At 28.4% G+C, this 72,089-nt stretch overlaps 2 protein-coding genes and 1 long non-coding RNA gene across 7 annotated transcripts in view; all 3 read left to right on the top strand.

Moving 5' to 3' along the window:
• Positions 1-26,686: 26,686 nt before the first annotated feature.
• Positions 26,687-58,756, top strand: LOC100211398 (T-complex protein 1 subunit zeta). 2 transcript variants are annotated; one of them, XM_065808250.1, is made up of 13 exons: positions 26,687-27,046; positions 30,399-30,462; positions 38,662-38,712; positions 38,857-39,000; positions 40,941-41,054; positions 46,954-47,057; positions 47,204-47,314; positions 47,392-47,551; positions 50,391-50,473; positions 57,279-57,523; positions 57,609-57,709; positions 57,879-58,168; positions 58,620-58,756. In XM_065808250.1, the coding sequence occupies exons 1-12, from the start codon at positions 26,910-26,912 to the stop codon at positions 58,158-58,160; spliced, it is 1,596 nt and encodes a 531-aa protein (XP_065664322.1). In that variant the 5' UTR covers positions 26,687-26,909; the 3' UTR covers positions 58,161-58,168; positions 58,620-58,756. The 2 variants fall into 2 exon arrangements, with proteins under 2 accessions (XP_065664322.1, XP_065664323.1); XM_065808251.1 differs by lacking the exon at positions 58,620-58,756 and having other exon boundaries at positions 26,791-27,046; positions 57,879-58,174.
• Positions 58,757-67,935: 9,179 nt separating this feature from the next.
• Positions 67,936-70,042, top strand: LOC136086024 (uncharacterized). Its single transcript, XR_010641324.1, has 2 exons — positions 67,936-69,674; positions 69,792-70,042. It is a non-coding gene; the product is annotated as an uncharacterized LOC136086024 (long non-coding RNA).
• A 1,715-nt stretch (positions 70,043-71,757) lies between these two features.
• The window catches only part of LOC136086023 (uncharacterized), a 7,319-nt gene continuing 6,987 nt past the window's right edge, over positions 71,758-72,089 (top strand). For 2 of the 4 annotated variants that reach the window (XR_010641323.1, XR_010641322.1), the window contains exon 1: positions 71,759-72,089. This exon is cut by the window's right edge and continues 799 nt beyond it. The gene's annotated coding sequence lies outside the window, so the exon portion shown is untranslated. The other 2 variants (XM_065808249.1, XR_010641321.1) reach the window with 2 other exon arrangements.

Genomic DNA, 72,089 nt, shown 5'->3' with positions numbered 1-72,089 from the left:
TAAAAAAGATGAATAATATAGTATTAACAGAAGTGGCAATACAAGTGGAAGATATTTAAAACAATCAGAACGTTATCAAACAATGGTCATGTTTAATCGAAAAGTTTTGATCCCTTTATTATACGATTTTAAAAAGAATATAAATTTGTATAAAAAATTTTTTATGATTATAAAAAAATGGTGTTTTATTTTTTAGAACAAAAATTGACAGCGCAACAACTTGAAAACAAATTAAAAGAAATTGGTTTTAAAAATTTTTTATTTAGTAGAAAATACAGAAAACGAAATTTATTATTTAAAAAAAAACGATTCTTATACTTCGCGTTTGATTCTCATTACTCTAAACGGACGAGATTTAATTCCTGAAGAATTTTTAAGTTGTTGTCTTGATTGTTTGATTGATTATTTACGTTTTGAGTGTCACGTGGGATGTTATAAAGAAGATTGTGTTCATTGTGAAAATTATAATAGAGTTCATTATAATTGTACTTGTCTTTTAGAAAATAAAAAAGATGGATAATATAGTATTAACAGAAGTGGCAAAACGATTAAATCAAGATTGGAAAACGTGTGGAAGATATTTGAAAGTGTGTGAACAAGAACTGGATCTTATCGATGTAGATTACAGATATATTGAAGAAAAAGCTTTTGAAATGTTAAAAATATGGAATCGTAATGGTACTAAAGAACAATTACTTTATGCAATGAACAACATACCAAGAATGGACATTAAAAAAATTATTTTGAACCGTATTTTGTAAAAAATTTTTTGATAAAAAAAGGATATAAATTAAAAAAATGTTTTTTTTTATTCGTAGTTAAAAAAAATGGAAGAAAAAGAAGAAAAACCTCTTGAACAAAAAATAGAGACTGTAGAACAACCTATAGAAAAACCTTTAGAAAAAAAAGATGGTAGATCTATTACCGAAATATTAAACGAAAAAGGTTTTCATGATTTCTATTTGAAAGGAACATCAAAAGAAACTGAACTCAAAGACGATGAAACCCATTCGCAAGTAAAATTTAATATTTTTAAACCTACTCAAGATGTCTATCCAGAAAATACAATTATTACAGGTCCTACAAACAGCGGAAAATCAACTATGGCTAGAGATTTATTACATTGTGGAAAATTTCCTAATGCCGAAATGTTATTTGTGATACAAATGAGAGAACCTAGCGAATATCAACACAAAACATGGAAAAATATTATCGACTCTTCAAAAAATAATTTAGAAGCGTATCAGATTATAACAGTGAACAGTCCAGAAAATTTAGATTCTGTAATACAGAGAGCTATTGGTTTTTCCAAAGATAAATACGGTATTCAAAATAGTGATCACCGTTTATTAAAAACAATACTTTTATTTGATGACATTAGCGCTTTTTGTTTAAAAAGTCAACAATACACGAGCGCGTGTTCTAGCGGTTCTCATCACGGAGTAGGTACCATTACCGTTTTTCATTCCGTACCTTCTAAAGCCAGTCAATGTTGGAACAATTTAGTGTCTCATTACAAATGTATCATTTCTTTTGATAACAACAGCGAAATTGAAAAAATATTTAAAAACGATTTTCCTTCGACCGGCAAAATGCATCATCACGTTATCAGCGATTTGTTAAATAAAGAAACTTCTAATCAACACGGACATTTGGCTTTGTTTAAAAGAAACTCTTCCGTTGCACGCTTAAGAACTCAAATTACGAGTAAAGAACAAAAAGTATTTATTCCAGTAGATGCTCAAGGTAAATTGGACTTTGATTATAAAGACATGAGCGTGAACAAAAAAATTGTTAGTTTTCAATCTTTTCCCTACGTAAAAGCTCCTAATCTAAAAAATCATTATTATCTCAAATCGCATCACAACAACTATAATCAAGAGAAGGAGAATAAACCCGGCGAAGAAGATAAAATGGATATAAATAAGGAAAAAGAAAATACGATAAAAAAAAGAAAATGGAGTGAAAGCGAGAGAGCAACACAGCTACTCGAAGAAATTAAAAGACAAAAACGATATGGATTGTGCGAATCTTCAGACGAATCTACAGACGAATCTTCAGACAGTGGACACGTCTCTGATTCTACATGATTGGGAAAGCGAAGAATTTTTACGAATTTTACAAAACGATTACGATTGTTGCAATCCTTCCAACAAAGCGAGTAAACGTCAAGCCATGAGACAAAAGTTGGCTGTTCGAGGACAAATATTTATTCCCAAAATGAATAGAAGAAAAGACATTGACGAAAACGAAATTAAAATATGGATGAAAGAAATTTTGACGCGTTTTAACGCTGTAAAAATGTTAAAATGCGAACTTTTATCGGATCACGAACGACAACAAATAAAAAACGCTTTTCAAGAATACGTTTGTATAGAAATTAAACTTTTTGTCAAAGAATATTTGTATCCGTATCCAAAATTTAACGAAAACGGAAAAGTCATTATGAAAAAAGAAAAAATGAAAGATAAAAATCAAGCTATATCAGACTTTGTTTATCACAATTACGACGTTTTAAAAGAATATTTCAACTCTACTCGTTTTAAACTTTATCACGAAATTATAAATTATTACGCTAATAAATTAATCTCATTCGACACTATACAACCTACAAAAACTGTAATTGATTTATTAAGACAACAATTTGACGTTGATTATTGTCAAAAAGAACTCTATTTTCAAAATAATTTGTATTTTTATGAAACATGAATAGATATAGACCTTATCACGAGTCTCCTTTATTAACTTTACGTAAGGTATTAGCCAAAAATGCCTACAACATGGATGTTTTTAACAAAAAATTGTTACAAATTGACGAACAAGAAAACGAACAAAGTAACCTGGAATCTGGAGAAACAAACACATCCAATGTCTCTGAGCTTATCCAGAGATACGATTTGCCTTCTTCTCTCAATTATGCCGATCCCATCAATCTCGACAATCAAATTGCTGGCGAAGTGAGCTTTCAACAAAGTTTAAATGCTTTGTTACCTCTAGACACTATGCTTGATAGTGATATAGCTACAAGTTTAATCAGCGATCAAGAAAAATGGAAAACCTATCTCAACGTAGGAGGTAATGCTTACGCTTTTAAATCCATTTTAAATCTGAATAAACAAAGCGATTTTAATGATCAAATCGATCAAAGAAATATAAGCGAATCTTTGAGAAGCATGAGAAATTTAAAAAGATTTCCTATTCAAGACAACACTCTTACCGCTACACCACCCACCTCTATTCAATCTACATTAAACACTTTACCGCGTTCTACTACTTTGAACACTATTCCATCGGCTAATAAAAAAATTTACACTTTGACACCTCTTAATAAATTTTTAATTTTTCATGAAACAGCCAATGCAAGTGAAATTCTAGAACAGCTTTATCGAAGCGAATCTGTAAAAAAAATTCCCAACTTGGCTAAACAGCTGATGGACATGTGTAAAAATCAAGTCAATTATCGATTTGGCTCGCATCAAATTTCTTTACGCGTTTACAAACCGAGAAACGAAAAAGCCACTTTAAACAATTTAAAAATTTATATTTTATATCTAGCCAACGTCGTAGATGTAGAAGAATCTATAGCTAGTATTATTAACAATGTCACCAACTTTGCCTTTGAAAAAATAAACGATCCAAAACAATATTCCTATTATGCTAACGAATTTTTAACTTTACTCACTTCTTCTCATTCTGTAACAAACATGAGAATAGTAGCCGATTATTATCAAATAAGACAACTCACTTTTGCCAAATTATGGAGTTTTATTAGGAAATACAACATACCCTTCCGAAACGAAACTAAATTAACCTCCGAAGGTGTATATGCTAGTGCTCTAGCTCGAGATCCTTACACTGTTATGACTTCTAGTTTTATAGAAAGCGAATCTCTCAGCGATAAAAGTTTTGGTGGAAGTAGAGCTTTTGAAATATTAACACAAACAAAAGACATTATTCAACAAAGATGTATACACTATGGCGAAATGTTTCGAGGTGATAAATTTGAAATATTGAGAGAGTACATTCAAGCCAACAGTTATTTATTACCTAATAAAGATATATTTGTTCAAATGTTAAACAACTATAACGAAAACGCGTTAGCTAGCAGAGCCATCGGAGAAACAATGGTCTATTTGACGTTCAAAACTTTTTTCAACACTGTGCCTTCTTTACCTTTTAGAGATGTAACAGATGTTGTCCTATTAAAAGAAGAAGTAGAACAAACTTGTGCAAAAGGAGGCATGTTGGGATTATTGCAACATATTAAATCCAATTCGAATCAATTTTACAGTACAGAAAATACAATCAAAGAAAAAAGTTTGCTCGAAATGTTAATGATAATGGATGCAATGTATAATTCTCATCTTGTTCGTTTAAATTCACTTTTAATGTCTTATAAAAAATGTTTTGAAATGGATTCTAATAATATTGTAAATTTTGCCAACGCTTTAAAACATGTTACCCATTTTAAAAAAAGAAATTTATTCACTCATCCTTTAACAAAGTCTTCCTTATTAGAAATTCCTACACCCAAAATAGAACCACGAACGCGAGCATCCGATCCTTATTTAGGTCCGATAGAAACTAAAAAAGAAGAAGAACCTGTTGAAACAAGCACAACTACTGAACCTGAAACTGATCCCACATTATTAGGAGCTACTGCTTTACCTGAAACAACAGAAAGTGAACCAACAGCTGCTAGTGCTAGTACTGAAACTCCAATGTTAACTAGAAGTGGACGTTTAGGATTAAGAACAAAAAAACCACCTACTAGATCATCGTCTACAAATATAGACGAAAGAAAAAGAAAAACTCCGATATCAAAATATACCGACTTTTAAAAAAAAAAATGGACAATGTCTTGAGAGATGCTATTGATAATCTTGTAGAAGATCAACTGACCAAATTATCGAGTCGTTTGTTTGCTTTGACTGACGTGCCCAAAATTAAAAAAGTTATATTACAATTGGACACTTTAAAAAAAAATCCAACCGATTTGAAATTTTATGATCAACTCAAAGCGCTTTTAGAAAATTCCATCTATGCCAAATGGAACGGACTCATCACCGCTTGGTCACACGTTACTTTGCTTTTTAAAAAAACAACCGATGTCAACGCTAAAAAACAAGCTCCTCGCAAACCTTATGTTTACGAAACACATCAATATTCGTACGATAGACCTCGACAATATTTTCAAGCTGATTTGGCCGACATGAACAGTTTTAATTTAAATTTTGCTTCTCATCGACCCGAATTTTGTTTAGTTGTGGTAGATGGAGTATCTAAAAAAGTCTATTTGAGAGTCACTAGTAAAAAAACAGCAGACAAAGTGCTGAGCAGTTTTAAACATATTTTTGAAGACATTAAAAGAGACGATAAAACGTTTATCTAATTGCAAACGGATCAAGGTGGTGAATTTTTTAACAACAAAATGGAAGAATGGTGTTATAAACAAAACATTGTTCATTTTAGTTCTAAAAATTATGGAAAAGCTTACTTGGCCGAATCCACCATAGGACGATTAAAACAACTTTATCAAAAATTAAAAAAACAAGGTGAACTTCAAAAAAAGAATTGGAGTTTTTATATCGAGGACATGGAACAAAAACTCAACGAAAAAGAACGAGTCACGAGTGGAATTGCTCCTGACGAATTGGATGCTGACGACGCCAAAGGTAAAGCTCTTCGTTTAGTCGATCAATACCGAGACGACAAAAGACGAGGACATCATTTTTCTTCCAACATGTTACATCGAGTAGAAAAAGAATACAAAAACGAAAAATTAAAAATATACAAACCTCTCTCCGTTGGAACCGAATGTTATTTGAAAAAATATAAAATAGATCCCAAAGACACTTTTAGCAAATCGACTACTCGCGATCAACCGTATTGGGACACGACCAAAAAAGTAATTATTATCAAAGTCTCTCAGCGCACTAACCCTTCAGTCGAAGGTTATTTACCCGTTTATATTTATAAAGTGGGAATAGTAGGCAATTTAAATAAGACATTTAAAGTAAAACGAGAAGATTTGTTACCTGTTAACGAAGAAGACAAAGACATTTATTATAAAAACTTTAAAGAATATGTTAATACATTTTTAAAACCTTTGAAGAAAAAACTGCAAGAAAAAAAGAAAAATTGAACAATTTATCGTTTGATGATGTTTTAGATGTAAATAAATATGATTGTAGCACGTATTATTTTAGCGAAATTAAAAATAAAAATCAAGCGAGCTCGCATTATAATGTTTTGAACGATTTTAATTTACCCTTGACACCTAACGATATTGACAAACCCACATTTAAAAATAACACCATTTTACATTTAGCCAGTATGGACGTACCTACCAATTTAACTCGAGTAGACGAAAGCCTATCTTTTTCTGAAAACGCTTACGGTTTAAGAATGGAATCCAAACCAGCTATAAAAAAAATGTTGTCCGATATTCAAAACGACATGATTGCTATTCCTACAAGACCCATAAAATATTTTTATCTTGTTACAAAAAGTGTTGTCTTGTACGTCAATCATATCCCTTTACCAGGTGACACGTTTCCTTGCTATGACATATTAGATATGGAAAACATGAGTAGCGATCATTTGAGTTATATGTGGTCCTTTTATGCAACAAGTGGAGGTAAACTTTTTGGTGTTATGACACCCAATAGCGGACAAGATGATTTTTTTGTTAGAAACTTGGAACTTTATAATTCTAGATTAAATAGAGTGCTCTATTTTTCAGACTTTTTTTCAACTTATTATAATAAAGATGCTAAAATTTCATCAACAAAATATTTTAATCCAAAATTATTATTCGATCCTTCCACCGAACTTAGATACAAAACAGCTGTAGTCGATATGCCCATGATCAAATTTAGTTTAGATGCAAACAACAATGTACAACAAAATTTATTCAACGTCAATACCGCCCCATTTGCTAATAGAACCAACTACAACTTATTGTGGTATTATAAAAAAAGTAACGAATATGCAAGTAACCCTTCTTTCTTACAGCCTATTCGATCTAGTTCAACTTCAACCGTACAAGAAAAAGGCTTGTCTTATTTTGGTTTTTTTTCAAACAGAACATCTGCAACTGCCTACGTTGTAGAAGATTTTACCAAATTACTACAATATAATTATATTAGTACTAGATCTCTATACGACAACATATTCAATTTATCCTTAAACACTCACACTAGTAAAAATTTTGTAATATATGCAAAACATCCGCTTTTAACCGCAACAGAAATAGCAGCTATTTCACCCGAAAGACAGATTATTCTAAACGGTGTAGAAGATACTTTTGTTCGCCCGTTTATTCACATCATGCTGACACCCAATTATAAAAACCCCTCATTATCTTCGGGAAGCTTACTTTCGGATACCAGACCGTTAACTGCCGATGATAATATTCTTAGTGTTGATTTAGATATTTATATTCATAACATATTACCTATTGCAGAAAGCACAAGGTCAAAAATGAAACACTTTGTACCGTGGCAAATTGCATTTTTTTTATTAAAAATATTAACCAACACCAACACAACAGCCTATCTAGGCAACGTTTTTAATATAGAAACCGATCTTAGTGGATACACTCCACGTGTGTTCACCGACGCCGTTCGCATTCATTCTCTATGGAAAATATGGAATGAATATGTCGATACTAAAAACCCTGCTATACCCGGAGTTTATACCAGTGAAAAAATAGTACTACCACAATTTACAGATATTATTAAAGCTGCTTTTGCAAGTATTCGCGGACAAACGGTAACCAGATTACTCTATGTCACATCATCCGAGTTGGGGACAGAACCTGTAGAATTATTAACAAGTTTTTATCAAATTTTTTTTAAATATACAAACCTAAGACATTATTATCGTTATACTTTAAAAAATATACCTTTAGCTTCTTTACCTTTACCTTTTTTTAACACACATCAAGTCATATGGCCTGAAAGAGAATTAAAAATGATGGATGTTTTTACCGAAAGTTTAAACGTAACAAACAATTTACTCAATCTCAATTTAAACAACTTGACCTTTGCCGATCATACTTATGCAGGACCCGATTTTAACATGTTTAGTAAATTTCTTACCAATATACCCAAAGGTATACCTTCCTGTATTCCCAATGATGGAACTTCAAATTATTATACTTTTTTTTCTTTACCCTCCTTCCAAAGAAAATTATTGTCACCCATTAAATTGAGCACTTACCTTATGAGAGGTATGTTGAATGTTAAAATGAGTCATAACTCCTATTCAGATTATGATACAAGTTATGTTTCCTCAACCGGAATTATTGGCGAACCCGAAATAAAAGGCGCTCCCTTTCAAGTGTTACCTTCCAACTTACCTGATGACATTGTCAAAATATGGACAGGCGATAACGCTTTAATTGCTAAATATAACGCAGAAACTTTTATTGAAGTTTTAATCTATTGCGAGCAAAGCAAACCTCTATTTTCAAATAGCATCAAAGTACCTCTTGTCACTACAACTAGTTTTGAAAGAGCGACAACACCGACTCATAAAACATGGTTAAATAGTGTCAAAGCTATATTACAAGGAAATAATCTAACAGAATTGGTATTTTATTGCACTTCGCTCGACGGTCAATTTATTTATCAAAAAAAGAGCGACGGTACGATTATACAAAGTTGGACAGACAGCTTGCCTTTAAAAAATATCATTTTAAAAATGTATCAGCCAGTTGGAAACAATCCTGTACCTTATACTTTACTTTTACAAAGAGATCAATACAGTTTAACTCAACAAATCAATCCCTTTGTTATGCAAGTCGATCAAAATATGACCAACGCCATGTCGGTAGATTTTAAAATTCAAAAAAAAAGACTCGCTTTCTTAAGATGTGCTCTAGTTCAAATTAGTAATTTTAATAACACTGTTTCCAACTTTCCTTCGACTACGGACACTTATATTTTTATCAAATGCGATCAAGCTATAAATTGTGGAATGTATATGAACAAAATTTATGTTCCCGGTATTGTTGCTTTTTTCAATTTATCAGACTACACCAATTCTACTCAAGTGACCACCAATATTGATTTTACAAAAAATCGTAATCCTTCTATTCAAGGACAATTATCCACCTTTGATATCAACGATGTAGACGACTGGAAACAATCAAGATGGTCGTTTCTTAATTCAAAATCTGAACCGCTTACCTTTAATAATCTTAGTTCTACCGTTTTTTTTAATCCTACGTTAAAGATTCAAATGGTTCCGTTTTACAATTAACTAGTTTGATTAGTATAAAATAATGTCTTTTATTTTTTATTATGATTAAGAAAATATAAAAAGAAAAAAAAGTTGTTATTTATTTTTTCTCTTACCAATTTACATAAAAAATGAGTCTCTTTTGTGCCAAAGGAAGATATCATAAAAATTTAGTCAATTTAGAAGAAAAAATGATGCAAGAATCAAAGTTAATCCTAAAGAACAATTCAGTCAAATTAAAAATCACATGCAGCAATTACAAAATCAACTGACTCAATATTCTACTAAATCTGAATTGCAAAACATGAAATCTGAATTGGATGAAATTAAAAAAATCAAAAATAAAAAAGAAGAAATACCAGAAGAAAAACCTCCCAAGAATAGGAAAAAAAAGGAACAAATCAAATCCAAACCTAAAAAACGAAAATATTCAGAATCTGAAACCGAAAGTTCAGAAGAAGAAGAATTTGTTGAAAAAAAACCTAAAACCAAATCTAGTCCTTTACACATTTGTTCGCAATGTTTTCAAGAAGTCAATGCTGTCGACAAGATAAACGGTTTATGTAGAAACTGTATTATTCAACAAAGAGCCATTTTATCAAGTCCACTCATGCAGAATAACAATGACAAAAAGAAAAAAAAATTGAATAAAAAAAGTCTAATTGAACTTGGTTACACTCGTGCTTTAAAAGACGTTAAAAATAAAAAAATACCATTTAAAAAAACTACTTCAGAATCAGAAGATGAATAAATAGAAAAAAAAATGTTTTTTTCTTTTTTTTTAAAAAAAAATGGGTTCGTTAGCTAAATATATGAGAGACGGTGACGGCAATCGTTATACACCCAATACAAACGGACATATTACTATTGAAGATGTTTTGGCACAAGCAGATCACGAAAATCGTTTATTGCAAGAAGCAACAAGTGGTAATATTAGCGCAGAATATAAAGCGATATTAAATGAAAAATATCCTGGATTTCAAACAGCTCAAGCTCAAGATGAAGTCATTGCTGTTAATAATCAAAAATTTTCTTACGATCTTACTTCTGACATGGCTAATTTAATTACTTTTACCACTATACTTAACAAATGGACATATCCACCAGATTGGTATTTAGATTTTGATTTATTTATTTATAAAAATTTGAGCACACAAACAAGATTTACACCTACAACAGACGATGCTTTACTCAATAAAATTTGTCTTTGTAACAACTTTATTCATGTTTTAATTAAAACGATCAAGTTTTATCCCAATTATCAAAAAAACAACACTAATTGCGCTAACAATGCTCTCGTTAGTCGCTCTTATGATCGATTTAAAACAATGTTGATAAAAAAAAGTTATATAAAAGCTTTTAGAGATTTGATGATTAATCCTAATTTAGGTTTAGTAGAAGATGCTGATACAACTGCTAACGCCATTACTTTTGCTGAAACCAAAACGCTTGTGCAAGCAGCTGACCCTAATGGAGTTGTCAGAGCTCTCAATTCAGCACAAACTCCCTCCTATCAAGTAGCTCTAAGAGATAAATATAATGCTATGATGAATGGAGATAAAGGTTATAAATTTAGAGTACCTTTGAATTTATTGTGTGAAATTTTTCAAATGAAAGAATATTTTGGAAAAAATAAACAAATTCGATTGGAATTTTATATTGAAAATGATATGAATCAACTATTAGAATTTATAAGACCTATTACCGACGCCGAAATAACATCACTTGGTAATGTGGGAGTGGCTATTAAAAACCCAATGATTTATTGCAATACGTATAGACTCAAACCCAGTTTGCCCTTGGAAAAATCTTTATATCTCAACAGTAAAAAAGACGAAATGTATACTTTACTACGTATTGCTCACTACGAACAAGTTATCACCAACGTAGAAAATGTGTCAGAAGTCACTGTCAATTTGGGAAATATAAAAACAGCAGATCTTGTACCCCACAGCATAATATTTTGTGTCAATTCAAAAAAAGAAAATGATCATTTAAACAAAAATTGTTGTACACCCGTCGAAATGGCATGCAACATAATTAAAAAGGTCACCCTTTATAATTTTAGAAGAACATATGTTAATTCTGCAGGTGATACTACCGAATACGATTTGACAAAGCAAGACGATCAATGGTCTATTTGGAGAAGTTATGCTTCCTGGTGTAAAGGAAATACTGCCTCTACGTTTAATATTAACAATTTTGCAGATTTTTATACTGCAGACGATGACAGTTTTTTGAGACATCCTACTCGATATTTGACTTCTACTAACACTACCGAACCTTTAGTCATCGACACCACCAGTGATTATAATTTTATCAATGATAAACCTCCTGCTACCATTGCTGGAAATAATTCGTTTCAAATCAATGTTCAATTTACAGATCAATTTAGGGGAATACTTACTATGTATTTGCAATATCCAGCTCAAATTATAGAAAGCGGGGCAGGAGACGATGGCGAAATCAACTATATTCCTACCAAATTTAAATCGTCTTAATTTGTTATAAAAAACATTTCTCATTTTATTAAACAAACCCTATTTGTATTTATTATTTTATAAGTAAACGGCTATTTATTTCTAAAAAAATTTCTTAAATCTAGTTGTTTTTTTTATTTGTTGTGTTCATGGCTCGCAGGCGTACAAGAGGTCACCGTCGTCGACATCATAAAACTCGTAGAGGGAAAGGAAAATTAATTACCAAAGTGAAAAATTTTGCTAAACGCCTTTTGAAATCAAACGTAGGAGGTTACGCTTTGGATTATCTTCAAAAGCAACGCAATGCGTAAAATAGGGTGTTGCACCGCTTGTAAAATAAAAAAAAAATCAAATAAAAAAAGAGGAAGAGGGAGAGTTTATTTACCTCCTTTAAAAGGCGCAGGTAGAAAACACTCAAAAAGACATTTAAAAAGACGTATGAGAGGTAAATTTCTACCCTTGTTAGCAGCGGTTTTAGCTCCGTCTTTAATATCTGCTATTTTACCGCGTTGAAAAAATGTATAAAAATCGCAAAAGACACAACAAAAGACACTATAAGAGATTAAAACGTTTTCGTAAACATTATAAAAGAAAAAGAGGTTTTGGATTAGAAGGAGACATTGTAAAAGATTTAGCAACCTTTGCAGCTGCTAAATACATTCAAAAACAATTACCTACTTGGCAAAAATACGCTTTTGACTTTACACGTAATAAATTAACCGAATTAAACATATGATATACATAAAATGCGAAAAAAAAGAGGAAGAGGACCCTATTTACTTCCATTCAAAACAATTATGCAAGGTAAAGGTAAAAAAAGAGGACGCGGAAGAGCCTATTTACCTCCATTACAAGGAGCTGGAAAAAGAGTTTAATTACCACCTCTAAAAGGTGCAGGACGAAGAAGAAGAAAAAGACGCATGCGAGGAAAATTTATAGGACCCTTATTGGCTACAGTAGGAACTCGTCTTATACCTCTTTTACCTACAATTGGAAAAGCTGTTCTGGGTGGCGCTATTTCTGGAGGAATTTCTTACGGAATTAGAAATATTAAACCTTAATTTTATTATAATATATATCATTAAAAAAAATTTTTACACTTTGTTTTTTATTATTTTAGTACAAATATAAAATCCCAACAATGTTCCAAGTAATATAAAAACTCCTAGTAACGCACCAAATAAATATCCTCCTGCTACAATAACAATAAATAAGCTCGAAAGTGTTATTATCGACGCTACTTTCCATCCATTAATACACTTCAAAATTTCGAATATGATTCCCATGCGAGTCGTGTGTACCACCATTATCTATCGGAGGATCTTGTTTATAAGGTCGAACTACTGCTACGGTCGTTGGAGTTTGAAATTGTTGTAACGGTTTGTTTTTTGATTCCATTCGTTATGAACCCGTTTTATTTTTTTTTCACTCTTTATATGCATTTGGTCACGCTTCATTAAAATTTTTCTGTCACCTGATCTTTTTTTTGCGCGCATGCGTCACCTTTTTTTGAGACCGGGAAATTTTCATCACTTTCATTTCTTTTACCTCGGTTTTAACCTTTTATTTCAACTTTTTTTACACGGACGTCGGTTTTCACGTTTTTTTTACACGGACCGCGGTTTTCACGTTTTTTTTACACGGTCGGTGACACTGAAAACTGACTCTTACAAGAATTGTAACTTACGTTATCATCAAATATCACAGTCATCTAAACTTACTTCGTTTTCAGCTAAAAAAAACATTTTTCCTTCTTCCTGTACACAAAAAGTTTTCTGACTTTTCCTTGATTTGGCTCTCTCACTGATCCCTATCACCATTTTCCGGCTTGTCTGAAAGCAGCATACGTTTATTATTTTCCAAACTTCTGGAATGAATGACATCACCAGCCCAAAACAAGCCTATAAAATTATTTTTTATATCAAATATTTGTGATAATTTGAGGTGGGTTGGGGTGAGGTTCAATTTGAGGTGGGTTAAGGTGAGGTGGGTTATTTTAAAATATAATAAGGATTTTGCTAAATACTGCTAAGTTTTTTTTTATTACAATTTATATAAACAAATTTAAAAGTGCTCAATTTGGACAAACTCAAAAAAAAGTTTTTGATTTAAAACAATTTGTATTAATGCTCATATTTTTAAAATAGAAACAGATATACGACGTTTTGATAAAAGGATATCATGGCTAATATGTTAGAATTTTTTCTTTTTAGCCACTTCTTTTTAGCTTGTTACTTTTTAAAGAATTTTTTAGACTTATTCCGAGTATGATTATAACCAGTTCACATCTTGTATTGCGACTTTTTTAATTTCATGTACTTTTGTTTATACTTTTCAGCTTGAACTTTCAGATGATCTTTTCAATGATCCTGAAACTAGTTCTTCTCCATGGAAGTTTCAGAGAAAATACAAAATCACTCAAAACATTATCTTCAATGAGCGATATTTTTTTTTTTTAATTTTAACAGCTTCGCTTCGAACAAAACTGCGAGCAGCCACTATTAGAGTAGGAAGTTACTGGAAAAGAAAAGATGAAGTTTATAGAGCAAGATAAAGATTGACAGATAATAAGATGAGAGCAAGATATTGATTGACAGATGATAAGATGACAGCAAGATAAAGATAGACTTAAAAGATTGCAAATTAAATGAATCAGGAAAGCAAGATGAAGGAAGAGAATTCCAAAGAACTGATGTTTGAGGGAAAAAACCAGATAAATAAGAGTTTTTGGAGCACTTAGGAAGTCACAGTAAAAGCATGAGACTTAATTGAATGGCGAGTCACACGAGAATGAATTTTAGAAGATGGCACAAGAGGCGCTAGCTCTTTAGAGTAGTACCCATTATTAAATGTGTAGAAAAGAGAAAGAGAAGCAACTTTACGACTATGTGATAATGGTTGGAGGTTGGCTGCAAGAGCAGGTCCAACTATGTTTACAATCCGTTTTTGCACCTTGTCTAAAAGAGAAATAGCATCAATGGAAGATATGCCCCAGGTATGGCAACAGTATTCCACACAATGATGGATTTGAGGTTTATAGTGATAAAGGGAAGTATCCGTAAGTAAGAAAATGCCGAGCTTTAAAAAAAAAAGGAGATACAACCTTAGCAGATGCTTATTTTGCAATGAATTTGATATATGGTTTTCAAGAAAGATTGGAAGTAAGAGTTAATCCTAGAAGATAAAGAGTAGATGACTCATCGAGTACATCACTGTTCATAAATATAGGAAGATCTAAATTATTGCGATAACGATTGGCTAAAAAAAATTAAAATTAAAAAAAATTTTCCTAGAAGATGAAGGGTAGATAACTCATCGAGTACATTACCGTTCATAAATAAATGAATGATATAAATAATTGCGATAAAAATCGGCTGAAAAAATTGGGTTTTATCTGAATTAAAGTTCACCAGTCATTGTGAGCCCCATGCTGGAGCAGATGTGAGATCCTTTTCAAGCACAAATGCCCCCTCTAGGCAAATAGAGAGTGTTAACTACTTATCAAGACAAGAATAAATGATAGTATCATCAGCAAACAACGCCACCTTTGATTTGAGAATATCCGGAATATCGTTAATGTAAATTAAAAAGAGTATAAGGCCAAAGGTAGAACCTTGAGGAACCCCTGAAGTTACGCGATATAAAGAAGAGTGCTGCGCGTTGAGGACAACTTTTATACTACGATTGGAAAGGAAGGATTCATTAATCTTAAATATGTTATCTGGTACACCGTATGAAGAAAGCTTATGGAGAAGACCGGCATGCCAAACTTTATTAAAAGCTTTAGAAATGTCAGGGGCAATAGTCTTAACCTCTATCTAAAGGGTTTATAAGGAGTATAAACACATGATAATCAAAAGGGTTTATAAGGGGTATAAACATGAATTTTATTCTCACTGATTTTGATGTAAACAAAAAATCAACCTGAATATTCGGTCTAAAAAAAAAAGCAATTAAATGTTTCATAGCCATTTTAGGATATCTGTTTTTCAAAAACATGTAATGCTATTTAGTCTATTGACAAATTCCAATCGTAGTATAAAAGTTGTCCTTGATGGACAGCACTCTTCTTCTTATTCTGTAACTTCAGGGGTCCTCAAGGTTCTATCCTTGGCCCTATACTCTTCTTAATTTACATTAACGCTCTTCCAGATATTCTCACAATTAAGGTGGCATTTTTTGCTGATGATACTACCATTTATTCTTGTTGTGATAAGAAACCAACATCGATTGCTTGGAGGGGGCATTAGCTTGAAAAGGATCTCACTTCTGTTACAGCATGGGGCTCACAGTGGCTGGTAAACTTCAATACAAATAAAACTCAATTTTTTTCAGCCAATTGTTATCGCAATTAGTTAGATCTTCCTATATTTATGAACAGTGATGTGCTCGATGAGTCATCTACTTTTCATCTTCTAGGATTAACTCTAACTTCCGATCTTTCTTGGAAACCATATATCAAATCAGTTGAAAAATGAGCATCTACTATGGTTGCATCTCTTAATCGAGCTCAACACTTTCTTACTTCGGATTCTATTCTCTATCTCTATGAATCTCAAATCCGGTCTTGTATGGAATACTGTTGTCATATCTGGGGCGGATCTTATAATGATGCCCTTTCTCTTTAAAATGAGGTGCAAAAACGCATTGTAAACATAGTTGGACCTGCTCTTGCAGCCAACCTCCTACCGTTATTACATCGTCGTAATGTTGCTTCTCTTTATCCTTTCTACAAATACTATAATAGGCACTGCTCTTAAGAGCTACCATCTCTTGTGCTATCTAATAAAATTCATTCTCGTGTTACTCGTCATTCAATTAAGTCTCATCATTTTTCTGTGACTGTTCCTAAGTGCTCCAAAAACGCTTATTCGTCTAGATTTTTTTCCTCGGAAATCAGTTCTTGGAATTCGCATCCTTCGTCTTGCTTTCCTGATTCATATAATTTGCAATCCTTTAAGTCATCCGTCAATCGTTATCTTGTTCTACAATCTTCATCTTTTCTCTTCCAGTAACTTCCAACTTTAATTAGTGGTTGGAATCGAAGATGTTTAAAAAACTGGCACCACATCATGTCTGGAAACAGCCAACAACACAACATTTGTTAACCATTCCTTATTTTCAATATTTCATTTTTAAATTTATGCAGATTCGTTTACACTTTTATTCAGAACCGCATACTAAACTAGCCTTCTATTTTTTCGGCAAATATGCGGAATATTAGACCGTATGCTTTAATTAGACCATGTATAGAGAATAGACGAAAATAGAGGAATCAAATCAATTGTATCGTATTCACATTCATGGGTTCATGTTTCCTTATTGCATTAGTAAATTAACTTATGAAAGGAAAAAATCCAAATAACGAAAAATTGTCTGATACATTTTATTTTTGGCATTATTTTAGTGTTTCGGTGTTAATTATCCTCTTGAACAATTAACCATGGGACATAAATGCGGTTACAAAAGAAATTGATTTAAAAAGTATGTAATAACGCGATTGACATTGCTAATATGAAAGGAAACATTTTTCCTTCTACAAAAGAGATTTTGAGGTTTATAACATTTTTAATGGCGGATACCATTGATAAAAAACATGATTTACCGCGAACAGGAACGCATTATAAATTTTATTATCCAATATCAAAATGTATATATTTTTTATTGATTATTGATATAAATATGGTGTTATAAGTAAACAAAGTTATGTAACTATTTGTATAAATTAAGTATTCGTTGTATGTATCACTTTAAATAAACAATTGTTTAATAAAAATAAGTTTATTAGCTACGTCTTATGTAAAATTAAATGCTATTTTAAGAAAAAGAGAGTATAAACGAAAAATAAAAAAAGTTATCTTTTATTTTTCGTTTCGTAAGGTACCTCAACTCACTTAAACGGGTGCTCTTTATCAACATAAAAAGTTTAAGCTAAAAAAAATTTAAGCTAAAAACAAAAAATAGTGTTGTCGGAGAAGGTGGTATTCTCAGGGCCTACGACACGGGTTTCGATGTGGGGGAGCACAATCGTCAATTTTCAAAAAAGTCTTCTAGATCTAGAATTTTCTTTAAGAAAAAAAAAAAGGTCCTTGAGAAAAAAGTGGGAAGTACGTGCCCGCGGCCCCTCCCGGTATCGTCGGCTCTAATTCTACCAAATTGCTTTTTTTATGCTGTGGGATACGATTTGTGTTTGTCTGATAAAAGATGTTGTTGCCAGGACAAACAGTGTTTCTCAACATGAAGATTCGAGTGTAGCCTCCTCCAACTAATTAAAAAAAAATCGATCAAATTTATGGAGACTAAGGGATTGAGGTTTTACCAGGTGTTATTGATCCTGATTATAGCGATAATATCATTGCGGTTTTAAGAAACACTACCATAAAATAGTTTACTTTTTCACGCAAAAAACGCATATATTATATTTCTACCTTATCTCGTACCGACGATTAACCTGTTTGAAACAGTTGGCGAGACATGTAGAAGAGATGGAGCAATAAAAAACACGGATCAACTGCATGTTGACAAGGACCAAAGATGTAAATAATGTTTTAAAAAGCATCACTTATGACAACAAAAAAGTGTATTATTTTAAATTAATAGATATTTCAGACAATTCTGGAGAAAGTTTTTCTCCATAATTGTCTGAAACATCTATCAATTATCTGAAGAAAATAAAAGAGAGCTTGAAGCGGTTGAAGATGGAGTATCAGTTTAGAACGAGTTTTGTCAACGAATTGAAAAAACTTAAATTGTCATGTAAATATGTGGATGTCACTTTCCATATTTGCGAGAAAACTAGCAACGTTAACGTACTTTGTGATATTTGCAAAAATTGTAGAATGTAAATTTTTTTTTTATTATTATTTTTTTATTTAATAACAAAAGCCTTTTTTTTTGGAAAAATAAAAAGAAATAAAATTTTTACAAACAAAAAATAAAAAAGAAAGTTGCCTATAACAATAAAGTTGCTAATGTCAAGCATTTATGGACAAGTAATGTATTTCCTGTTGAAAATATGGGTAAAAAAGCTTACGTGTTGAACAAATGGAGTCTGATGTGGAATCGATCGTTTTTTTAATTAAAGCCAAAATTGCTGACTGATCAAGAACTTCAACAAACCAAACAGTTCAAAGTTCAGTATCATTGGCAATTATCTCAGAAGTTTCAATAAGATTTGCGAGATCATTTGTGTTGAGAATGAAGAGGAGCGGGCCGAGAACAGAACATTGAGGAACAACACTGAGAACATCAACCTAAACAGAGCTGGTATTGTTAGTTGTAATGTCTTGCTTTATGCCCATATGAAAGGATTTAATTCATTGTAGGAATATGCCACTTATTCTAAAAAATCTTATTTTTAATATAAGTCTGTTGTGAGGTACAGAATCAAGAGCTTTGGCGAAATCAAGATTTTGATTACATCAAAAAACTGGAGAGATGCTATGAAAGACGAAATAATATCAAAAGTCTCTATTAGATTAGTTGAAATATAATATGATGAAAGAAACCATGTTAATTTGCAGACATCATAATATTAATGTACTTTAGAATTTTGTCCTTTACAAGATTTTTTGAAAATTTTCAGGCAACAGAAGTTAGTGAAATAGGTCGATAGTTTCCTGCAAGTAATTTATAGCATTTTTTTATAGACCGAACTAATGTTCGCTAATTTCCATAGAATGGGTACTATTTCAAAATTAAAGAGTTCATGAAAAAAATTTTTTAGTGGAATTACAAAGCTTTTATCGCATATCCTAAATATTAAGAGATCCAAGCCGTCAGATCCAAAAGATTTATAAGGGTTTAGATCGGTAAGTTCCTTAATTATGTCTGAGATAAAGAAATCCAAGTTTTCATTATAAATGCATTCAGATTTAGCATCGCCTTTATTTAACGATGGAAAATATTCAGAGCTTTCAAGTTTAAGCATAGACTTAAATTGAGAATTATATGAGTTGTAAAGTTTAAATTGAGAAGATCAACTATATTAGAAAAAGCTTCAATAGTTCTGCTTGAAGTATTTTTGAGAGAACGAAGTCTTTACTTTTTAGTTGTTTGTTAATATGCTTGTAAACATGTTTTGAGTTGTTGTTGGATTTTGGTATTATTTCTTTTTTATGTGCTCTTTTTGCCTTAACTAATTCAGCTTTTATTGAACAATTAAGACGATCGTAGTTTATTTTAAGCTCGTTATTCTTACATTTAGTAGAGCACTTGATATGCCAGATACCCAAACTTGTTTAGGAAGATTATTGATTTTTTTTTCAAAAGTGTTAAAATGTTCGAATTTGTTAAAAAATTTATGATTGAATTATGTATGAATGACTTCTCTTCTATTTGTTAAGAAATCGTTTCTTGGGTTGCATTTTGTTATTTTTCTTAAATATCTTCATTTTCTTGTGTACTTCTGCAGCATTTTACTTGAATATCTTATTTCATTTTCTTGTTTCTTCTGCATCATTTTTCTTGAACATCTTATTTCATTTTCTTGTGTTCAAGAAAAATGATGCAGAAGACTGCATCATTTTTCTTGAACATCTTATTTCATTTTCTTGTGTTCTTTTGCAGCACTTTTCTTGAATATCCTATTTCATTTTCTTGTGTTCTTTTGCAGTATTTTTTAATGTTTGTGATATCTAACTTTCAAACATAACTAAATAAAAACTTGAAACATTTTAACTAAATTTATATTCAACGATAAACTTTAAATTTCATACAACAATTTCTTAGTGTTCAAAAATTATAAACTATATATACCATATAATTATATACCATATAAAGTTAAAACCCTCCGATTTAAGGGATGTGCAAAAAATGTAAAATTTATTGATGATATAAATCAAGTTGAGGATCGTAAAAAAAATATTTTATCAAATTGTTGCTAAAACATTTTTCTCACGATTTCGGGCACATGTAGTTAAAATTTTAGGGCCTTTTTTTTTCACGTCTCCAATACTTTTAACCCAACGTCTTAACATTTTTTTTTTTTAATATTATCAAAGCAAACAAATACTCAAAGTCTAGATATTTTAATTAAGCTGTTTTGTTATTTAGAACTGTTTAGCAAATAAATAAGGTGTTTGTAAATAACTTACACACCTCATAACTAATGTCTCGAATAAAGAAGGTTCTTTATATAACTTTTTAAGGTCTGCATTACAAAACATGGCCAGGAATGGCATTTACATATTTCTTTTTCTCTTTAGTAAATATTTTATAGAATGTATTGAAAAGCATTGGAGCTTATATAACTAAATAATACATTACGTAATAAATATTCCATACCCTAAGTATTTACCTTAACACTGATCATTTAATATATGGTATGATATATATTAAGTGATTTATCATGATAATTTTTTTTTTAAGTTATTAAGGCGCTCCATGAAATCCTAACGGTTTTATCACCGCGGAATAGCATTTAACCAGGAGTTTCACGCCTCCTTCCTTTACCAATTATGGATTTATAGCTAGAGTCGGCTTCGAGCTATGGGCCTCAAGTTCTGAAGCCAGAACTCAAACCACGGCACAATGGGACATAGGGTAGCTAAAATTGAAATTTTTTTTTTGTTGCTTTTTTATAAAATGGATTTAAAAAGCTAACAGATTTAATATTTATATGTTACAATATCAAACATTTGAAAATTTTAATAATGAGATATTTAGGTTTTTGTTCAAAAGTGTAATTCAAAAGAAATTTAATGGGTGATGTTTTGACTAATTTATATAAATTACTTTTAATATTTTCTCAGAAATATATACTTTTATGGAAAGATCTAAAGGACTAGTTTAGGTTTTTTTTAAAAAAACGTTTAAGTATAGTTGTGAAAGTTGGGCCAAAATATTAAAAAATATGGAAAAATAGTATAGTATTTTAACTTTAGTGGAGCTAAAAAGCTAATATATAACTGTTTAAAGTGTGGTCTCAGCATTTGTTGATGCTAAATATGCTAAATGTAAAAATTTAGTGAAAGATGAAGCCGCACCTTTTTAAAATAATTGTGTAGTGACGCAAGGTTTTGTAAATCGTTTAGTGACGCATGATTTTGTAAATTGTTCATCTGTAATCAGTGGCGGATCCCGGATTATTGAATTTATCTGCCAAAGATATGGCAGTTTTAGAATTGTCAAAACTCCAATTTTATGCATGTTTATTGGATATGTTCATGTCAAATGTGAATATTTTGCAATCAAGATGATTAGAGCTTGGGAACAAAAATACTCGAACAGATTTACTAGCCCATGATATTGCTAGCTTAAATGTAAGCACAATGAGTTAACAAAAAAAAATTTTTGTAATTTTTTATTTTGCTGTTTATATATAAACTACAATACTCTTTCACAAAAAATAAAATTTAATTACAAGTATATGAATAATAAACAGACAGGGGCTTATAGAAGATATGGTCGGCAAAATACCAATCTAATCTTCTCATTGAGCCTACAGATCATAACAATAATAGTAAAATACCCTACACTGTTGTAAAAAAATGAAATATTGCTTAATGTCATGACCCAGAAAAATCCTTTGGGGGTATGATTGTACTATCATTGGTGGTTACTAGGTTATAAGTCCCAAAATCTGATTACACCGTCCGTGGAAGAAAATCCGTTCTCAAATTTGCATAAAATCGCATTAAAAATACTACAAAATATTTAACTCTAAAGCAATAAAACTTAATTTTTTATAACTTTTACTTTCATCCACTTTATAAATTCTGACAGATTGTGTTAACTAAGTTGTTTTGGGAAGGAAAAAAAATTTGAGCTTTTTTTAATTTAAAAAAGAATATACAAGTTAATTGTACCAAAAAAATTTAAGAAAAAAATCGAACTTGCTTTTTTATAAATTATTATGATAAAATTCTAAGAAAAAGGTTGAGCATTAGTTATTCAATCCATTTTTTTCATAGATTTATTATCTTAATTAACAAAAAATGCCAAATCGAGCAAAAACCCACGAAGAGAACAAAAAGACTGTTTGCTTCTTGTGTCTTGGCAAGGCTAGTCGCTTTTTAACCAGCTTCATGACAGAAAAAAATGCAACAAATTCTGAAGCAGCCAATTGACTTTAATGATCCAAAAGTCCCAACTGGCATTTGTGAGCGTTGCCGTTCCAACCTTAGGAGATTTGAGGAAGGGAAGCTTCAAACCCAACTACAGCTGTTCGATTTCTCCAATATCAAAGTCCGTCGAGTTACAAGAGATTCAGTTTGTGATTGTTTGATTTTCTCAGTTGGCAAAGCAAAGCACAATTCCCCACATCCATTCAGTGCAACCCAAAAACCTAAAGCAAACCAGAACTCAGTTGAAAGAAGATGTTTTCAATGCTTTTTAATAGTTGGCAAGGGTCTTCCACACAGTTGCTCAAAGTCCACTTTGCGAAAGAATTTACCAGAAGTTGTGTCAAAGGACTCTGTTGCAGCTGAAAGAGTTGCAGCATCATTCATTGCCAACAAGGAAGATTCACCCCATGGAACAGTTCTTCTTAGCAGACCAGAGGGAATAGGAGGCCACTCTATTCCAGTTCTTCCAGGTAACATTGTATTAGATATTTAAAGTTTTAGCTTCATATTTTAAGTCTATGTAATGCATAATAATGTAAAATCTTTCTTAACTATTTCAAAGGTTCATCTTTAAGAGCAAGAAGACTTTTCAATAACGAATCAAAACTGACAGCAAAAGATCTTGTTTATATGCAACACAACACAGGGCTGTCCAATTCTGGTGTGAAAAAGCTGGTGTCAACACTAAATCAAGTTGTTTCAAGTCGGGTTGTAGAAGTAAAACTTCCTCTCTGAGTTTGACCACTTGAGCAAAAAACTTGAAAGCCATTTTACCAAAACTTGGATCAAAGTTGCAACTGACAAGGGCACAAATCAGGTGGATAAACCTGTCATTCACTGCAAAGACTTAAAAGCTCTTTGTCAGCAAGTTCTTGAAACTAGAAACCTCTCTGATGACTACATTATGAAGCTGGGAGTGGATGGTGGTGATGGTTTTCTAAAAGTAAGCTTTGGAATCATGGAAAAAGTTTCAGTTTTAAAATCTCCGCTACCAAAACGACTTCTCACCAATTCTCTGGCCAAAGATTCTGGTGTTAAGCGTCCGTTACTGATTGCCATTTCTGAAGATCTCCAAGAAAACTATAGCAATGTCAAGCAAGTTTTTGATCTGCTGAACAATGAAAAACTTCCCTTTATTTTGTCCTATGATATGAAGCTGGCAAACATCATTTGTGGTCTACAAGCACATTCCAGTGTACACTCATGTTCTTGGTGTGACATTTCATCAAAAGATCTTGCTAAGTGTGGATCTCTGAGAACTTTTGGATCAATCTGAAGAGATTATCAGGCATTCATTGCGACTCATGCTAACATCAAGAAAGCAAGTTTATTCAGAAACTCCGTTCATGAACCCATCATCAATGCCTCAGATGCATCTTTTGTTCTTGATGTTCTTCCACCAAGCGAGCTTCATCTGTTGCTTGGTGTCGTAAATCATCTTCTACAGTCTCTCTCAAAAATTTGGACACATGCTTCTGAATGGCTGGCGTTACTTCATATTCAACAGCAGCCATTTCATGGTGGACAACTGGCTGGAAATGAGTGCAGGAAGCTTTTGAAGAATGTGGATGTTTTGGAGAGATTAGCAAAAAAATGGATTAGGAATATTACAAGTTTTGACGTTTTTCTCAGGAAAAAATAACTAGAATTGAAACTTTGCTTTGTAAGAATTGAAGAATTGTTATTTACCAGTGAATTTACTGCATAAATATTTTTGTTATGTTTTTGGGATAAATAAAAATTCTTAAAACCAACTTTGTTAGTTACTTACAAGCTATGTAGTTAATGGGATTTTATGCAAAATTTGAAAATGGATTTTCTTCCACGGACGGTGTAACCAGATTTAGGGACTTATAACCTAGTAACCACCAATGATAGTACAATCATACCCCCAAAGGCTTTTTCTGGGTCATGACATCAAGCAATACTTTATTTTTTACAACAGTGCCTACATATCATACAGATCATAACAGGAATAGTAAAATCCAGCTCATAGATCGACCATCGATCAACCCTACAGATCATAACAATAATAATAATAAAATATGGAAAATAAATCAAGAAGAAAAAATAGTAAACAAAAAGATATAATATTTTAAAAAACAAAGAGAGAAAAACAAAGATATATTATTTAGAGCACAAACATTCACAATTAGTCAAAAAATAACTGCTCAAAGTTAACTTTTTTTATACTACGATTGGAAAGGAAGGATTCATTAATCTTAAAGATGTTGCCAGATACACCATAAGAAGAAAGCTTATGGAGAAGACCAGCATGTCAAACTTTATCAAAAGCTTTTGAAATGTCAAGAGCGATGGCCTCAACCTCTCCACCTTTATCTAATGCACGATAAAACCTATCGGTTATTGCTGTTAGCAAATGAGCTGTAGAACGAGAAGATCGAAATCCATATTGATGGTCAGAAAGTAAGTTATTAAATTCAAGATGAGAAATTAAGTGTTTGTTAATTAAAGATTCAAAAACCTTGCTTATGATAGGAAGAAGACTAATGGGACTGTAGTTAGACGAATCAAAGTCTGAACCATACAAGAGAGGTGGAATTAAAGATTTGCCTTTATTGCTGATACCATTAAAGATTCTCCAGAAGTCACGAGAGCCTAATTTTTGAGATGAGATACGAGATTTCATGACCTGAGAATAGCGGGTTTTGGCGTTAGACAAAACCTTTTTACAATGGTTTCTAGCAGTAATAAACAGACGCCTGTTTTCTGGAGAATTGTTTTGCTGATAAATATGGAAGTAACAATTTCAATTGGCAATCGCAGCAATACAGTGTAAGGAAAACCATTGAGGAGAGTGAGGCTTGACCAGGAATTGTCGAGAGAAAACAAAAGATACCATGCCAGCTTGAATCCACGAAGTTATGTAAGAAGCACATTTGTCGACAACAAGACAAAAGATTTCTACCCAAGGGCCATCACAAAGAAAATTACGGAAAGAATCCCAGTCAGCTTTACTGTAGTTGTAAGTGGTACAATAATAGGGGGATTCGGGTGATGAAGAAGAATGAGATATCAGTTTTAGAGAGATCAAACTGTGATTAGAAGCACCTAAGGGTGAACGTGGAGAAACTGAGCACTGACTAGGATCAGAAACAAGACATAAGTCGAGTAGAGAAGGTAAATGATTCGGGTTGTCTGGAAAGCGAGTTGGAAAGTTGACTATCTGAGTTAAGGATCAGAAATAACATCAAAAAAAGTGCAGTCTTAAATTGAAGGAGAGCAATATAGAACAGAGAAAAAGGCGATATAGTGAAGTGGTGCTAAGCAAGAGCACATAAAAGAATAGTCTGTGGTTTCAAACATAGTTTCACGACAAATGGGTAAATTCTTACAAATGTAAATGCCCAGGCCAATCATGTGACTATTGGAGTCTTTACGGATTCAAGGAAGATAACCATCAACACTAAGATTGCAAGATGAGACAGCTGAACTCAAATTAGTCTCACAAAGAGCAAGTAGGTCTGGTGAACTTTGCAAGAGATAAGACTCAACAGAAGAAAATTTACTTCGAAGACCACGAATATTGACGAAGGTATTGACGTTGAAGCCCCGTCGCACCCATCTGTTGTACAATTAGAAAATGTTTTTGAAGCGCTTCAAAATGCTTCGCTTTACTTTACTTAAAATATGGAAATGAAATGTAATCTTTAACAGTAAAATTTGAGGATTTGATGAAGATTAAAAAGATGGATAATTTGAAGCAATATCAGATAAAATATTTTTTCCAAAAACTGTGGTTTTTGTTATTAATTAATATTGTCAAAAAATAGTTTGTTTTTTAATGAAAGCCGGAGATTTTTTTTATTTTCAACCCCTCTCTTGATATCTCTAACTCTCGTTATCTCAAATTTTTTTCCCGGTCCCCATAGTGTTCGAGAAATCGAGAACTGACTGTATTTTTATTTACTTTCCGGTCTATCTTTTTTTATTTAATTTAAAAGATACTATTCAAAACAGCAAACTTTAAGGACTTGCCTAATCAGCAAATTTTCTCGTGGACGTTTCCAGAATTTTGGCACGATTGAAGAATACTCCGTCCAGCACCTGCTATAAATTATAAACCTGATACAAAGTAGAAAAGAATAAAAAGATGTCTGCTGTAAAGTTAATTAATCCAAAAGCAGAAGTTGCAAGAGCTTCTGCAGCTCTGCAATTAAATATAAGTGCTGCTAAAGGTCTGCAAGAAGTCTTGAAAACAAATCTTGGACCTAAAGGCACAATGAAAATGTTAGGTTTTACTTTATGATTATTGATTTAAATGAGTGCAGTTTGTATGTATAGTAATAATTTAAATACACATTGTATATATGTATATATATATATATATATATATATATATATATATATATATATATATATATATATATATATATATATATATATATATATATATGTATATATATATAATATAATATAATTTATAATATATAGTATAATATATATAAGCAATACTGGATAGATAATATAAATTACTTGACCAACAATTAAAAACGCCAAATAGAAGTCTTTTTTTTTTGTCACCTTTTTGTTGAAATTTCTAAATCAAAAAAGTTGACAGCAAATTACAGTCTTACATATTATATGTTTTATATCATATATTTACATATTATATATTACTTATTACATATTACGGTCTCATAATTTTTTGTACAATCAAAACTGCAAAAGGTATTAGTGTTTGAATCTATAAAGTTTCCTAAAATTTTTAAAACAAAAAGAAAAACATTTTAGTTAAAGTTGCAAGTATTGTAAAGAATGAACTCCTAGTTCTACAATAATTTTGTTTGTCTTTTTGATTAACTTTTTCGGCTTGAATTTTATGTTTTATAAGTGTGAATACTTTACTATAGGGATGTAAGAATATTTTACTTTAAAAGCGTTCTAAGAGTTGGTTCTTTTTTATTTATTTTTTTATTTTGATTTGGCTAAAAGTAGCTGCTCTGCTATTTGTGAGCCAAATGAAATGGAATTTTTCATATTTATAGCAAAATGGTCAACCTGTATTTTAATATATTTCAGTGTTATTTTAAGAATAAAAAAATAGTGCAATTTTACCTGATGCTTTTTTATTACTCATTAAAGTAACCAAACATCCTAAAGTAATCAAGGAATTTTATTGGAAATTTTAGGGTTTTTTAATCAATTATTAAAGTACCCATATCCAAAATTTAAAGTTAATCTAATGTGCTTATATTGAATTTAAGTTTCCCCAAGCACACAAGGTGTTGTCATGATTTGAAAGCTTTCTAACCCTTATGAAAAATTTTGCGGGTCGCAAGGTAGTTTTATTAAATTCTGATTGGTGAAAATACTTATTTTCTTAGTTTGCTTAAAAAATTTACTAATTATTCTAATTTGTTGGCTTTTCTTTCTGACCTACAGATTTTGATTTCAGTTTATTGCTTATTATATTTTTCTTATTTATACATATATATATATATGTATACATATATATATATATATATATATATATATATATATATATATATATATATATATATATATATATATATATATATATATATATAAATATGTATACACACACATAGTTAAAAAAATAAAAATTGTTAAAAAAAAACTACTAGGTAAAATAAATCCTTTTGTTACATATTTAGTTTTGCATTTGTAACTCTATATTCAGTGTTACATTTATAACTCTATATTTGTACAATACACCCTTAGCTTTAATATGATATATAATTTTAAAATATATATATAGAATATATAACTTTTTTTTACCTTAAAAGTTGCATGACTTAAGCAATACTTGACCTTCAGATATGATTTTTATATTTTTAGAAAATTTAAAATTAGATGTATGAATTTAAACAAACACATGTTTGTTTTATTTTAAAATGTAAAAAAAAATAACAAATAACTTTTCTTAAACTATCATTAGTTTTTTTAATATAAATGAAACAGATGATGACCTCAACACATCGTGAAAAATTTAGAAACATATTTTTATGAAAAAAAAATTTTGACTAACATAAATTGGAAATTTACACGTCTCCATATTAAGCATTAAGAAGAAAGGCTAATTAGATTTTTTGTGAATGTGTTACTCAAATTGTTGTGAATAGCCTCTAAATTCATTAATGCATAAAACATTTAACATTCTTAACTCATTGTAAAGATTTAAAAAGACAAAAATAAAATGAAGCCAAAAACATTTGCTAAAAAATATAATCTATTTTTTATTAGGAAGCAGAAAATAAACTTTTAAATTTAAAGTTAATAGTTCAATAAACTAAAGATTAACAGGTCTGCACAAAATTCATTTCGAAGCAACTATAAATCTTTAGTTTACTGAACTAATAAATTTAAAATTTCATTAAAATTAAATTTAAAAGTTTATATAAATCCTACTCTTTTTTTTAACTTGCGTCAGCAAAAAAAAGTCTTTATCTTTATATTACAATTTCTTTATTATAAAAACCTTTATTAATTTAGTCTCGCTAGTTTCATTCGGAAGCTATTGAGAATATTTTTGGATTTGTTGTAATAACAAGTGTTTTGACTATTTAACATCACACCCATATTTAATATTTTTTAATTTTTCAGAATCAATTTGTCACAAATAACCAGGGCGTAAAATGGATTGTTTTTTTAAATGAATGTTGGCGTTTTTATTCATTGACAAACATCTCATTTTTATTCTAGTTAATAAGTTATTAAATATAACAAAGATGCTTATTGCATTTAATCAATTTTATTTTTCATTACAATTTTTTACGCTTTTGCAAAGTGCCCCCAAATTAATGATAATATACAAGGACCTAATGATTGTTAGCTGTTGCCATTGATACAAAAAAAGTTCATTAAATTTATTTACTAATAAAAAAAATGTATAAACTTAAAGAAATTGAAATAAAATTGAAATAAAGTTGTTTTGAGGTTTCTTTTTTAAAACCTTTGTATTTATTTCATATTAGGTATTTAATAAGTTAGTAAAAATATCATAATATTGGTGTTGTTAAATGCACATTAAGAAATTAAAACTATAATAAAAATGATAATTTTATATATTCTATTAGATTATAAATGTTTCAGCCAAACTTTAAAATTCTTTTCCAAACTTTTAAAAGTGTTTTTAATATGCAAGCAAACATTACTTCAATTTAAGGGAAATAAGAAAAGTTTTAAAAGAAACACGCTTTTGAAGAAACAATTATAATGCATTTATTTTAAGTAAAATTTTGCATGCTTTTGTAAATGTAGGCAAAAACCATACTAAAACATAGTTTTAACTTTTTTTTAAAGTGTGCTTAGTTATTTTACTCAAAAGTAACACAATTGAAAAAAGTAATTGTCTCTGAAAATGAGTTTTTAACTTTATTACCCAATTGTTTTTTATTTTAATTATGTGTTTTTTATAATAAATATAAAATTATCAATTGTATAATTATTTGGAGAAAAAAATGCTGAAGTAATGTGTTTATTTTGAAAGCCAGTATTTTGTTTTTTAATGAAAATAAATAAATTTAAAAATGTTATTTTTCATTTTTATTGTCAGATTTAAAATACATCTATTGTTATTAGTTGCAACATTATATTTTATAAAGTTTAAACTATTTAGGCTTGTATCTGGCGCAGGCGACATCAAACTTACAAAAGATGGAAATGTTTTGCTTCATGAAATGGTAATTAATTTTTAAGGCTAATATTATAAAGTTATAACTAACTTGTCTGGTTTTAAAATAAAATATCAAGATACAACATTTCAATTAGATAAGCAAATAAATAATATAATTTTATATGAATTGTGTGCTTTGAATAGATTTCCATAACCCCATTTTCATAAAATATAAGATTATGAAAACGTATCAGATAAAAAGTTGAAATACATTTTGGATTTTTTTTTATGTTTATTTTTTTATAAATTCATCTCCAACAAGCAATTGCAATCACAGTTTAAGTTATAATTCAACAGAATACAAAGTAAAGAATTTAGAGCTTAAAGGTGGTCCCAAGAAAACCTTATGAGTTTAAGTTTTGTGAGCATGTTGGGACAGTTACAGTCAGGGTTAGAGAGCCTTGAAGAAAAATAAATGGCTCTTGCGACATTTATTTAAAAAATTTCAATTACATATTTTGTGTATTAAAAAAAGTTATTTTTAAAATGTTTAATGAGCTGCTAGTTCCAGATATCACAGAGAATGGATAAAAGGCTTTTCCAGATATCTGCTATGTAATTAGTAAATTGAATTAAAAATTTAAACTGAATGGAGTCAAGGAGTCAGCAGTTTTTTAACAGCTCTTAATCTGCCTCGTTCCAAAAATCTAGCGTTCCAGTTCCCATTGCTCTGGCTCCTAATAAAACTTCAGACTCCAATGGCTTTGGCTCTCCACTTCTGGTCACAGTAAAAATATGAGATTTTTGAAAACAAGTCACTAATAAATTTTAGGTGGAACAAATCGCAATAGTCAAGATTGAAGTATATAGTTGTGTCATCAAATAATCATTTTAGAGGTAAGATTATCAGAAAGATCGTTTATATAGAATTGGCGATTGACAGGGAGTTGACTGCTTGTGCGCTCATTTATTTCTGCGAAGGCCTGAAATTTATCCAATTCTATATAAATTTTATATTATTTTTAAAATATAATTGTGATTTTTAATTAGTCACAATTTTGTAATTATTCTGGATTAACTTTGATTTAATTCTTAAAATTATTTTTTAATTTTGAAAGATCTATTTTTCCAGTCTTACTCGTTTATGCATATCTAGTGTGTTTAACTTGGTATTTTGATATACAGATGCATATCTGAGCTCTAAAATTATTTTACAAGTGTAATTAGTGTAAATAATTGTATTATATATAAACTATTATTGTGTTGCATCAGAAAGAATATTGTGGGTGCATTATATATTATCTTGTGTATATCGTTTACAGCCCTCAGAATTAGGCGATTTTTGGCTTACCTCAAACACTTCTAGGTCGACCTAGAAGTATTTGAGGTTGGCAAAAAAAATCGCCGTTCTTGTTTGTATGTTTTATGGTTAAACCTTAAAATATTAAGGTTTTACAATAATTTGCCAACCTTAGCATATTAAGGTTGGCAAAATATTGCCGGCCTCAATTTTTCTAATTCAGAGCGCTGTGTTTATAATGTTTATTCTCCGGGGTATTTGCAAATGTGTATATATTGAGTTAAAATATTCATGAAGACAGAGAGAGAGAGAGAAATAAATATAGAGTTATTATTACAACAAGTATTTTAAATTTATAGATTTTTTAATTATTATTAGTTTATTCTTTTTTATTATTTATTTATTTTTTGTCTGAGTATAACCATTTTGAGAACCAAAAAATGTTAATGATTGTTTTTAACAATTGTTAGGAACTTTTCTGTTAGTTTGAATGAAAGAGATAAACTAGAAGCTGTGGGTCTATTGGCTGCCCAAATGGATCACTCCACAGTTTCATTTAAGCAGTTTTGCAGACAAACTAAAATATCTTTTTGTAAAAAAGTTACACGTGACTCAAATTTTTATTTTGGGATTATAGCGCAGTTTAGAGCCTTTTTTTTTTTTCTTTTTTTTTTTTTTTTTTTTAAATTTAAATAACAATACTTAAAGTAAATCCTGTCTATGAGGTCGTTACAGCATATATAGTTGGGTTCATGTTTTATGATGTGTTTATGATATTCAATAAATAAACGTTTTGCGTGATTTATATCTTACATATCTATAATACTAACATTAAAATAAAACTTAAGAACAAACTTTTTAGTGATGTTAAAAACATGCAAATAGCTTTCTAGAAAATAGATCTTAGTATTGATGCAACTGGCTTTTTAGAAACTTAGATCTAGATCTTAGAATTAAATTCGTTTTTTGTTAACACTTAATTATGTAGCTTTTCTTGTCATTTATCGAAGATATGTTAAATCAGAATTATGACTACAATATAGAAGATAATACACGGAAAAGAAAATATCGAAGATAATACAAGGAAGAAAAAAAATAGAATATAGAAGATACAATAAATACAATAAAGAAGATAATATAAGGAAAAGAAAAACTAGGATAATATCTCTTGAAAGAGCTGAGAGCTAACATCACAGGTGTTTACTCAAGTTGAAAAGAAGTTCTGGACTTCAAAAGTTCTATCACTTCTACTGATAAAAGTTTTTTCTTGTTCCTCAGCCTAATCATACAAAAATTCAGTATACACTGGAGTTAACCTTTATAATCTATCACAGTGTCCCAGATTCTAAAGTTTGAAAATGTCCATATCTCATCAGAACTATCAAGTTTAGTTTTCTAAATCAACTTTGCTTATAATGGCAGTGAAGGATCTAAAATGAATTATCAGCTTCCTAATGCTTGTGTAGATAACTTTATATTGGAAAAAAATCCCCTGATTGGATGATCAGAGAAGAGTTAAAAAAGAGTCGTGTGAAAATGTGGAGTCTTTGATTTTTATATTCTTACTCTAATCTAAGAACAGCGAGAGGTAATATTAACAGTTAAACAGGATTTCATTATAAATTAAAAGCATGCACCAATATTTTTAGACTTGGTTTAAGAAGATGCTTATTTAATTGGAAAGTTAAATAAATTTAATGTGTCATGGGTAAACAATTCCAATAGCGGAATCTAGTTTAAGGTCTGTTCAATTAGTTTATGCATTACTCTGGATTTGATCACTTCATAAAAGTGATTGTTCATATGACAGCATACAGTATGGAAAATAAGAAATCAAAGGCAGGTCATGGAATTGATGATCGATAATTTTTTTTTTTTTTTTTTTTTGGTGAAAGCACATGGAATTAAAGGTCAAATATTTTGTTTTTGTTTTTTGGTCTTTTAAAATTATTGATTAAATTCTATGATTAAATTTTTATCTTAGTAATAGTTGTTCATTCAAATTTATAAATACAAAAGATAAGTTAATGCTTGAAAATTACCAAATTTGTATTATTTTAATAATAATTATTTTAAATAAAGTTAATGCTTTTTTAATAATTGTAAATGGGCACTTTTTTATTTATTTAAAAATAATTCATTTCATTGCAAAGACTTTACAAACAGTGGGAAAAGCTACGAAAAAATAATGGTATGGATTGAATGGAAATAAAAAGTATAGTTAAAATTTTATACAACAATTTCAATAGAAATTGTTGTAAAAAATAATAAAATAAGAACTTCAATTTATTAAGTTAATGAAAAAAAGCTCTTTTTATATCTCTTGCTCATTAAAATCATTTCAAAAAACCACTTTTTTCGAAAATCGTTAATGTTTGTTAGTTAATAATGTTTTTTTTTTTTGCAGATACTATTTGCAGATACTATTTAAACGGATACTATTTAAATTTGCAGATACTTTTAAACAGATACTATTTAAATTTGCAGATACTATTTAAACTGAATATTTAATGCTATAAAAAATACTAATGAAACATAAAATGAGATTTTTACTAAGTATAAATATATTGTTAATAATCCTAATATTTAAAAAAAAAAAAGTGCAGTTAGTAATTTTAAGTTTATCTATAACTCATTCGTTTGAAATTTGCAGCAAAACTGACGAGAAAAATAAAGAATAGAATATAAAAATTTAAAGATAAATAAAACATATTGACCAAGTGCATTTGAAAGAAAAAATGTTCTTAGTTAAATATAGAAATTAATATATATTATAATATTATTATTCAAATATATTGAATATTTTTATTATAATAATAATAAAATAAGAACTTCAATCATTTATGGAAAAATAGTTTTTACCACCAATAAAATGAAAGTAATTTAAACAAATAAAGCAAAAAACTTGTTAGCAAAGGGAGTTAATGGGTTCAGGGTTGTTAAAGTGGAAAAATTACTGTTTTCTATTGAAATGCAATGATTATTAGATAAAAAGTTTAACATAATAAATTTAATATATATTCAAATATATTTTAAGTAGTAGAATTAATAGTATAAAAATATTTACAAGTTATTAACTTTTATTATTACATTATGAATAAAAAGTTAATTTAATGCAATGTTTTAAAAACGAAATGTTTTGAAAAAGCAAATTTGCCTTTTCAAAATAACATCCTGATTATTTATCAAAGTTTGCTTTTTAAAACTCTTATTTTTATTCAACCAGTTAACCATGATCAGCAAGAAATCATTTTGGGAGGTTTAAATTACAATTTTAGTCATTTTGGTCCGTCTATCCATCGCGGTTGACCGGCCATTATTTTCCGTTATTTGCTACAGGAGTTCATTCGTGAACAGTGTGACAGCTTGTTTTATCTAGTTATATGCATTAGGGAAGAATATACAGGAGTTAATTGGCATTGCAGATTATTAGCTGACCAGAATGGTCATTTCTTTTCTACTATTATTTGTACTGTGTCAACTAGTCAAATTAACATAAAGGAATATAAGGAGATTAACATTTTACCTCTACAAGAAATGTCCTAGGTTAGTTTGATACCAACTATTAATAAACTAATAGGGCATACTTAGGAGCTAATTGAGTTAAATAGTAAAACAGGCCATAAATCATGGGGTGTGATTAATTATTGGAGAGTGAATTAAAGAACTCAGAAGATTGTTTTCAAAGACCCTGGGTGTGTGGCTATATAAGGGTTACCTGGGTAATTCTTAATTTACTAAGCAAAGAAACAGGCTAAACATGTTTCCAAGTTCATGAAAGTTACTTTGATGGAAATACTTTATCTATTTAAATTATGAAGAAAGAAAAAAAAGAAATTAGGAGTATGAATTTTTCTTGTGTGTTTATGCTAAAAAATTGAAACAGTTTTTCAACCACAAATAAAATATGGAGTGGTTGATTAGCAAATGTAACGGATAAAGGTGTGTAGCTTTTAAATATTGTATGGTTTTGCAGGTCTTGTTATGAGATTTTGTTGCATAACGCGAGTAAATGTAGCTTTACTTAATAAAGATAATTACGTCATTAAAGTTTAATTAAGTCAGTTGGGCATTTTAAAGTACCGCATTTTAATTAAATTTAATTTGAAACCACAATAAAAAGTCAAAATATTTAGTTTTTATTTACTGTGAAGTCCAATGTATTTTCACTATTTCTTACTAAATCCAAAAAAAATTATAGTATTTTCGGTTTATTAACATGTCTAATATTTATAGCACTTGTATTAGTTTTGTTTTTAAAATAAAATATCAGTTAAAGCATTTACTTATTGATTGTGTTATTTTAATTCGGTTATAAAAGTTTGGTTTGTTTTATAAAATATATTAAGATATTATTTTACATAGAAATAAACTGTTAAGGGAAAACCCAAAATAATATTTATAACTTGAGTTTAAGTTATTTGAAAGATCTTTTTTGTATTTACATTATTTATTAACTACGCATTAATCAGACCAGTATTTAAAAAAAAATTAAAAAACCGCAACTTACCTTTAAGAGAAAAAAATAAGGCGTCAAAAATTATGAAGTTTTTTGTTAAAATTATCTTAAATAATTTTGTTAAGTTATCTTAAATAATTTGTTCTTGAATAATTAATAATCAGGGATGCGGAGTCCCAAAAGGACTCTGGCTTTATATCTCTACTTTTTCCAAGTCTGTAGTGTCCAGAAGCTCTAAACATGTTTGTTGACTTATGATCTGCGACAAGAAAAAAATTGATGAGATTTAAAGACTTAAAACTTATTGTTTTTAAGCCTGGAGTCCCGGAGTCCTTGCCGCCATTACACTTAAGAACTCCGGGCTCAAAAAATGATTGTTCCTCTAACCTAAAAATCCTAACTTTTTTCCTATTAGTAGTCCATAAACTTATTTATATTTTTAGAGCTCCTGGATACCAAAAACTAGAATAATGTAATCTTTTTGTGACTTTCAAATCCCCGGAATCCTTTTTGGGACTCCGCATCCCTGTTAATAATTAACATGAAACTTATTTTTCAATAATTTTTTATATGAACACAAATTGTCTTGGTGCTTAGTGATAACTTTAATGGTCAAAAAATAAATAAAACTATCAACTTTTTTTTTTAATATTTTGGCTTATTCTCTAAAATATTTTTCACAAATCTAATACTTTATATCTAAGCACTCTACTTTATCTAAGCCTACAGGTTTGATACCGTTATAAGTGCATTAAGCACTTTGGTATATTAGCACTTTTGTAATGGTGTGAAAAAAAATTATTGATTCAAAATTATAAATAAGCAAAATAGTTAGAAGTAATATGAACATTAAAGTAACTTGAATTAAATTTATTTTTTTAAATTTTCTTTTATTTAACATAGTTTGGAAATTTTAAGCTGTAAAAAAAATTGTTAAATGTAACATTTTTAAAACTTTAATAGAATTTGAATTAAATTTAATAAAATAAATTTATATTTAATAATGAATTTAATTTACATATAATAAAATAAACTAAAGATAACATTTTTTAAAAGAAAGAAAATAGAAAAAAGTTTATACAACTATTTTTTCATCTATTAAAAAGATATCACAAATGTTTGTTGCAACAATTAATTACTGCTTAATGTGTTCCGCGTTAATTATTTTAAAAGACTGTTTAAATAATGATCTAATTTAAAAAAATTTTTTTGCATAACTGGCTTAAGGTGGTACCCCTAGAGAAAAGCTTTTTTCTTTTATAGTTATAGCGAATTGTTTTAATATAAATTTTTTAATACTAGAAATAAGTATGAATTTAAAAAGTATAATTTAGTAACAAAATGGGTGTTTTTTAAAGCTGAGTCAGCTTTTTTTTTTTTCTTTTTTTTTTTTTTTACAGTTTTATGAGCAAATTTAGGAGAAACTTGGGACACAATAGTTTTAAAACAACTAATGCATATAGTATGAAATTCAGTACAATGGTATATTACTTATATATAAAGAGAATGAGTGAAACAAAAAAATCTGTAGGCAGGCTTATAAACTTATAATGGCGGTTAACGTAAAAAAATGCACTTTTAAAACCCTCTATCCAAATACAAAATAAAAATAAATGAAATCAAATAAAGAGTCATTAATTTCTTTCTGCTCAGTTTCTTTTTGTTCAGTTTACAAAGAAAAACAATACGAACTTTTACTTAAAAACCTAAATTTTCATCTTTATACTTCAAATGACCCCTCAAATAATATATCATTGAAAAAAGTATAGAATGACATTTAAAAAATATAAATATACACAATTTTGATTTTTTTTTTTTTTTTGGGTGATTTTTTTAGAGGATCCACCTTAAGGTGTAGGTGAAATTCCCATTTCGTACGCAAAATTCGAATAGCATAATGCTTTACAAATTACAGTTTTTGAGGTGTGTGACAAAAAGTTCAAAGCTAAAAAGTTTAGAAAAAACTTATTCTTTCACTTTTTTTTCGAAGAAATTTATTAGTAGTAGGAGCAGCTGTAGTAGTAGTAGTATAGGTAGTAGTAGTAGTAGTAGTAGTAGTAGTAGTAGTAGTAGTAGTAGTAGTAGTAGTAGTAGTAGTAGTAGTAGTAGTAGTAGTAGTAAAAATGTTTAAAAAAAAAGTTGATGTTAATATTTTTAATTTTTAAGCATATAAAACATTTTTGTCTGCAAATCTAATGCATTCAAATTTTCCATTAAAAAAATATGAAAAAACATGACTTAGATTTTTGCATATCAGTTTTTAAAAATCATGGTATATTTTCATTCCAGCAAGAAATTCACAATTACTTAATTTTCCCGTTTATTGTATTTAAGGAGAGGGGCGTATTTTAAAGTGCAGCGAGGTTTTGTGAGTTAGTTTAATTCAGCAAAAAAAATTAAATTTATGATTTAACTGAGAAAATTTTAAATTTTTTATAAGAGTTTTGTCTTATTAACAGTTATTTATTTTTTAACTTTTACAATTAAAATTCCTATTTTATTATTAGCAAATTCAACATCCAACTGCAGCATTAATTGCAAAGGTGGCTACAGCACAGGTTGTTTATATTTGTTAGTCATAGTAAATGGTTTATTAATGGATTGATTTACATTATGTCAAGAGTGATGGAAATTTATATTCATGAAATAATTACTTCTCTTTTATCAGAGTTTCAAAGTGAAAAAAATATATGAATTCTTAGGATGATATAACTGGTGATGGAACAACATCAAATGTTCTTATAATTGGAGAATTGTTGAAGCAAGCTGATCTTTATATTTCTGAAGGCTTGCATCCTAGACTGGTCACTGAAGGTTTTGAAATGGCAAAGAAACGTGCACTAGAAGTAGGTCTAGTAAAAACGTTATTTTAAGTAATATGACATAATGATTTTAATCATAAGTAATGAATCCTAAAAACAGAAAAACATGTAAAATTTTAAACTTTTTTTCTGTATTTTGCATTTGATTGTTTGCATGTTGGTTGCAAATTAAATACATAATTCAAAACTTATTTTGAAAACTTTCTTCATTTATTCTGTTTTAGTTTAGTACAAATTTTCTACCAAAATGCTTTTAACTAAAAATTAAAGCTTAACTTTTATAACTATTAACTTTTATATACTTATATTATATAACAATACAGATAATAAATAAAACATTTAAATTTTCAAATTATATAAAAATTGAATAATAATAATTACTATATAAGTACAACAATGGTTATATTATAATAACTGCTTTTTCCTTGCCTTTTTGAAAACTAAATTTTTTAATGGCAACTGAATAAGATTACTAATGGTGTTTGTTACTGCCATTAAGTTAAGTTTTTAAGTATTGATATCCAGTAGTAAAATAGATTGATAATGTTTGTGTTCTGTAAGGTCTGGAAGAATTCATAGTACAGTCTTTCACAGGAAGACGTGCAATCGCACACAATTACATGACCACGCAAAAAATAATTTGTCTTAACAATTTGACCACGTCTTTTGACATATTTTCAAAATTTAAAAATGTGTTACAAAAACTTACTTAAACTTATCTTAGAAAAAAAAAAATCTTAGCAAAAGAGAAAAGAAAAAAATACTTAACTAAAGCAAAAACAGCAACTACAACAACAACAAAAAACTTATCAAACTAAAATGCTTAGTCTATTTAATTTACGCATTAAAAAACCTCTTCGTTTTTTGTTTTAACATTTGTACTTTGTTTTTTGTTTTTTATCATAGCATTTATCATAAAAAATACATAATTATACAAGTAAAAAAAAAACAACAGTTTTTAATACTTATAAAAATTCATTAGAAGTGTTTTGTTACTTCATTAAAAAGTGTTTCGACAATATAAAAGCATTTAAGATTAAACTTATTTAATTGTAACGGCTTTCTAAAACATTTGTCTTTTTTTTTTTCAACAAAATTTTATTTATCTTTTCAAATGTATTAACTTTAATCGTCTTTAGATTAAAATTCGTTAAAAAGACTTTCGTTGTCATAGAATGTCATTGTTTATAAAAACAAAACAATTTTTAATAGTTTCTTTTTAAAAAAACCCATTATCAGTAAATTGTTACTTTATTTAAAAGCGTTTCGCTAATATAAAAACATTTGCTCAAAGAATTTAGTTTACTTTAGGTATAATTCAGAATGTTTTTCTTTCAGCGTATCTTTAAAATGTTCTTTGAAATAGCCGCGGTCAAATTGTCAAAGCAAAATGTAATTTCCCTGGTCATATAAAAATGTGCGATCGCAGGTCTTCCTGTGAAAGACTGAAGTAGTCATGGTCTATTTTGTTTTTATAAATTATATTTTTAAATTAATTAAATAAATTTAATCAGAAATTATTTAGTAGCAATAGAGACAACTTTGAAAGGGAAAAAAATTGTTTTAATTTTTTTTCAAGGTTGTTTCCATTGTTACTTTATATTGAATGCAGTTTTTTGCATTCTACCTGCTTTTTGATTGTAATTAATGTTTTTTTGCATTTTTTCTATCTAATTTTTGCATACCTTCTGCTTGCTTTTTTAAAATTAAGTCTCAATTTAATTCTGACTGGTGCCTGAATAGTTAATTGCAAGGTTGTCTATTAAGTTTATCTTTTTCTTATGTCGAAATATTTTTTTACTGTTTTCATTAACATTCACGTGGTGGTTGTTAAAATTTAGACAGATTGATTTGGGCAATAAGAATTTGTATTTAAAATATTTTAATTTTAATTGTGTTCATTAATGATGTTTGATTAACTTTGCTTTTTTTATATTTTATTAACACAAATGCTATAAATTTAGGTTTTAGAAGAGATTAAAATTCAGAGCAAACTTGATAGAGATACCTTGATAAATGTTGCACGGACTTCATTAAGAACAAAAACACCAAAGGAACTTGCGGATCATTTGACTGAAGTATTAAATTTTATACTAATATTATGTACATAATTTTCTATATTTAATATTATTTAATATTATATACATAGTTAAACATTTTTAATACTATATTCCTTATTTATTTATTTTTATTTAATATTTTATACATAATTAATTTAGTACTATTTAATTTTATTATATAATTTTATATATATACACAATACCCTCCCCCCCCCCCTCTCATCCATGGCATTGCTTTGCAGCAATAGGGGATTAAAAATTCAATTATAATTAAATTTTTCATTCAAATAGTTTTAATAAAAAGTGAAACAAAGAAATTTGGTTAAATAAGTTTAAGTATATGCTTAAATTATTTTTTAGAAAAAAATATCCTTGAACATAAGTAAAATAATTTTATTTTTAATTTTTCATAAATTAATTTTTATTTTAACCTTTGCAATCATTGGTTTAATGTTTGCAATAGAATGTGTCTAACTTTTAAAACTATTCAAAAACCAAATATATTTTACTATTCAAAATGTTTACGATTTAAACAAAACTTTCTTTCTCGCTTGCACTATGTTCTAAATCTGATATTGTTTCTGTAGCTAAATATGTTTAACTTTTAGCTGTGATCTCGCTATGCTGGTTATTATAGGTGCCGCTAAATTAAATTTATAATTACAGTAAAATCCTGTTAACTCGTTCCCTGGATAAGTTGAACTTATACTAAGTCAGACAAATTTTAAATTCCCTATGAATTCTCTATACATACCTAAAGCTTCTCTTAACTCTGACATTGCTAAGTCAGACAAAGTATATATACCTGTTCAGAGTCGGAGTTGACGGGATTCTACTGTATTTAGCATTAAAGTTCTTTTAAATTTTTCCAATTTATTTCAAATTTCAATCACAAAATTATTTAATTAAGGGAGTTTTAGAAGACAAAAATTTTTTTATTCAAATAGATTTCTTTTTAAATAAAATTCTTAAAAACAACTTGCGTATTTATGTAAAATGTTTGATGTTGCTTTAAATATTTAAAAAAATGGTAATGCGTTTTTTTATATTTATTATAGCTTATATTATGTGTTAACAACATATAAGATATAAATAGAAACATTTATATGGCTAATTTTTGCGAGTATATTAAGTAAATTTAATTGTTTAGTAACTGTAAGCTACTGTAGTAACTTAACTGGCCACTACAGAGGAGACTACTTATTTGTACTTTATCCATTTAGTAAATCAGCCTAAATATAACTTTAAAATAATATTGGCTGCCACTCAGAGATTTAAATTAATTTAAATTCAATAGGACTTTGTGTTGAATAAAATCTCTGCGCAAGAGAGCAAAGCACAAAGCAAATACTTGTATTCAAAAGATAAATTTAGCATGACGTACTTTAGAACCCCTAATAAAAAGCTCAGACAAAAACATTACTTTTAAGAATGGCTAAAAAAAATGCTTCATTAGAAAACAAAAGAAAAAATTAACAAATAAAAACAACATAGTTAAAATATCTCGAAAAAAAAAAAAATTTAAAAAAAAAAAACTAATCATGAAGGTGTTTAAAGCAATTGCGATTGCAATATGCTTAATTCGAGCCCTGCATACATACATAGAGACATACCAAGCCTTTTCAGGAGACCTGTGCAATTGGGCGCCTTATATAATCACACATACAATATTTATTTTTTTTACACTTGGTCACGGTTTTTTTTTGTATATATTGATATTTTCCGTGTTTTAAAATGCGCTGAAAAAACTAAACTACTTTATGGAGAAAATTAAAAATTAACAAAACTGAAAATAGAAATGAACTTAACGAATAATAAAGTAAATAAAGGATAAACCAGAGAAAATAAATTTATTATTTTTTTAATTTACAAGCCTCTTATTAAATAGTTTAAACTTAATTTAAATTTAAACTTGTTTTTTATTTGAAAGCGTTTAAATTTATAGTTGACGCTCACCTTCCCCGTTTAGTTGTAGGCCAAGTAGTCTTAATAATATACACTGCAATCTACAGACTTAATAGTTTATTCAAGCGTATTTTATTCTTATGAGTTTTAGTACATGACATCATTCATTTTTAAACACACACAAAAAATCAATGAACTGATGTGTTAATACTCATAGCAATAAAATGCGCTTAAATTAAGTCATTAGATTTAGGTGTGTATTATTAAGACTATTTGGCCTACAACAAAACAAAGAAAACAGGCTTCGACTTAAAATTAACCCTAACATTTTTTTGCTTTGTTTTTTCATTTTCTTTAATATGAACACAACATGTCTCTGAGATTTGGGATCTTTGTAAATAACTTAAAACATGCAAGAAACCATGGCCAAGTTGTCAAAACAAAATATTGTGCGCATGGTCATATAAGGCGTCTCCTGGGAAGGTTTGCATGCATACATTCATACATACATACATACATACATATATACAAGCCTTATCAAGAAACATTACACTTCTTGCATTTTATGTACAAAATGTTGAACTGTGTATGCATTCAGTAACTTTACCTTAAACCAAAACTTTTTTTTCTTAATTAAAAAGCTTTTCATTTAATATTATTTTAAAAATTTAATTTAAAGGAATTAATTTTAAATTATTAATTTAATTAAATTAATTAATTTAAATTAAAGGAAGAAAATAGTAAAATGAAGAAATAAAATTTATTTTTGATAGAATGTAAAAAAGTTTGCATTATTCGAGGTTTGTAAAATGAGCTAAGTTAGAGTAAACTAGTTTTGAAAAGACGAAAAAAAAACTCCTTGTTGCGCATCAACAGAAATTGATTTTTTTTTTTAAGTCTGTATCTATTTGTACCTTAAACAATATCAGATGTTGATTTCAGCTCATCGTGACCAACGCCAATTTGTTAATGTTGATGATCATTTCAATGAATGTTTGATGTTGAAACCCCAATATCCCTCACTTCTGTTCCATGCAAACTTATGGAAAAAATAGTCAGACAAGTCATAATTGTTCATTTGGTAAATAACAAATTCCTTTCCAAAGCTCAATTTGGTTTTATTTCAAAAAAGATTAGCATCACAAATCTTTTAGAAACAATGGACTTTTTGACTCATAGCAAATCAAAGAAAAAACCAGTTGACCTAATGTTTCTTGACTTTGCGAAGACATTCAATTAAGTTTTGCATGTAAGGCTGCTGCAAAAGCTTGAAATGTATGGTATAAATTGCAATCTTATTAATTGGATAAAAGCCTTCTTAACAAACCACAAGCAGCTAGCTGTACTTAAAGATTCAAAATCTGACTGGATTGATGTAACTAGCAGGGTTCCTTAAGGTTCTGTATTAGGACCAACGCTCTTGTCATATTTTTTAATGACCTGCTAATTCATGTCAAATCAGCCATTTGCAAAATGTATGCAGATGATACAAAGCTTGTGAAAGTTGTCAAAAATGATGAAGACCGAGCAAGTTTACAATCCGATCTAGACAAGATTGTTAAATGGACACAAACCTGGCTAATTGAGTTAAATGTAAAAAAAGTCAAGTCATACATGTAAACTTTGGAACAATAAAATTTGATTATATTATGGATGAAATCAAAAATGGCACAACCAATAGAGTAGTTTTAGAAGACACAAATTCCAAAAAAGATCTCAGAAGTCTAATCTCCGAGAATCTTAAATATGCTCAACAGTGCAATATAGCTGCAAATAAAGCAAATAATATGCTCAGAATTCTTAAGCACAAGTTTGTATCAAGAGACATTGACATTTGGAAAAAATTTTATACTGCATATATTAGATCACATCTGGAGTTTGCCATACAAGCTTAGAACCCTTACTTTGATAGTGACAAAAAAAAATTGAAAAGGTACAATGCAATGTAACAAAAGTTCCTCAGGCTTTAAAAAATAAAGACTACAAAACTCGATGTAAAATCATGAAATAACCACTTTTAAAGACAGGCGGAAAAGAGGCAATTTTATTCAGCAATATAAGCTTCTCAACAATTTAAACCTAATTGATTGGTATGTAATGCCTTGTAGCATAGCACCCAGAGCTCAACATCGAATCAGGTTTCATCGCGAGATTGTCAAGAACCGCAAAATCAGATGTTAGATTTTTAACAACTGTGTAGTCAATGACTGGAATGCTTTGCCAGATAATGTCATCGAGGCAATATCAGTTGATAAATCCTCAAGGCTGAGAAGAGGCCACTACAGAGGAGGAGACTACTTATTTGTGGTATATTCCTCTCTCAACTCCGAAACACAAAACTCTAACTCCGAAACACAAACCTTGACAAACAAGGCCGCTGCGTTGAGAAACGAGTTGATCGCGGTACTACCAGGGACTTGGTGGGGATCGAACTCAGAAAGTCCATAGATTAAAATGTGTGAAAGCAACTAAAAAACTTTTTCAACCTCAATTTTTGTTTTGTGAAATCTTTAATGGCACACCATTTTTCTTGTATCTAGCAAAGTAATATAACTAATTTCCTTTAAGTCTAGCAAAGAAATAATTGATTTTTTTTAAAGTCTAGCAAAAAAAAACAAAGAAAAAAGAAAATGAATAATTGATTCTTATAAAGAAAAAGTGCAAACAAAAGATTTTAGTTTAACTGTTCATTAAAAAAAAAAGTTCTTTTTTTCTTTTAATTAGTCTTCTTTTCTTTTTTTTGTTACTCGCTAACTTTTAGAAAATAAAACAATTTTTGTTAGTTATAAAACTGCAGTTTTGAATTTTAGAAATAATATGTTGAAAAATTTGACATATTTTAATTTGTTTTATACTAAAGTCAAGAAAAGAAAGAATTTAGATTAAATATTAAAAGACCTATAAAACTTGATTACTTTAAGCATTTTTTTATTAAAACAACGCCTGCAGTTTTAATGTCTTTATGTTAATATCTTTATGGTTGACACATTTTTTGAAAGTAAAAACTTGTGTAACTTTTTTTAATGTTTTTTCCTTCTTTTTTTTTAATATGCAAAAAATATATAGAAATAAATTATTATTGTAATAAATTAATAATTTATATTTATTTTCTGCCATATTTTACTCTGGGTTTTTCTTTACCTGATTTATATATAGATGCATAAACACAAGCGCACATATTTATTTGCTACTATAGTTATATGTTGCCTACTATAGATATATGTTTACCGAATATAGTTTTTTCTGAAAATTAAAAAAGGAGTAATCAGAGGGAAAAAATGATGAAACCAAAGTTTAACAAAACTTTTTTTTCCTTTTTTTGTTTAAAGAAGGAAAAAAAATATCTTTAAAAACATGCACTTTTTTATTTCTAGTTTAAAATCATAAGTTTTTACAAAAAAAATTTAAAATATAAGTTTTCATATGAAACTATTTAAAAATTTTATATAATTTCGCTTTTTTATTATTATTAGGTTGACTTATTTTAAAGAACTTTTTTTACATATATGTTAAGGACCCTTTAAATGTTCAAGGATCTTAGGGTATCTCCAGAAAATATTTTTTGTAAAAAAATTTCAAATTTAGTGTTATTTTGTTATATAGAACACATTTAGAGCTCAGACAAGTCAATTTTTAAATTTTTTTATTGATACATATATATATATATATATATATATATATATATATATATATATATATATATATATATATATATGCAGGGCCTATTCTAGAATAAAAGTTTGTGCTGCAGTACCCCTCCATCCCAGAAAAATTTAGTGGAAAATCGGTGTTTTTTCATTGATTTTCCGAAAAAAAGAAGAAGAAAAGGTCCTCAAATTTTAATTTGGGCAGCGCCCAAATTGAATTATTCTACAAAATAGAATGCTTAATCTCCATAAAAGTACAGAGCAATAATAAATTAGTAGAAAATCAAATGTTAAATTTTTTTTCATTTTACACTGTTTATATTTATTTATATATGTATAAATATATATCAAAAACTTTTATTTAGATAGTTGTAGATGCTGTACTTGCAGTTAAAAAAGATGGCCACCCAATTGATCTTCATATGGTTGAAATTATGGAGATGATTCATAAAACTGATTCTGATACTAAGTCAGTTTATTTTGAATTGTCTATGGACTACAAATTATAGTTTTCAAAAATTTATTTAATTTATAATATTTTCTTTTAACTTTTTTTTCCTAATCTCTATTTTTATATCTTAAATTTAAATAAAAATTTTAATATAATTTTTTCAGGCTTGTCAGTGGTTTAGTGTTAGACCATGGTGCACGACATCCTGATATGTTAAAAAAAGTAGACAATGCATACATTCTCACATGTAATGTATCACTGGAGTATGAGAAAAGGTTAGATGTTTTTTTATGTTTGTTTAGAAAATTTATATTAATGATTAAAGCCTACAGTTAAAACTATTTGTATTTAGTGAGGTAAATGCTGGGTTTTTTTACAAAACTGCAAGTGAGCGTGAACAACTTGTGAAAGCTGAAAGAAAGTTTATTGATGACAGAGTTCATAAAGTGATACAATTTAAAAAAAAACGTTGTGATGGAACTGATAAAGGATTTGTTATTATTAATCAAAAGGTAGTTGTTTTTTTTACTTTTGTATTTTATTTTAAGTTTATATTATACTTGTTTTAATATTTTTAAAAGGTTTTCAAGGTATAAAGAAAAAACACTGTACTAACAAAATATTTTATATATCAAAATATTATCGAGTACTGACAAAATATTTAACAAAAATTTAAAAAATACATTTATTTTTTCAACAATTCATTAAACATTGTTTTGAGAGTTTCTTAAAAAAAAGTTATTTTTTTAATTTTTATAATAAAAGTTTGTGAGATCATTGAAAAAATATTTCAAACACTGTAGTCTTGTTTGACCACTTTGTTTAAAAATAGTTCATGTATGAAAGAGTTTTAAGAAAAATTTGAAAAAAAATTAATCCCATCCACTAAAGAAAGAATTTTATTTTAAATCTTTGTTTTTATATAAACAAATTATTGAAATATTTTTTGATTGAGTTTTAGTTCATTCCTTTAATTATTTACCCAACTTTTATTATTTTGTGAACTTTTAGTGTAATTCAAATATATATATATATATATATATATATATATATATATATTAAATAAAAAAATATTTTTGATGTATATAAAATTAAATCTTTACATTAAATATAGTGTGTATTCTACATCAGCACTGTACTGAACTGAATTAAACTTGATTGACTTAAGAAAAGTTAAATTTATTCATTGTTTTGAAAATAATTATGTTAAGAAAAAATAAAAATAAAATTTTTTAAGGTTTTTTTCGTTTTTGTATAAACCTTTTTGTTTTTTTTTTCTTTTTTTGTGAAGATTATAAAATTTGAGAAATTTTTCTTTTCAACAGTTATTCTAAATGTTTTACTACATTCAGCTCTTTGGTGTTGATGTAATATTATTCTTAGTGCATGATTTAATGTTTACTAAGATTTCTTCCATAAAGCAGGCATAAAATTTTTAATATCTATATGTCAGTTGTCGGAAGAATACATTTACAGTTTTTGATCTGTATTAATAAGTTATTTTGTTATAGAAATTTCTGTTTTGTAATGTTAAAATGGTCTGTAATAAAGTTGTAATTTTGATTAATAAAAAATTTATGTTTTGTAAAAGTTGGTTTTAGTGCAATAAAAAGAAATTTTTTAGTTCAGCTATCTATCAACCAATGAGTTAATGTAGCTCAGTTTATTTTTTATTTTATTATTATCAGTGTATTATCAATGTATCACTTATTGAGTTTTTTTGAGTACGTTTAGTCTTATATCCCTAATTGATTTGTTATTCGCACAACATTGTTTGTAAAACAGTAAAATATGAAAATATTTAATTCATATATTAGCGTAAAGAAAAAAGAAAACAAACATTAAAATTGAATGTAAAACACTGCATAATTATATACATATGTATTACTTGAACAACTTAGTATCAAATCCACCCCTGAGCATAATACATTTTTTTAATTTTTTCAATCTTGCCATTTATATATATATACAGGGCCTATTCAAGGAAAAAAATTTGGGCAGCGGTACACCCTCGTTTCAGCGAACCTTAGCGGAAAATCAGTGTTTTTTCAGGGGAAATATCAATATTTCCAATAAAAATCCTTAAAAAAAAGGTCCTCAAATTTTTATTTTGGCGGTGCCCAAATACAGTCAACGCTATCGAAAACAGTCTAGAATAGCCCCTGATCTATATATAGCAAAAGATTTCTAATTATTAAAATAAAGTTTTAAAGTTTTCACATATTACACATATAATATACATGATTGTTCCATATACCGCCCGCATACTCAACATATTCTAAAGATGTTTACACTTACAGACGTTTGTACATAAGGCTATCAAAATAGAATTTTTAAATTTGCATAATTCTAAATGACATATTGTTATTAAATATATATTTATAAATTTGTATATAAATTTCTTATACTTCTTTATTAAAAAAGTGAGAAACTAAAGTTCAACAATGATATATAAGGTTATAATAATAAAATGATAATTGTAATAATATTATTTAGATTATTAGTATCAATTACAATAATGGTTATAATATGCAAAAAGTATAATCCCAAGGCTTAACTTGTCAACTAAAACTTAAAAGTTTTTTCTCAAGTGCTAAGCTTTGGTTGCTTATCTTTTTCTAAGGTTTAATGTGCTAAGGCTTGGTTGCTTATCTTTTTATCCAATTTACATTTTTTTTTTTTTTTTTTTTTTAATTTTCTTTAACTAAGTTTTTTCTCAAGTGTTAAAGTTAGGTTGCTTATCTTTTTATTGCTTTCAAATCGATAAAAAAATTCTTAAACATTTTTTTACAATATTTTAATTTCTTTGAAGTTCGAAAGCAAGTTAACATCTTCTAATTAAAAAGAAGTTTTATATTTTATTGTAATTTTTATATATTGATTATATACCATTTCAGTTATATTTTATAAATCATGAAAGTTTTTAGAGGTTTTTGTTTTTTTTTAAACTATTTTTACTGAAAAAAAAATTTTCAAATTGGTAAAGTTGCCATATTGTTTAAAGGTGAGTTAAACTTGTCCGGCTATTAAAAAGTTTATTCATTATATTTTGTTTATAAATTAGTTTGAAGTTTATTCATTAATTTGAAGTTTATTCATTAATTTTTTTTTATAAATGCCAATGTTGTTGCATTATGATGCTGTGTTTTTTCAGAGGTAAAAAGATTCTTCAGGAGTTGAATTTGTAAAAAGCAAAAATAGTTAATACTGTGTATTAACCATTTTTACAGTTTATTTTTTCAAAATTAGTTTTATTTATTTTACACCCCCATCCATCCATCACACTTCTCATTTTAACAAAAAAAAATGTTTTGGCCAGAATTTAATAGTTGAATTATAAATGTTTTGTAGGGTATCGATCCAGTTTCTTTAGACTTGCTTGCTCGGGAAGGTATTGTTGCTTTACGTAGAGCAAAGCGAAGAAATATGGAAAGGTAATTTTTTGATTTAAATTACTTTAAAAATTTTTGGCTTAGATTAAATGCATTCTTTTGTATTATATGTGCCAATTCATAAGGTTGTCCTTGTGCATATGGGTGAGACCATATTTAAATGTGTTTTATATGATAAAATTAAATGGATTTTGAAAGATTTTGAAAGTTTTTAACTTGCTTTTTAAATATATTTTTTATATTTATTGGACTTTTATAGCTTTGCTTCCTTATTAACTACTTTTTATTACTTAAATCTTCCTTTAACAGATTGCCATCAATTAATTAAGGAGAAGTATCTAGTTTCTTTAAAAATTTTGATAAAAATGAGGAACATGGATTCAGTTGCAAAAGTATTATATCCTTCAACATTAACAAGGAAAATTGTATACTTTTCATCACCCGAACTCAGGGGAAAAGTACTTGAATTTGAGTGAAAATCAGGGAACACTCAGGGAAAATGGATTTTTAAAACTGCCATGAACCCTGTATACAGACCGATGATAATCAGGAATAAATTGCATATCAAAAATATTAAATTGTCATATAAGTAAATTTTTTCTGATCAACTTGTATCTAATTCAGTAGCTAAAAACAACAACCACACCACCAAAAAAAAAAGAATACAAAAGTTGTATAAAAATTTTATAAAAAATACTTTTTTTTAATCTTCTTTTTTTAATTATCAAATTTTTTAGTTAATTTAATTAAAACTTGGTATTCCTTATAATTTTGTTTCTATTTTTTAAGATTGTTTCTGTTTTTCTCAGTAGTTTATTCAGTAATTATTGAAACGCTTTATAAGGAAAAGAAATGCCAACTGCCATGGTCAGTATGTCTAAAAAAAAATACTTTAAACATGGACGAACAAAGTGTGTGACCGCATGCGTTTCCCAGGAAGGCTTGTATAATAATTCAACATTTGAAAAAATTATGCATCAATATTCAGTCTTAGGGTTTAAATTGTCAAAGTGTGATGGCGCTCAAAATCTCAATTCACAATTTGTATCTTGTCTTTGCTACACACCACACACTCTGAACAATATAAATATGATATGATAAATATAAATATGATTTAATTAATGTTATAATAATATCGTTAAATGTTGTACTTTGTTGTACTAACTAAAAGTAAACAAAATTGAAACTTGCAACATTTGAAACAAAAGCTCAATAATTATAAAAGTTTGTTGTTAAGATATAAATTACTGATGAACAAGAATGACATTTAAAGCTATGCATGAAACTGAAAGCCACTTTCAATTTGTGTAATATTATGGCCAGGGCTAGGGTTAAATACATTTGATTAACTACAAATATGTTAATTCAATTACAACTTAAATACAAAAAATTAAATACAAAAATATGCGTTGGGCATTTTCCAAATACAAATACAAATATGTGTACGTTTTTTGTACAAATTTGTACAAATACAAATATTTGTAAGGAAAATTTTAAAGATTTTTTCAATTCTGGTAAAATCTTCTTTATAGAAGTCTTGTATAATTTATCAAATATCGCTTTTAAAAATTTTTTAATTTATTTTAGTGTTAAAAATTGAAAAAAACAATGAACTTCTTGGTTTTTTGAAGAAAAAAAAAATGCTTATGGAATTGCAATTACATTTCAAGCAAACACAAATACAAGTATTTAAAAAAAAATTAATCAAACACCAAATTAGCTCATTTTTACCAAATACAAATACATATTTGACCCCACCTTTTTAATTTTTTATCTTTACTTCTAACAAGTCTGCAATCAACCACTATTAGTTGGAAGTTGCTGGAAGAGAAGAGATGAAGTTTATAGAGCAAGAATATGATTAACAGACAACTTAAAGTATTGCAAATTGTATGAATCAGGAAAACGGAGCACTTAAGAACAGTCACAGTAAAAAGGTGAGACTTACTTGAATGACAAGTAACACAACAATGAATTTTAGTAGTTGGCACAAGAGATGCTAGCTCATATCTAAAAGAGAAAGGCATTATTCAAAGATGAGCCCCAGATATGACAACAGTATTCCATAAAAGGATGGATTTGAGGTTTATAGAGATAAAGAATAGAATCCAGATTAAGAAAGTGATGACCACGATAAAGAGATGCACCCTTAGCAGATGCTAATTTTGCAATGGATTTGGCATATGGTTTCCAAGAAAGATCAGAAGTAAGTGTTAATCCTAGAAGACGAAAGGTAGATGACTTATCGAGTACATTACCATTTATAGATATAGGAAGATCTACATTATTGCAATAATGATAAGCTGAAAAAAAATTAATTTATATCTGAGTTAAAGCTCACCAGCCACTGAGAGCCCCATGCTGTAGCAGAAGTGAGATCCTTTTTTATAATTTTGTTTATATAGGTATATCAATAGGTTAGAATATTTATCAAATTAAACCTATAAATTTTCTGAAGGTCTTGTGGCACCCTTAAAAATGTTTTTATCTTAATATGTTTATGGGTCAGGGTAACAACATTAGTTTTTTCGCTATGTCTAATAACATCTGTCCAACAACATCTATAAATACACTGAAGTATAGTAACATCTGTCCAACAGCATCTGAAATTTTATTGATGTCTAATAACATCTGTGTAAAATGTATATGATTAGTACGGATGTAGTTTTTAGTAGTACAGATGTAATTTTTCAATTATCTTAGTATAACAAAATATGCGCAACTATATCTGGAGATTTTACAAATGTAGTTGCATCTTTTCAATTATGTAAAGAATAAAAATCTGTGCAACTACATCTGCGAATTCTACAGATGTAGTTTCATCTTTTAAATTATATTAAGTATAACTACAAAATTTTATAAAATTATTAAATTATAATTTATTATATTAACCAGATTTAGTTACATAAATAGGTTTTTTCAGATGTAGTTACATCTGGAGGAAATTCTTCCAGATGTTATTGGACTTGGATATAAATCACCAGATGTAGTTACATCTTCCTAAAGGTGTTGTTAGGGGTCATTGAATTCCCAGATAATATTGTACAGATGTTGTTGGAGTAAAAAAAAAATAAAGATGATCTTGGACTACTCTACAGATGTTGCTGGACAGATGTAGTAATCTTTTACTTTGTTTATTGCTAGTGTTGTTTTACTACGTAAAAGTACATGTAGGTTATCATATAAGGTATTTTAGAAAATTGTTATTTTTTGGGACTTTTTTTTTTTTGCATTGTGTTTAAATAATTATAGCATACAGAGGCTACCTCATTCATTGGGCATGCATATGATCTTGTGAATAAACAGGCTTGTAAAAATGGCCCAAAAAAAGTTTAAATGTATACCTTTAAATTGATTTTATTGTCTAGAAATGTAGGAATGTCATAAAATATTTTTAAAATAACATTTATGTTAACCTTATTTATATTTCCATTTTATTTTTATTAATATATATTTTTTGATTAAAACAATTATTGTTCTTCACTTGTATGGTTTGTAGTTTTCCATTATGCCAAGTCTTCGGAACAGCAAGCGCTTAAAGAAACATGGGGCAGCACTTTTGGCAACCGAAATAAGGCAACAATTTAAGAGAAAAAGGAATTGTTATTAAGTGCTTCTAGAATAGAAATAAATTATTTTTTGATAATTACTAATTATTTTTGATGGTTCAATGATTTTTTTTTTTTTTTTTAAATTTTAAAAATGCAAAGTTTTAATTTTTATAAAATATTTGATTAAACTTCAACATTTGTCCAATCAGATTGCATAAATTTTTGAGTGGTTATCTTATATGAAAAAATAAATATTGAAGTACCAAAACCATTTTTAACCAAAACACATAAATTAGTAATATCGAAATTAAAATGTTTTAGATTGTTCCACCACTTGTTTCATCTGATAATGAAACATCTGATGATACTCTTTGTATTCTCAATGCAACTAAGGCATAGAACAAGCAAACTCGTAAAAAAAACCCGATAATTTTAAACAAATCCGTTTGGTTGTTAGTGGCAACCGAAAACTTTTTAATTATTAGTATTTAATTTATGCAAACAAAGAATTCGTAGATAATAGTAAAATATGAAGCGTCTGTTGATGTATTTATAAAAAATATGTTTTTTAAAAAGCAGTTGGAATGAATTATGTAATATATATTTCATTTGGCGCTTTGCTAACAACAAAAAGTATTTATCTTAATACATTACTGAAGCCATAATATAGCTATTTCTATCAACTTAGTGTTCAAAAATATAATTGTTTTATAACAATAAGCTAAATGTAAATTGTTACTTTTAAATTATTGCTATAAAAATAAAAGAAACCAAATGTCAATTAAAGTTTACTACTGATATAAAAACAAAACAAGTGTGAAAATGAAAGTAACTTGTTTGTAAAGTTTGCCGTCTCATTGTTTACGCATTCCGAATGGAATAAATTGTTTTTTCAAGACGGCTGAATAAGTCCCGAGTATTTCAAAAAATAATACTAAATACCAAAAACAGTTTTTTGAATGGGGATAAAAGTTATGGTTATTTATGCAAAAACGACTTTGGTAGAAAAATTAACACTACCATTGTTAAACATACTCATTTAGGTGTGGTATAGGTATTAAAAATAATAACTTCAATTTTCATAAAAAAATGGTTTTTCATGGATAATTTTCCCAAATCATGTCTGATTATAAATGTTAAGTTACATTCATTAAAAACAAACACCAATACGTGCTTTTATAAAAAAATCAAATCCACAGACTTATCTTTAGCCTAGCCCTAAGGCACTTTATGTTGAAAACTACATCTTTTCTAAATAAAACTACGCTTAACGATTTGATGTAGTTGCATAACTTTTACCAGATTATAATAGTGGCTAAAATAATCTTTCCGTGCATACCAAATATGTCATACTATTTAATGAAAAAACTTACATATATTGTAATTAAAAAAATATATATTTTGTTCAGAAAAAAGTGTACCAGGCCTTAGTTGCATTGAGTTGACAATTGTGAAATAACTTGAACCTCTTTTGTACAATTTTTTTGGTTGTTTTTGTTTCTATTAATAAAGTTAATAAGGTGATTAAATTTTATTGTTACTCCTAAAGGTAAGAAAATGAAAAGGGTAGAAATATAGAGAAAGTTGGAAATAGTAATACATATCTATATATATATATATATATATATATATATATATATATATATATATATATATATATATATATATATATATATATATATATATATATAGTAAAAAGGGTGTGTGGAAGATTAAGGTAGTCTGGAAAAGAGTAAAAATTTAGGTGATTGGGTACTGGCATTTAAGTTTTTTATTTATTATGCTTTTATAGTTTTACTTAATGTAAAACTTTGCAACTTGAAAATGTAATTTTTTAAATCTTCTCATAAACTCGAAATTGTAATATATATTTTCAATTATTAGGCATTACTGAATAATAAATCAAATGGAGTTGTGAATTTAATTTTTCCCTTAAAAACTGAATTTTGGGGTGAAGAAAGAGAGGTTATTAATAAAAGATAGAGATTAACAATGTTATAATAAGTAAGTAGTATATGTTTTTATCATTGCAAAGATTAAAATAATTTAAACAGAGGAGTCATCATGTCAACAGATCATCATGTCAGGGAAATTTCAAGTATGTAGAGTGTTAAGATACAAATTATTGATGCTAAAGTAAATGGACTTAATTTTTTAGATTTAATAAATCAAATAATTATTTAATTAGATGGAAATGGAGGTTATAATGAAATAGTAAACAAGATAAGTTTAGCTTTAATGACATGCAGTAAATAATTCAAGCAATCAACAGCAACTCCAACATCAGCAACTATAGAAAACCAAGCCAGGTGTAAAAGGTGCCATAAGGTTCCAGGCAAAGCTTTAACTAGTCAAAATAGTGAATGGTATTGGTGAGAAAATTTTAAATGCATGGTTTGGCTTTATCAAACATGCATACCAAAATAGGGAAACATGTTTAAAAAAATAGTTTTATTGCAACAAAAAAGTGACAACTGAACTCAAGCTTGATAATGACTTAACATCATAACAATCAAATATTTTGTGTTTGTTCTATTTTTAATCGTTATCATTAGTTGCTTTTTTTACTGTTATCATTTGTTACTTTTTTTTAGTTAAGTGTTGCTTTTTTTTAATTAGTAATCGCCTTGCATATTTTATTTTTCCTAAATATAAGGATATAAAGAAAATTACTAATAGTTTTATATGTTTTTATAGTTTGTTTTTTTCAAAAAGTTGCATAATTTGCCATCTATCTTATTTCGTTTTTAAACTATAAAATTATGACCAGTATCTTATACAAAATTAAATACATAAGTAATTATTAGAATTAATTTTATTTTACTAAAGCAAAATAAAAATATAAATGATACCTAAATTAAATTTCGTTTTTTAATTATAAATATATATAAGTATTGTATGTTTATGTATATATATATATATGTATATATATATAGGTATATATATATATATATATATATATATATATATATATATATATATATATATATATATATATATATATATATATGTATATAACATATGTATATAAACAAATATGCATGTATAACATATATTTTATATATATGTATAACATATATAAACATGTGTGTGTATATATATATGTATATATATATAGAGAGAGAGAGCGAGAGAGAGAGAGTATATATATATATATATATATATATATATATATATATATATATATATATACATATATATATATATAGAGAGAGAGAGAGAGAGAGTATATATATAGTTTTTTAAAGAGTAACATTTTTGACTATGAAAAATTTTGATTTTCGTTTAAATTGTAGACTTCCATTAGCTTTTGGTGGCTATGCTGTGAATTCTTTTGATGAACTTACTGACGATTGTCTTGGTTTTGCTGGGACTGTTTATGAGCATTCACTAGGGGATTCAAAGTTTACTTTCTTGGAGGATTCTAAAGATCCCAAATCAGTTACAATATTAGTTAAAGGTCCAAATAAATACACCATAACAATGATTAAAGATGCAGTACGAGATGGTTTGCGTGCAGTTAAGAACGCCATTGAAGATGGTTATTTATTTTATTTTTATTTTTTATGAAAAAAAATACTTCAAATTCTGCTTTGAGTAAAAATATTTTTTTGTCTTGTTTACAGAATGTGTGGTACCAGGCGCTGGCGCTTATGAAATTGCTACTTATGCAGCATTGGTTGCATTAAAAGAAACTGTTTCTACAAGAGCACGACTTGGAGTGCAGGTAGTTAATTATCATTTTTTTAATTAATATTTATAAATTGCTAACTTAAGTTTAAATAAGTTATACCTTTTTTTATCGTCTCCTTTTTCAGATAAAAATTTTTTATTTTATTTTAACTTTCAATTTCTAATTTTTAAAGTCTTTATTTATTTTCACGTATATTTTATAGGCGTTTGCTGATGCTTTACTAATTATACCAAAAGCGCTAGCCTCGAATTCAGGTTTTGACCCTCAAGAAGCGACTGTAAAACTACAAGCTGAGTATGGAAGCAGTAAAGTGCCCGTTGGACTTAATTTAAGTACAGGAGAACCAATGAATCCAGTAACAGAAGGGATTTTAGACAATTATCGTGTTAAACGTCAGCTAATAAATTCTTGTACCGTAATCGCTGGAAATCTGCTTCTTGTTGACGAAGTAATGAAGGCAGGAATGTCGTCACTAAAGGGCTAGTTTTTCAGGTATGCGTATATATGTATATGTGTGTGTGTGTATATATATATATATATATATATATATATATATATATATATATATATATATATATATATATATATATATATACACACACACACACATACTTGAAATATGGTTTTAACCTGATATAAATTGAAAAATGGTAAAAATATGTCATTTACATTTTTTCGAATATAGTAGATTTTCAACATAAAAACAGAACTACTGATTTTTTTGAAAGTGTGTGTGTTTATATATATATATATATATATATATATATATATATATATATATATATATATATATATATATATATATATATATATATATATATATATATATATATATACACACACACACAGACACACACACACATACGCACAGCCAGCCGAATATCAAGTCAAGAATAAGGGAATGTTTAAGGTTTAATTAAAAAATGTTATTTTTATGTTGTAGGTTTGCAGACGGAGAAAAAGTCTTACTCATCTTCATTTCGTGCTTGCCGATGTTAGTTTTTCCCCAGAGAGTATACGCAAAATAATTACTTGTATATTTGTAATAGTTGCAGCAGAACTCAATTTTATAGTTTCGTATTAGTTTTTTTTTTTTTTCTTATATAAATATATTATTTCTCTTTAAAAGCAATAATATATACGTGGAAATACGGCAAAAGACAGATATTCTTATAGTTTTAAACAAAGAAATCATCATCATCAAGCTAATAGGTATGAAGTTGATTATGGAGTATCGTCGCGAGATCGTGACCTTTTTTCTTTCCTTTTGTAGAATAGTTCTTGAGCATCCCTATACACAAACTAACAGTAATTTGCAAGCATAGCCTCATTTCAACGACCCTGACATATTTGTTCTATTACAGATATGGTGAAACCCCATGTTTTTTACTACAGCTCCACAACTGAGGGGGGGTCTAGGTATGAGTGGAAGAAATAAATCTTGAGGGACATGTTACATCCAAGTTGATGGTATTTTTGCAGAGATATTTTCACCAATTGAATGTAGTTATCTTTTTTGTTGCCTACAAATCCACAAATCACTCCCTTAAGAGCTAACCAAGTTTCCTTTTTTTGCCCCTTCAAAACTTCCTAAAATGCAGAATCCTTCATAAGTTGACGCATTTGTGGCCCAACAAAAATACCCTGTTTAACTTAGACATCACTTATTTTTTGAAATTAGCTTCTTAAATACCTAAAAGCCTGTCCTTTGTTCATACCTTGGACAAAAAATTCCATTAAACCCAACTTAATATGTAATGGTGGAAGGAGAATATCTTTAGGATCCACGACTGGTTCTGTAATAACATTTTTTTCACCTGTACTAAGATTTCTTGCAGGCCACCCTTCTTGTATTTAATGTGAACTTCTGTCTTTACTGTCCCACATACACAAAAAGCAGCAGTATTTAGTATACCCTGATTGCATTCCTAAAAGTATAGTAATGATTTTTAGACCGCAAATTTACTTTGTGTTCATTGTATTTGAGGAGAACTTTCATGTTTATATAAGTCTCTTTCATTTGAACTGCATGGCCGATAGTAACAGAAGGAAGACAGTTTCCATTATGCAGTAATACACCTTTCAAGCTTAGCTTAGATGAGTCTATGAATACTCTCCACCAATAAAATCAATGCAATCAACAAGATTATTTTTCTTCTCAAAAAAAGAAAGCAGGTTCTGCTGTTGTTTTCTGTAATGTGAAACCTTGACATCAAATTGGAGAAGATTCCACTGCTTTAAACTTGACCCTAGAAGTTCTACCTTTTTCTGTGACAAGTCCAGATCTCAAACAAGATCACTAAATTCTGCTTGACCCAATCTGAGTGGCACATCATCCTTAACACAAAATCAGGATAATTTGATTTTTGTCACTTTTCACAGGTTGCGTGTGTCGAAGATGTTTCAAAAGTACCGCTTCTAGTTGTTTTCTTGGATTCAAAACTTCCTGTATTTCATTTGAGCTTGCGACTCGCATAGGTACGGAGCTTATATTATTCATGTCACTGATTGCCAGTGTAATCTTATTTTGATTTCCGTTATTACTTGAGCTAATAACTACACTCGATGTCAGAGGCTCTTACTTCGTTTTAGTGGGAAAATTTCAGAAGTTTCAAAAGCCATTATAACATTGCTTCGACTGAATGCCCCATTGTGTGTAACCAATTTTAGCAATTGTGGAAAAGTTGCTTTATCAATATTTTCGTATCATGTTGAATCATAAAAGGTTTTGAAAGAGTTCCTCAAAGATGCTTTGACTGTCTTGAAAATGCCTACATCTAAAGGCTGTAAAATACTACTTGTATGGGCAGGTAAACAAAGTAGCTCAATGTTGTTTGCAATAGCTAAGTCTTCAACAGTTTTTGATATGTGAGAGTTGTGTCCAAGGAGAACAGTTGTAACGTGTAATGTCCGGACCACCATTGCATCAGGTGCTGTAAAGGTAAAGACCTTTATAAACAATATATGATGATAAAAGTTGACCGGTTGCAAAACAGCATACCTGCACTGTGAACATTGTTTTAGTTGAAGTACCGACCGTTTTATGTGGATTCTTTAATCGGCGTTTGCAGAGAAGTTTCTGCTTTCCTATGTCGGTTTGAAATCCTGCTTCATCTACATTGAATATACTTTGTTGCTGTAGATTAATTATGTAGATGAATTTTCTCAATAACAACTGCTAGTTTTTCAAAAAAGTTATCAACTGCGTTAACATTTTATGCATACGCACGGTTAGCAGGAAGAGATTGTCCAATCTGACGAGGAAGTTCGTTTTTCCGTCTCTACTCAAAACCACGCATCCGATCAATTCCAGGCTTGCCATTCTTTAAGGTATTGTGTCTACCACTACTGTTTATGTAATCTTGCGTAATACTCGCAACATTGCAACGATCTATTGCAAAGCCCCAGTCTCCAAGTTTCTGAATTGTATGAACAATTAACGTCTCTTCCTCTCTTATCAAAATTGTTGGGCGTCCGACTTGTTTACAATACACTTTCTTGATATGATTAATCAATGTTGTTCTATTGATATTGCACATGAATACCGCTTTACTTATGCTGACATTGTTTTCACTCACATTTTTAATGGCTTTTTTCATGGCTTCCCGATCATACAATCCATATGTTGAACTTGGTTGTTTGTTTTTTTGTAGTTGCGAGGCATGATATCATGTGATCATAAACTCTAAAAAAACAAATCAATCATTTATTTATTTACACTTAAAGCGTAATGACAATAATCACACATTATGAGCAAACTTTGACAGACCTAGGTAAGTTTGACAATCCTGTCAATATTACCCCAAAACCGAAATGCGCGTTTTAAACAAGAAAAAAAAAAAAATCATTTTAAATACTTTGCACTTATAAATAACATCATAAAAATACATTTAAAATTATATTATAGTATTGTTTAACTTACCTTATAACTTTTTTAACAGTGAAAAAATTAGGAACAAGTTTAATTTGTGTTCGCCGTATTGTGTCGTTATTTATGTTTACAATTTGTGTTTCCCGTATTGTGTCGTTATTTATGTTAACAATTATGTGAATAAAAATAACTATATTTGTTCATTCGGATTACTGTCGCGTCGGTTAAAATAATTTAAACAATAGTCAACTGGTAAAAACATTTAATATAACACGCGTCGATGTTACCCACCTGTCGATGTAAACCCGCGTTATCTTATATAAGCTGCCTTGTTCAAGGTAGTTTACCACGAAATAAATTTTTTTTTGTGAATGTGAATTTTTTTTTCAGAATATTAAGTAAAATAGCTTTAATAACAAATTTCAGTTACGAGTTATCAAAAAAAAATTGAAATTTTTGTAAAAAACATCAAAATTTAGCCGAAAAAAGCCTTAAACTGTACAAATGAATGAAAGAAGAAAATTCAAAGATATAACACCTTTTTCTCCCGAATTTTTATAAAGATAATTTCGCTTATATTATCTAGTTCCTGAACTAAAATGAAGTTTATTACACAAGTAGAAAGGCCAATTATTGAAGTTTGCTAAAACTTAGTCCATTTTTCAGGGGGTCTGCATTAAAAAAATCCTGAACAATGAGTAATAACTCTGTAAAAATGAGTAATAAATCTGTAAATAATGAAAAACGACAAATTGAGAAAACATCATTTTAAAAATAAAAAAATAAAAAACAGTCTAAAAACTTTTTTTTTACCAAATTTACATAACCGCCCAAAAATTCTTATTTTTTATTATAAGTATTTTCTTTTCTCTCTGCATTACTAACACGACGCAGGTTCTTTTTCAATGAACCGGGGACAGTCTTACCACTGTGTGGTATATTTAGATATTTAAAAACATGTTTAAGACCAGATGTTCCATTATTAAAACTTAATATAGCTGAATTCACTCCAATTTCTAGGGTACCTTTCTTCACAAACACATTTTTGAACACCTGGACCAAATTATATTATTTATCCCTTCATGAACACACTTTTTCAATAAGTGGTCATCACTTAAACCATTGAAATCATTAAGTATAATATCATAAATCTATATAGGTAGATTAACTTTTGGTTTATAGTTGTCATTTCCTTGGTCACCTGATTTTTTCCACTTACACCAAGTTTCAGGTCCTATAAGGCATAAAACATTTCGTTGCGATTGACTGTTGATAATGTTACAGTAAAAAAGTACTGCTCTGATGTTCTTTTTCATTTTGTATATCTTTTGTGTATCATTCAATTGGCAATTTTAAGCAGTTTTTAGCCATTCCAAAATAGTTTTGGATGATGTTTACTGCCTTTTCTGTCAGATTATTTTTTCCAACTAACTTTAATTCTCCATGTTTCTCTTTACGTCGATTACACTGTTAATCTAAAAGGTTCTTCGCGGTTCTTTGAAGAACCTATAAGTTCTTGGAGAAAACTTAAGGTTCTTTGAAGAACTCGCGGGTTCTAAATATTATTTACTAGTTCTTTGAAGAACCGGCGGGTTATTTAAAAAGTAACTAGTAAATCAAAAAAAAATTCTTTTTTCAAATCCATGCTTTATGCAAGCAGAACTCTATTGGGCCTAGAAATTCTTTTTTTGTTATCTTTTGTAGAAGGAAAAATTACTGTTACGTTTTTAAATTTTTTTTTATTAATTCAGTGTTCTTATGGGGAAATACAAATTAAATTTTTGTTAACTTAATTAACTTTTTTTGGTCAAATTTTTCCATTTCCTTGTATTGTCATCGAAAATGATTAAGTGTGCAAAATTTGAGCAAAATTGGTTGAGAAAAAAGCTTTCAAAAATTGATAACAAATTTTGTGGCACACAAGCATATATATATAGAAAGTAACCTTATATAAAGCATGGAAAAAGAACCCTCAAAGAACCCTTAAAGAACCCTTATTTAAGGTTCTTCAATTTTTTTTTTAATACGCCATGATATTTTGATATCCGCATGTTTGTTTATTTGAAAAAAGTAGGGTTTTTAAGCTTTTTATAAAAATCTGGTTTGATTTCCTCAAGAAAGTTATTTTTTGTTATATACATATATTTATATAACTATTATAGCATACACATCAGCATATATAGTCTATATTATAGAATCCCTTGTTACATTTATTAAATGGGAGAATATTTGAATTGGAGCGTTGAAGATGTTTGCTTATACTTAGAAGTAAAAGGACTCCCAGAACTTAGAAATAAAATTATTGGTTAGAATTTTCATTTTTTTGTCAGTCAATTCTAATACTATGAACTTTTTAATAACTATTATTTCTTTTTCTCCTTAATTTAGTTTTTTGAATTCAATAAATATAGCAGCAAAAAATAATGTTGTTTGCATTACATGTTCTACATGTGGTGTTTGTAAATGTTCAATGCAAAAGTATTTAGAACATATGCATATTATGCATGAACATACAGCTGGCTATGTTGTAGTTTGTAATATTGATGGCTGTCCTGCTTCTTACAAATCTGTCAAATGTTTACGTGAGCACATGCGAAATAAGCATAGTTCTACTTTTTATGATTCTCAAGCAACTATAAATGAGTTTAATGTTTCCACTTTTGAAGTATTGGAAAGCCAAATTTCAGTTTGCAATCCTATTGGTGCAATCCTATTGGTGCTCATCGCACAGTGCACAAAATTTGTGCATTTTACTATTATCTTGGCAATATCGAAAAAAAATACATCTCAAGGCTTCAAAATATTTATTTATGTATTCTTGTAAAAGAAAAATTAATTAAGAAACATAAAACATACGAAGAAATATTAAAACTGTTAATTCAGGATTTAATAACATTAAAAAATGACGGAGTGTCAGTTATAGATGATGGGCAGCCAATACAATTATTTGGAGGTTTGGCAACAATCTCAGCAGATAATCTGTCGTCGCATGCAGTTGCTGGTTTTCGTCGGGTTTTTAATTCGGGTCTTTTTTGTCGTCAGTGTATGACTTCGTATTCAAACAAAAACAAAGTTTTTTCAGAGTTTGATACAACAATTCGCAATCATGAAATGTATCTTTACCATTTGGAAGCTATTTTAGGTCCTAGTAAGATTTCTTCAAGTATGTATGGTGTTGAAAGACGTTGCCCTTTTTTAGATTTCCCTTATTTTAACATTTCACAATCTTTTCCACCAGACATAATGCATGATATGATGGAAGGTACAATTCCACAATTAATCAGTTTATTGTTATTAAAACTTAAAGAAGAGAAGCTAATTTCTATACAGCAAATGAATATAGAGCTCAACATTTTTGAAATAGGAAGAAATGATAGAATGAATAAGCAAGTACCATTTGTTGAACGCTCTGCTTCATCAATTAATTTTATTGGCTCGGCTTCACAAAAATATTGTATCTTACGTTTGTTGCCATTTATGATTGGCAATCATGTATCAGAGTCTAATACGTACTGGTTGTTGTATCTACAGCTCCGAGAAATAGCTGATTACATTTTTGCTCCAAAAATTTCTAAGGCTGTATTGCCATATGTGCAATTTTTAGTAGAGCACTTTTTGCAGAATTTTGTTGAATATTTTCCAAATAATTTTACACCCAAGTTTCATTTGTAACTGTAACTTTGTAAGTAAAAACGATTGCTGTATGAAAAGTAATACCGATTTATTTAAATTGTTATAATTACTTTATTATTATTATTATTATTGTTATTATTATTATTATTAATATTATTATTGTTATTGTTGTTATTGTTATTACTATTATTTATTATACTATTATTATTATTATTACTAAGATTAATTGTATATAAATAAACTAATTTTTTAAGGTATTTACTTGAGATTAGTATTTCATTACTATTTGTAAATAGCCGTGAAAATTTATTTTCAGAATATATATATATTTACACTTAAAGCGTAATGACAATAATCACACATTATGAGCAAACTTTGACAGACCTAGGTAAGTTTGACAATCCTGTCAATATTACCCCAAAACCGAAATGCGCGTTTTAAACAAGAAAAAAAAAAAAATCATTTTAAATACTTCGCACTTATAAATAACATCATAAAAATACATTTCAAATTATATTATAGTATTGTTTAACTTACCTTATAGTATTTAGAACATATGCATATTATGCATGAACATACAGCTGGCTATGTTGTAGTTTGTAATATTGATGGCTGTCCTGCTTTTTACAAATCTGTCAAATTTCAGTTTGCAATCCTATTGGTGCAATCCTATTGGTGCTCATCGCACAGTGCACAAAATTTGTGCATTTTACTTTTATCATGGCAATATCAAAAAAAAATACATCTCAAGGCTTCAAAATATTTATTTATGTATTCTTGTAAAAGAAAAATTAATTAAGAAACATAAAACATACGAAGAAATATTAAAACTGTTAATTCAGGATTTAATAACATTAAAAAATGACGGAGTGTCAGTTATAGATGATGGGCAGCCAATACAATTATTTGGAGGTTTGGCAACAATCTCAGCAGATAATCTGTCGTCGCATGCAGTTGCTGGTTTTCGTCGGGTTTTTAATTCGGGTCTTTTTTGTCGTCAGTGTATGACTTCGTATTCAAACAAAAACAAAGTTTTTTCAGAGTTTGATACAACAATTCGCAATCATGAAATGTATCTTTACCATTTGGAAGCTATTTTAGGTCCTAGTAAGATTTCTTCAAGTATGTATGGTGTTGAAAGACGTTGCCCTTTTTTAGATTTCCCTTATTTTAACATTTCACAATCTTTTCCACCAGACATAATGCATGATATGATGGAAGGTACAATTCCACAATTAATCAGTTTATTGTTATTAAAACTTAAAGAAGAGAAGCTAATTTCTATACAGCAAATGAATATAGAGCTCAACATTTTTGAAATAGGAAGAAATGATAGAATGAATAAGCAAGTACCATTTGTTGAACGCTCTGCTTCATCAATTAATTTTATTGGCTCGGCTTCACAAAAATATTGTATCTTACGTTTGTTGCCATTTATGATTGGCAATCATGTATCAGAGTCTAATACGTACTGGTTGTTGTATCTACAGCTCCGAGAAATAGCTGATTACATTTTTGCTCCAAAAATTTCTAAGGCTGTATTGCCATATGTGCAATTTTTAGTAGAGCACTTTTTGCAGAATTTTGTTGAATATTTTCCAAATAATTTTACACCCAAGTTTCATTTTATGCTTCATTACACTAGACTTATTAATGATTATGGGCCACTACGATATTTATGGTGTATGCGTTTTGAAGCAAAGCATTTATATTTTAAAAAGTTGGCTTCTACAATTCGAAATTTTAAAAACATTGCTTACTCACTTGCAAAATGACATCAGTTGCAGCAATGTTGGGAGATAGCATCATTAGATTATTTTCATGAAAGCGAGAAAACTTATATTCTTTGTTCTATAACATTTGATAGTTTAGCAGTTTGCATTTAAGAAAAACTACTGACTAATTTTGGTTACATTGTTACTGATAATAAAAAAACAGTCTGGAAGTGTAGTACTTTTTTTAGTAATGGAATCCAGTATCATGTTAATGATACAGTAATTTTAGCTTTAGTACATGCTGAAGAAATTCCATTATTTTTCAAAATTTATTATTTAATAAGATTTCGACATCACTGGGTATTTTTTGGCAAATTGCTTGTTTGTTGACCCGCAAGCCGCCGCCATTAGCCGCTAGCCGTCGCCAAGCACTGCTTTATTTTTAGCCAGCTGTGAAAAATGCCTTCGCCAGCCATGAAAATATGTCGCCATAGCCAGCCGTTAAAATCATAGTTAGTTAATTGATTTAAATCTTTAAATAAGTTTATGTCCATTTTTTTTTTAAATTTTATCATATCACCTATCACCAATCGCTTCGTAATATAGTTTTTGGTTTAACCATGGAATTCCGTGAGTCTCGTGTTAATATACCGTATGTCCGAATACCTTAATTTTCGCGCTATAAAAAAAAGTCTCTTGCAGTCCGAAAACAGTAGTCAATGTTTATCCATAAAAAAAAAGAAAAGTTGTGCGCAATTTAAATTTTAAAATGAAAAGAAACAATCATTCTAAAGGTCCGAATCATCATTATTATTTGTATATATATATATATATATATATATATATATATATATATATATATATATATATATATATATATATATATATATATATATATATATATATATATATATATATATATATATATATATATATATATATATATATATATATATATATATATATATATATATATATATATATATATATATATATATTTATATATATATATATATATATATATTTATATTATATAAACTGTATATACTTATATACTGTATATAATATATACAGTTCGTGAACGATTAAATAAATTTGTTTCCATTGAAAAAAAAAAACTGGAACAATTTGCTTGCTCAAGGATCTGAGATGGATTCCTGTGTCCAACAGCAAATCTAGGGCTGCTACATCCAAAGCATGGGACTTCATGGGTCAACTAATCTTGAAAGATTCAAGAAACCAAATTAATCAAAATTATTTATTTAATAATCAGTTGTACTGCAGATACTGTTTCGAAAAGCAATCACGTGTCGATGAAGGTCGATTATCAAAGGTATATGTTACTTCAACAATGACATCTTCTGGTAACCATCTAAACCATGCTGTTTTTAAACATGAAAAGTCGTTTGAGCAACCAGTTAGTTCTAAAATTACTAATTGGGTCCGCACTGTACAAAACAATAAACCAGCACAAATTCAATTTGAATTCAACAGAGATCTTTGTCTATTAATATGTTTAGATCTTAAGCCATTTAGTTCAGTTGAAAGATCTGGGTTTAAAAGTTTTTGTTCAAAAAATACAGCCCCCATCATCTGACTATATCTGGATCTGCCTTAAAAAATGTTTATACTTCTGTTAAACAAATTTTCACATTGGCTGTTCAGCCAGTGGAGTCGCACACTTCTGAGCAACTTTATCGATTTGTTAAAACTGTTTTAAAAGAATTTTTACCTCAAGATAAGCATTTTTTATTATTTAACACAACTGATGGTGCAGCTAATATGAAAAAATTATCAAAGCTATTAGGCCATGAACGTATAACATGCACCGCACATGGAATTCATCTGCTTTTAACCTTGAATAGCTTAAAAAAAATTCCAGAATTAACTTTACTAGTAAGCAAATGCAAAGAAGTAATAAAAGCTTTACATTTTAAGGGATATATGCTATCGAATGAAATTGAAACTGTGAAAGACGAGGAGTTGTTCAAAAGAATTACAACTCATGTTGACGAGCTAATAGCTGATGAAGAGGATCCAATTCTGGATTTTGAAATTGAAACTGAAAATGTAAGCATTCTTCCACAAACACAGCTAACTAAATCTGTTAGTCAAGCTGATGAGAGTTCACTTGAAGAGTATTCTGAAGAGTATTCACTTCTAGATTTTGACATTTTTAGCTAAAAATGATTTTGAGATTTTGAGCTAAAAATGATGCGAGAGAACACCAAATTTGTCTTGCCTTCCACTCATGGTAACTAAAATTAAAAATTGTTGCTTTGTTCAAGTCACAGATTCTTCTGCGATAAAACAATATAAAAAGTTAGTTAGAAAATGCATTGAGAAATGGTTAGTTGTTACTAATTTAGTTGAATTAGCGTGTTGTTTTGATCCAGCAATTCGTGATGTTGTTTTGACGAAGGAAAAATGTGAAATTTTGTTAAAAAACAGCTATGACAAAATAAAAACTTCTTTATTTGGTTCAAACATTTTACCACAAATAGGAACCGATAAAAAGATTAACTTCTCTGCGTCATACATTGACAATAATCAAAATAGTAAAAGCTCAAATGCAGCTCAGGATTTTAAAAAACTTAGGCTGACTTTATTACAGGAAACTGCAAAATCTTCACTAAACTCTGGAGCAATATTAGAGAATAGCAATGGGTTGCAAGCTGAAATAAATCTTTATCTTAGCATTTGTGATAATCAATCACCAGCCTTGCTGTTTTGGAAAAATAATGCAGAAAAGTTCCCTATTCTAGCATCCATAGCCAAGGTAGAAGATAATTTTATTTTTGACATTAAACTAATACTAGTGACAAAAATAACAGCAAACATTAATTTTTTTCTGAAGTTTAATGTTGCTTATTTTACATAGTTTCTATTGTTTCAGGTTTATCTTGCATTGAGCATTGGCAGTGAACCTGTTGAATGCCTTTTTAGCACGACTGGTTTAATTTTGAATGGAAAGAGATCCTCCTTGGCACCATTTTGAATGAATGCAGTTTGTTTCATACACGATAACTATCCAAATGCTGGTCTATGAGCTAAGTCTTGCATTTTTTGAATTAGGACATTATTTATGTTTTTATTTCATTTTGATTAACTTTGTATTTCATATATGAATATTTATTACATGCAAAAGTTTGTTTTGTTTTGGTTAATGCTGTCAGTATTATATTTAATTATGTCAGTATATATGTCATTATTATACTATAAATATATTATATATATATATATATATATATATATATCAGGCCTTGTTACGAGATTTCGCTGCGTAGCAAAAACGCGTAACGCATTTCTAAGTAACTCAACTCTTCAAATATATTTTGTATCGTTAGAAGTTATATTGCGTCACTCGCGTCTTTTCAAGTACCGCATTGTAATTAAAGTTTTTTTATTAACGCGTTAAAAGTCATACAAACAGTTTGTTTTTTTCTCACTATAACAAAAGTTACAAATAAAATCTAACTTATTTAAAAAATCATTTTTATTATTTTTTTCAAATATTTTGAATGAATGCAGTTTGTTTCATACACGATAACTATCCAAATGCTGGTCTATGAGCTAAGTCTTGCATTTTTTGAATTAGGACATTATTTATGTTTTTATTTCATTTTGATTAACTTTGTATTTCATATATGAATATTTATTACATGCAAAAGTTTGTTTTGTTTTGGTTAATGCTGTCAGTATTATATTTAATTATGTCAGTATATATGTCATTATTATACTATAAATATATTATATATATATATATATATATATATATATATATATATCAGGCCTTGTTACGAGATTTCGCTGCGTAGCAAAAACGTGTAACGCATTTCTAAGTAACTCAACTCTTCAAATATATTTTGTATCGTTAGAAGTTATATTGCGTCACTCGCGTCTTTTCAAGTACCGCATTGTAATTAAAGTTTTTTTATTAACGCGTTAAAAGTCATACAAACAGTTTGTTTTTTTCTCACTATAACAAAAGTTACAAATAAAATCTAACTTATTTAAAAAATCATTTTTATTATTTTTTTCAAATATGAACTAAATTTTATTTTGAAAAAAATATTTTTTTCATGAAACGTAAAATAATGTTTGTTTATTTTACCTTATGATTTTACAGTTGATTTTTGGTTATTTTATTAACTGTTAATAAATTTTTGCTTATTTAATATGTGAACTCATTTTAATGTTTTTAAACAAGCAAGAGTTTTTTTGTTGTTGTTTATCAGTTACCGATAACATATTTGTGATCATAATTTATTTTCATAAATTAAACAAACGTCATTAAAACTTTACGTTAATGAATTGACAATAAACAAAATATCTTATTAATAAAATATTTCATCAAAATAAATTGTGCATTTTTTAAACTATTATGACTAAAAATAAATTTTATATTTAAAAGAAATTTATATATTTAATTTCTTAAGATAAAACTTAAAACACTTAATTTTTTTTAACTAATTTTTAACAACAAAAAAATTATTTAACAAACTTTCTTTAACAAAAAATATATTAGTTTACAATTGCGGTTAGATGCTTTTACTTACGACTTTATTTCTTCAGAATAAATGTCACGTTAACGACAATCAAAAGATAATTTAAATATTCTAAAAGATATAAGTTATTGCGTAGCTCAAAAATGCTGATCGCGTAGGCAATTCGCCTTTTCGCAAGCAAAATTCTATCTGCGTATCGCTTCTTAACAAGGCCTGATATATATATATATATATATATATATATATATATATATATATATATATATATATATATATATATATATATATATATAGATATATAGATATATACATCTGCATAGCAATAATAAATTAAATTAGTAAAAACACTTATCTAATTTTTGATTACTTTAACACTGTGTTTCACCATCAGTAGGTTCATCAGGAAGAATCCTGATGAACCTACTGATGGTGAAACACAGTGTTGAAGTAAATAGCCAGCTAAGCAGCCAAAAAAATCAGGCGGTTAGCCAGCCACAAAAATGTAGGCTAGCCTCTCATGCCATCAGCTAGCCGGTCAGAATTTTTTTTAGCCAGCCATGAAAGTAAAATACCGTGGCTAGGAGGTCTACTTGTTTGTGATAAATACTCTAAACACTTGCATGCATTTAGAGTTAAAGAAGAAGAAACATTGACACTGTGCTTTCCATCAGATGTTTGTGATCACC

Source organism: Hydra vulgaris, chromosome 10 (genome assembly GCF_038396675.1).
Source record: "Hydra vulgaris chromosome 10, alternate assembly HydraT2T_AEP".
NCBI classification, from domain to species: Eukaryota; Metazoa; Cnidaria; class Hydrozoa; order Anthoathecata; family Hydridae; genus Hydra; species Hydra vulgaris.
This window is presented reverse-complemented; position numbering and strand designations above follow the sequence as displayed.

Bases quoted from the DNA above. Each gene is read 5' to 3' on its own strand.
- LOC100211398 (XM_065808250.1), top strand. From the start codon at position 26,910: ATGTCTGCTGTAAAGTTAATTAATCCAAAAGCAGAAGTTGCAAGAGCT. The intron at 30,463-38,661 runs GTAATTAATTTT...TTTTATTATTAG, and splicing joins ATGTTTTGCTTCATGAAATG to CAAATTCAACATCCAACTGC. The intron at 39,001-40,940 runs GTAGGTCTAGTA...CTATAAATTTAG, and splicing joins CAAAGAAACGTGCACTAGAA to GTTTTAGAAGAGATTAAAAT.